We start from the raw sequence: 72,089 nt of genomic DNA, 5'->3' as shown, positions 1-72,089 counted from the left end.
GCAAAGAACTGACTCATTTGAAAAGACTCTGATGCTGGGAAAGATTGAAGGCAGGAGAAGAAGGGAATAAGGATGAGAGGATTGGATGGCATCACTGACTTGATGGACATGAGTTTGAGCAAGCTCTGGGAGTTGATAATGGACAAGGAAGCCTGGCGTACTGCGGTCCATGTGGTCCCAAAGAGTCAGGCATGACTGACCAACTGAACTGAACTGAAACTGCACATAAAGTCAGATGAATTTTGACATATGTATACACTTGAGAAAATATCACCTCAATCAAGATAATGAACCTATCACCATCCCCAAATGTTTCCTCATGGCCCATGTTAATCCCTCCCTCCCTCCACTTCCTCTTCCCTTGGCAAACACTGATCAACTCCATCACTTAAGTTAGTGTCCACTTTTTATATTTCTGTATGAATGGAATCTTATGGAATACACTTCTTTTTTCTTTTTGGTTCTGGCTTCTTTCACTTGCCATAATTATTTTGAGGTTCAGCCATGCTTTTGCAGGTATCAATAGTTCACTGGGTCAGGCAGATCCCCTGGAGAAAGGAATGGCAACCCACTCCAGCATTCTTGCCTAGAGAATTCCATGAACAAAGGAGCCTGGTGGGCTTCAGTCCCTGGGGTCACAAAGTGTCAGACATGACTGTGTGACTAACACAGCACCGTAACAGAGCAGTTCACTATTTTTATTGCTAAGTATATTCCATTATATGTATATACCACAATTTGTTCATATACTTAAATGATTATGGGTATTTGGGTTATTTCCACTCAGGAGCTATTAAAAACAAAGCAGCTACAAACAGTTGTGTACAAGTTTTTTTTTTTTATGGGCATGTGATTGTCTACAAACATATGGTCTTTGGGATAGCTACCTGGAGTGAAATTCTGGGCAATATGGCTAAGCGTCTGTTTACTTTTTAAGAGATTTCTAACCTGCTTTCAAGGTAGCTGCACTGTTTAACATTTCCACCAGCAAAGTATTTAATATGCGAGGTCTAGTTCCTCCACATTCTTACCAGCATTTTCATAATCAATGTCTTTCATTTTAGCCATTCTCTTGACTTTTTAGTACAATTGGTAGTTTCAATTTTCATTTCTTAATAATTGATAATATTGAACATTTTTAAATGTTCTTACTTATCAGCTATATGTCTTCTTTGGTGAAATGTAACTAAATTGTTTTCCCACTTTTTATTTTTTGTTATTTGTTATTATTATTATGTTTTAATAGTTCTTTATATACTGTGGGTACAAGTCCTTCATCAAAAATATCATTTGCAAATGTCTCTTCTCAGTCTGTATTTTTTTTCAATCTCTTGATGTATCTTTTAAAAAGCATAAGTTTTTAATCAAAATGTTAATCAAAATCAAAGCAATTAGCCTCCAACTAATAAAAATAAATGAAAAAAAAATCAAAGCCAGTTGTTTTTCTGGAAATTGATAAGCTGATTCTAATATTCTTAAGAGAATGCAATAGTTTAGGTAGAACAAAAGCAGTATTAAAAGAGTGACAAATTTGTAGGACTATTACCTAGTTTCAATGTTTGTTTTCAAGCCACTGTATTCAAGAAAGTGTCCATTTGCCACAGTAGAAATACAGATTAATGAAATGGAATAGAGTGTCCACAAATGTTATGGAAAAATTCAAATGAACTTTTTGGCCAACCCAATAGTTTGATGTCAGTTCAGTTCAGTCACTCAGTCGTGTCCAACTCTTTGCGACCCCATGAATCGCAGCACACCAGGCCTCCCTGTCCATCACAAACTCCTGGAGTTTACTCAAACTCATGCCCATCAAGTCGGTGATGCCATCCAGCCATCTCAACCTCTGTCGTCCCCTTCTCCTCCTGCCCCCAATCTCTCCCAGCATCAGGGTCTTTTCCAATGAGTCAACTCTTCGCATGAGGTGGCCAAAGTATTGGAATTTCAGCTTCAGCATCAGTCCTTCCAATGAACACCCAGGACTGATCTCCTTCAGGATGGACTGGTTGGATCTCCTTGCAGTCCAAGGGACTCTCAAGAGTCTTCTCCAACACCACAGTTCAAAAGCATCAATTTTTCGGCGCTCAGCTTTCTTCACAGTCCAACTCTCACATCCATACATGACCACTGGAAAAACCATAGCCTTGACCAAACGGACCTTTGGCAAAGTAATGTCTCTGCTTTTTAAAATGCTATCTAGGTTGGTCATAACCTTCCTTCCAAGGAGTAAGCGTCTTTTAATTTCATGGCTGTAGTCACCATCTGCAGTGATTTTGGAGGCCAAAAAAAATAAAGTCTGACAGTTTCCACTGTTTCCCTATCTATTTCCCATGAGGTGATAGGACCAGATGCCGTGATCTTAGTTTTCTGAATGTTGAGCTTTAAGCCAACTTTTTCACTCTCCTCTTTCATTTATAGTTTGATGTAGTCCTGTTTATTTTTGCTTTCCTTTTTTGTGCTTTTGAGGCCATATCGAAAAATGCAAGTGAGAGCATGATAGTCACTCAGTGCGAGCCCCTGGACTATAGGCTGCCAGGCTCTTCTGTCCATGAAATTCTCCAGGCAAGAATCTGGGGATGGGTTGCCATTTCCTCCTCCAGAGAGTCTTCCTGACTCAGAGATCAAACACAGGTCTCCTGCTGCAGGCAGAAAAAAATTTTGCTTGCTAGGCTTCAGCATTATGCAAACCAAGAACTTCCAGCTGTTCAAGCTGGATTTAGAAAAGGAAGAGGAACCAGAGGTCAAATTGCCAACATTTGCTGGATTATAGAGAAAGCAAGGGAATTCCAGAAAAAACATCTACCTCTGTTTCATCGACTATGCTTAAGTCTAAAGCCTTTGACCGGGTGGATCATAACAAACTATGGAAAGCTCTTAAAGACATGGGAATACCAGACCATCTTACCTTCCTCCTGAGAAACCTGTATGCAGGTCAAGAAGCAACAATTAGAACCCTGTATGGAACAACTGATTGGTTCAAGATTGAGAATGGAGTACAACAGGGCTGTCTTCTGTCACACTTTCTTTTACCGATACACTGAGCACATCATGAGAAATGCTGGGCTGGATGAGTTATAAGCTGGAATCAAGACAGGTGGGAGAAACATCAACAACCTCAGCTATGTGGATGATACCACTCTAGTGGCAGAAAGCTAAGAGGCCTTAAAGAGTCTCTTGATGAAGGCAAAGGAGGAGAGTGAAAGTTAGCTTAAAACCAAATGTTAAAAAAAACTAAGATCATGGCATCTGACCCCATTACTTTATGGCAAATAGAAGGGGAAAATGTGGAAGTAGTGACAGATTTCCTCTTCTTGAGCTCTAAAATCACTGAGGATGGTGACTGCAGTCATGAAATCAGAAGACTTTTGCTTCTTGGCAGGAAAGCTATGACAAACCTAGACATGTGTTGACAGGCAGAGACATTCCTTTGCAACAAAGATCCGTATAGTCAAGGCTATGGTCTTCCCAGTGGTCATGTACAGTTGTGAGAGCTGGACTGTAAAGAAGGCAGAGTGCCAAAGAGTTGATGTCTTCTAACTGTGGTACTGGGGAAGACTCCTGAGAGTCCCTTTGACAGCAAGGAGATCAAACCAGTCAATCTTAAGGGAAATCAACTCTGAATATTCACTGGAAGGACTGATGCTAAAGCTGAAGCTCCAGTATTTTTGTCATCTGATGCAAACAACTCACTCATTGGAAAAGTCCCTGATGCTGGGAAAGACTGAGGGCAGATGGAGAAGACGGTGTCATAGGATGAGATGGTTGGATGGTATCCCCAAGGCAAAGAACATGAACTTGGGCACACTTTGAGAGTTGGTGAGGGACAGAGAGATTTGGTATGCTGCAGTCCACGGGGTTGCAAAGAGTCAGACATGACTGGGCAACTAAAATACAACAAGTCCTTGTTAGCCATTCTTTCAATTTAATGTTTGAATAAAAAAAGTGGCTAGTTCAGCTCCAAACTCAAACAGGTGCATATGTGTTTGATGGTTTCCTGAAAATAACCATCATACTGTGGTGTGCAAAAGAATAGTTTTACATGGGCTTCCCATTTCATCAATCATGGTATTACAATGTCATCTCAAGGGCATTCTCAGACAAAAATGTTTTCTGTTTATTTTCCTTTGAGTGTATGAAGGGAATACAATGATTCCTGATATCATTAGATGCCACTGACAAGATCCAGACCAAAATATCAGCATTACTTTTGCACAGAGTGAATGTCAATACAATGAAAAGGTTAAAGAAGGTCTTAAAATTAGAAAAATAGCTTTGATTTTTTTGGACCCCTCAGAAACCTCTAAACTCCATTTACCCCTCTAATACCTTTTATGTTATTATTGTCATGTATCTAAATGTATATATTTCTTTGCAAAACCTATAGAAGGCTATTGGTGCTTTTTACTAAAATATTTATGGGGATTTATCCACATATTTTATATTTAGTTCTTTATTTTGCACAACGCATGTGTACTTCTACTCAGAATCTTGGATGTTTTTTCTTTTGGGGGGTCTTAAAAACTCCCTTAGAAGTTCTATCTGAGTAAGCACCAAAGAATGAATTCTCTATTTTCACTTGTTTGGATACATCTTTATTTTGCCTTCATTTTTATAGAGTATTTTCATTGGAGGTAATATTTTAGGCTGTCATTATTATTAATTTTATTATTATTTTCATACTTTAAAAATATTATTCCATTTTCTTCTGGTTTCTACTGTTTCTCAGTCCCACCTGTATATTGGCCCCTACTGTCCAATTACTTCGGATAACTGCTTTGTCTGTTTGATTATTCTGCATCTTTTTCTGTTTTTTGCTTGTTTGTTTTGTTTTTTGGTTTTTCTTGCAGGTTTTTTTATTTTCTCCCTCAGACAAGCTACTCCATCATAAATGGAAACATAATTCCTCTCTAGTTCATTATTATTAAAAAAAATTAATAATGATAATGGGAGAAATGTTATTTCTATTTGCTTTTAATTATTTTAAGTATTCAGGTTCCTCAATGTCTGACCTGGATTACTAAAAGATTTGAAGGGAAAATGAGCTACATTTAATCTGTTCACACATTCCATCCTGTGCTTCTAAAGAAGAAAGCCAAAATTTGTCTTTCTGTCAGACTTTGAAATGAATCATTTTGATAAACCCTCTTTGTCATGAATATGTAAGCCAAGTACCTTACTCAGATTGTATTGGCAGCAGGCCCAAATACTTGCTCAGTAAGAAAAATGTCAATTCTTCATAAGAGGTTGATAACTATTTTCATTATAGTGTGAAAGGTTATATCAGTTGAATAATGTAAAATGGACATCTCAGCAGAGTGATAATTGATATATTAAGAAGGAATCTTGAGCTTCGTGTAGTGGAAACCTGAGGAAGGAGACAGAAGGAAGTGAAGGAATGAATGTAGATGAGCCCAAGGAGGAAAGAGATTGGTGAGACAGGAAGAAGGAGAAATAGCCATCAAGGACCTCCCAATGTACAGGGAAATATCAATGAGCTACAGTCAGTCAAAGTCTGCTAGACAATTTTCAATACTCTGATTATTTGTTTGAATTCCGTAATGATTTTTTTTTTGAGGAACTGGAGTATTGATCTTCCAAAGTATCATTCAATGCAAATGTTTCAAGTGACACAGAGGAGCAGAGATGAGGCCACAGGATGTGCAGTTTATAGACAGAGATGAAAAGAAACATCAGGATATATCTGTATTCCCTAGAGTTTTTAGGAATTACTTCAGGAAGTTATTGGACTCACTGTTCTATTTCAAGAGGGGACTTGAATTATTGTACTTCTGATACAAAAGAAAAGACAACCTTAAAAGGATAGGAAATGTGAAAGCACTCAAGTTCCAATGTCTATAAAATAGGACCAAATTAGAGAATTACATAGAAAAAGATTTATAGGAGGACATTTTATACTTAAAGAAATTATTCTAAAAATCTGTTTGTAAAGACTACTGAAGAATTCAGTAATATACTGAACAGTGAATTTGCATAAATTAAACAGGATATTCATTTTTTCTATTTTTGATATCACCACCAATAACAGAAAAACAAAGGATCTTTAATGACATGCTATGCGTTTGAGTAAAGTAGCTCATATCAATAACCAGTTCCAGCCTTTAACCCAAAAAGCTGCCTAGAATGAAGAGGCCTCTGGTTACAACTTCTAATATATAAGTTAAGTAGATTTTTAGTTATGCTTTTTTTTCCGTGGAACCACAAAATGGCAAATCTCTAAAATTTGAAAACTTCAAAGCATCGTTGGAAATTGATTTATACTGAAAAACTCTATATACTATTAGAAGGTAAGATTTCTTCTCATTCATTCGTTTCTCCTAAAAATGTCTGCAAATGTTAAAGGAATTTTTGCAGTTTAGAGATTCAGAGGGAAGCAAAATAATAATAGCATTTTTTTCATTTGCTCAAAATCCTCTACCACTTTTACAATACTATATGCATATTATTCTAGACTACTAAGGGAAACATTTAAAATAAAGCTGCCAACCAAGTAGCAGTCTCAATCCTAAGTATACCATTTTGTAATGATTTTTGCCTATATTTTTTCATAAATGAACTAAAAACCAATTTATTGCTCTGTGTAAAAATATCATTATTATATTCACTTACTTAAATGCTTCTAATTTTAAAATAGAGAATACTACCTTTCTATCACTCTCAATATTTATGTGTCAGATATAAATTAATCTAAATTTACATTTTATATACCTATATTCCATATTAATGCAAATAGATGTAGATATAATAAATACATAAAGCTTATATAGGTAACATTTCTGTAGTTTTATTTTTAGTTCATAGCACACATTCCGTTCAACACACTTATTAATCAATGATTAGAAATATGTTACTATGTTGAAGCAGCCATGGCCTTTGTTCCATGTCACTTGTGTTGACTTAGGCTGACACATAGCTACAAAGCATGACGGATCAAAGTAATTAAAGTTCCAATCATTTACCTTTCTATGTTCAGTTTCAACTCTGTTAGCCTTCACTCTGAGTTCCTAGTATTTTAATATTGCCAGATATTTGTATGCATGTATACACACACATTGTGACTATACATAATACAGAAGTGTCATTAAGTTTTGCTGTATTTGAAGAATGTTTAAGCATTTTCATTTTAAAGTTTGTTAATGTATTATTAAATTCCTTCATCATTATATTTTTTAAAGAAAACTTGACTTTCAATAAATTTACATTTCACCCAAATTTGAGACTGTCTTTGCCTTGTATATAAGATGAGAATCAACAGTAAATAGATGTTATGTCCATACACAAAATTAAAGATGCTGGAGAAAGTCTACATGACCCACTTATCAGTCCTTCTGCCTTAAACCAAATAAATATGAGTTCCTCAAAGAAAGTTGGTTACATAAACAACTTCTTACAGATTTCTCAGATGAAGATGTAGTTTATAATTTATGTCTCTAAGAGTCAGCTTTTCTAATTTGATAAGGTAAATATAAAATAACTGTTTAGATTAAAAATTGAGTTTCCAACAGAAGTTCAGTCTCATCATAAGATGTCCAGTTTTTTATATTAGCCAGCTTGATAGACTAGGCAATCTTTCACTTTACTATATAGTAGTTTCTATTTGGATAATAGCACCCATGACTTTAGCCAGGTTTACATTAATGGTACAATCAACACCACATTAACACTTTCTTTGGAAGTCTGTTCAATGACATCAATTAATGATCTCTATCCCCACCTCTTGATTTTACCCCTTGGCTATATCTTGTTCTAACATTTTTACTTGACCATATTAAAACATGGTAATAAAACTTTTAAAATAGTTGTACTTTTTTAGTTAGATGTCAATTGGCAAAGATCCATTTTTTTTTCTTTTAATCATTTTATCACTTTTTGATTGTTTAGTGGCAACTTAATGGAAATAAAGTGTATTCCTAAAATATCTGTTAAAAATAATTTAAGCAATTTTTCAGTAGGTGTTGAAAAGTAGTCTACCTAATTATATAACTACTATTTGGAAAGAATAGTAGATTATTGGATTCGATTACTATGTTTACAAAGTGTATCAGTTAAAGAATTATATCTTTAACAGATTTACAGTAATAATAATGCAGCCATTGTTAGGATTTGATTAGTGTCATCCTTAATTGCTTTTGGTTGGTTGATGGCTTTAGGATAATATATTTGTTCCAAGTTTCCTACATGAAACATTTCTTTGATCCTTAAAGTTATCCTGTTAGGATCTCCTGGCCACTGGCATTCAGTTACTAAAAGCAGCATGTTCATTTAGCTGTGGATGCTGTGGCACTTTAAAGAGGCATTCTGCCAATTCCCTGTCTCATGTGATAACAAGGCAAAATTCTTTTCGTACAGGTGCTTTGCTTTTATAAAGTCATCAAAACATTATCAAATGTGTTATTTTTCTTGCAGTATTACACAAAATTCACTACAAATTCCCTGGCTTTTTAGTTAGATTGACCTTTCTGGCATGTGTAAGTCAGCTATAAAACTGTATTTGCCAGAGTTTTCATAAATTGAGTGTAAAAAGAAAAAGGGGTGATTGATAAATGCTATAATGTGTGTGTATCTGTCTGTCTACACATGTATATTATCTATCTCACTCTGCAAAATGTGAATATAAAAACAAAATTAAAACTATCATCTGCTCTCACCATTATTCAGAAAATTAAGGACATTTTAACAAAAAAATGTGGAATAGATTTTATTTCAGAAAAAATGAAAGACTTTCTGAAATATTGACAATTGCAAACTTCCTCAACAATATATTTTAGAGTTTCTGTGTTTTAAAATAAAATGTCCAATGATTCAGTATTAGTCTGGGTATAAATTTGACAGTATATGAATGTATATTTGCTAAGATATCACATGAAAGTCTTAGTTTTTATAGATATATCTTTTACCATTTTATATTAAATGTGGTCATGATTAAAAAAGAAAAATGTAGTGACATTTAAATATTTGTAAAATGTGAAAATATTGTAAATAAGCACTGTATTAAATAGCAAAGTGATAATGATTTCAGTTTGAACATCTAGAAAAAATTCCTTTGCAATTTTACTAGTGAATATAGTAAAATAAGTTGTCTTTATCACCTAAAGAGTTCCATTCTTATTTATACATTTCTGTTAGGAATAGTTGTTGGATTTTACCAAATGTCAGTTATACATATATATGTATATGTACATATATTCAAATGTTTTATGATTTAATCAACTCTCAATCTATTAATAAACCTTCTTATATCAAATCATCTTTGTATCCCTAAACTTGAATTGAATATAGTGAAATATTTTTCTAACATGGGACTCAATTTTTACTATTTAAGTTTTAAGCATTTAATATGGGTTAATCGATAACTGTGCTGTGCTTAGCCGCTCAGTCGTGTCCAACTCTTTGCGATCCCATGGACTGTAGCCCGCCAGGCTCCTGTGCCCATGGGGATTCTCCAGGCAAGAATACTGGAGTGAGTTGCCATGCTCTTCTCCAGGGGATCTTCCCAACTCAGGGATCGAACTCAGGTCTCCCACATTGCAGGTGGATTCTTTACCGTCTGAGCCACCAGGGAAGCAAATCTATAATTACCACTTGGATTTTTTTCTCATATTTAAGGATTAAGATTGTACTCATTTCATACAATCCATTGGAGAAGTCCCCCATTTTTTTTATTTACTCGTAAAGATGAAAACAAACTCTAATTTCTCTTTTTCAATTATTTCGATTTTAATCCCTGTTAAACAGAGAATAAAAAAAGATAATTGTGTGGTAATATAAAGTAAAGTTAAATCTGACAATGATGAAAAATTCAGGGCAACTTAATAAATTAAAACTTTCCCTTGTTGCACTTATAACAACAACTAATATTCAGTATAGATAACTTTTATGATTGCTTTGATGCTTTTGAACTGTGGTGTTGGAGAAGACTCTTGAGAGTCCCTTGGACTGCAAGGAAATCCAACCAGTCCTTCCTAAAGGAGATCAGTCCTGAATGTTCATTGGAAGGATTGGTGTTGAAGCTGCAGCTCCAATATTTTGGCCACCTGATGCGAAGAGCTGACTCTTTTGAAAAGCCCCTGATGCTGGGAAAGATTGAAGCCAGGAGGAGAAGGGAACGACAGAGGATGAGATGGTTGGATGGCATCACCAACTCAATGGACATGGGTTTGAGTAAACTCAGGGAGTTGGTGATGGACAGGGAGGTCTGGCATGCGGCAGTCCATGGGGTCGCAAAGAGTCGGACACGATTGAGCAACTGAACTGAACTGAACTGATGATTGCTTTATAGTGTTGGTTTCTGTGAAATAACTAGCAACACCAATACGTCACATGAGAAACTGACCAGAAATGGTCCTAGATGACTTTCTTATTGGCACTCACTATATCCTCGGTGTATGCCAATTCTTCCAAATATCCCAGAATATTTATTAGAAGCAAAATGACATTTATTTTCAATTTTGTAGAGGCATTTACGTGTCTCATCTTAAAAATTTTAAATCCTAAATAGACTTAATACTCATTATCTCTTCTAATTGCACCAGTATATTATATTTGCTTTAATATGATTCAGGGGGCTAAACCTGCTCAAACTTAAGGCAGTAGTTCTTAACCATTTTTAAAATCACAAACATCACTGAGTATCTCATTCAAGTTCTTGACCTTTCAAAAAGAAAGGCAAATACAAACTTACAATTATACACTACATGTCAAATTTTTATCAAAGAAGCATTAACTATTAATACTTAAATAGCATTCATATATTTTAGTTTTCTGTAAGGTTAAATGAGAGGAGAAATTAAAATTTCATCCCAAATAAACTTATGTCATAGATAATTAATAATGTAGCTTTTATATCAAGTATATGAAAAATTTTGTCAAAGAAAGTGGCATATTTCCACAATTAACACCTTCCTGAACTAGAAGTATAACAGAAATTATCTTGGAATTGTAAAGATGAAAATAACTATTTCTTTTCCTAATGTGATTTTATGCTCCACCCAATTTCCAAAGGATGCATGCATTTATATATGAATGTATTCATGAATGTATGCATGTATTTATCATACTCCATCAACTCTAACAACTAATTTGAAGTCACATGGCTATGTGAAACAGTGTCATCTATATTCAGTTTGGCCTTTTATTTAGCCTAGGAAAATGTCAAGGTCTCCAAATTTGATCAATTTTACCTCAAACAATTTCTAAATATAGAAATGACAGTGTTTGTTATGTATATAATTTATGTCCATATTTTCCATATAATAACAATCATGTCCCGCTTTTAAATGCAGTTACACTATGCTTTTTAAAGTTCTGGAAAATAAGGCATTTATATTTTTGTTTTCTGCATAATGAGAAATAGATTCCCACTAAACTATCACCTCACACGTCTCTTATACCCATAATTAGGTGTGCACACACAGAGTTTCTATAAATTCTGACTTTTTTATGATACTTTCTGTTGATCATTTTTGCTAGGTACATGTTGATGAAGATGTGGAATTCTGCAGAGTATTCTAAAGTTTAGAGAAGGTAAGATTTTAGATCCCTAAAACTGAAGGGTTCAGAAAAATATGCATATACTTGTCAAGTCTACAGATTTAGGACTTCACTGCTCATCAAACCATGGGGTTGGGAAACGGGGGGCTTGAAACAATCTTATTTTTAGATGCAGGAATTCCGTGGCCTGGCATGGACATTTGTGGTTTCTGTGTTACCTCCTGGTATCTCTTATAGTATAAACCTTTTACACATGTAGAATTTCAGTAAGTAATGCCACTTAAATCATAGGTTTAATGTAGAAATGAAAAACAACAAAAGGTAGTCATCAAGTAGTATCTAGAGATGTCAATTTTTTTCAAGATGTTTATCAAAATCATTTGTACATTTAAACACTGGTTATTCTATGATTAACTGGCATATAAAGTCAACTTTTCATTATATTTCAATACATTGGCAAAGCATTTAAATTAATCCATATCATTTGTTTAATTTTTTTCTCTTTTTTAAAATTGAGGGTAAATTCTATCAAAACCTATATAGTATTTCAGACATACAATATTAAAATTCAGCATCTGTGGGGAATCTGTGATTCCCCACAAAGGTCTAGTTTTCCTGTATCACCATGCAACTGACCCATTAATCCATCAGTTTCTTATAGTTTTATGTTTCTTTTCTCTGTTTATTTTTAGGAAACAAGATCTTTTGATGTACATAAAAAATTGCTTCTTTAATATGATGGACATTTGACTAAGTGCAGACTGCTTTATCTGTGTTATAATGGTGCCCAAATTATTGCATGCTTCAAAAAAAAGACCACATTTTGGAAAATGTCCCTATGTAAATTAACCTGTGAAAATATAACATCTTTCTGTGTATGTACAAATAACATATTAATTGCCATATTTTTTTCTAATTTCATGTAGAGAAAATTCAATATTATCCTTAAATACAACATATATTTAAAACAGATTCCAATATGTTATGTACTTTTATATACTTCTAACATATGTCATTCAATATTCACAAAGTGAAAAAAGAATCTTTCTTAAACTAATTTTCCATCTCAAGGATGTCAAAATCATAAAAGGAATAACGTTAACAAAATGATACTTAACATGACTGAAGACAAAGGTGCAGGTAGCACTGGGAACCATCTGTAACTTGCAGTGGATGGCTATAGAGCCTCCCACACACAAACACACAGATGATCCTTCTCTCTATGGTTAACAGAAAACACCTATTTGGTTTCTTGAAATGATGCCAAGTATGTATTAGAGCAGGTAGCATCAGGTTAAACTGTGTAACCAAAAACAAGCACTAATTGCATTTAGACTATACACATTTTTTAAACAACCTTGATATTTCATGTCAAAATAAATTTTAAATGTTATTTTTTAAACATTAAATTTACAAACATTTTGAACATCTTTAGAAGGAAAGCATACTGATAAGAGACTACACTGAAATATTCAGAAAGTTTCCACCAGTGATTACAACTTTCTTTAAGTGGTTTCTCCAGCTTTTATATTGTCACTCACTATACTTTTTCTTTGCTTTTAACAACTTAGTCTCAAACTTTTGGAGGATCATATTAGAATAAACTTTATGCTTATATATTGTTTCCCAACTTTTCTCCATTTACTTAGGCATTCAATACAAGAAGATAAATTTGGAAATCTATGGCAGTACTTCTTCAAGTATAATGACTATAAGTGGTATCGTGTAACTCATAAATAATTACTCTCAAGGAATACCATACAATTTTAAATGTTGCAAATAAAATTAATGAATAGCAAAATTTTATCAGACTGCCAAAATGTGTTGGCACAAACTCACTTTTTAAAGAATATTCATTTACAAGACTATACCAATTTAACAAATAAAATAGACTCTGATTGTTTCATGTAAAGATTCAAGAGTTTTCTTAGTAACTTTTCAGAGATCTGTATGAGTTTCTGTCTGTGGTTGCATCAGAATAATAAGTTTAGAATATGTGTAATTCTCTTTCTTTTTATTTCAGTAAACATTCAACTGTGCTATTGTGTTCAACTATTATCTTCTTGAAGATCCATAAAAATTATATCAATAGTTATTATATACTTTATCATGTATTGCATTTTTATTTTGGTGTATTTCAATATCTTAGAAACTCAGAAATTTTTCAGAAATATTCTGATATATCTTGATATATATTTATGCTTAAATATATCTTCAATCAATGATTTTTATAATATTATTTTTATAATTTTCCAGATATAATTTTCAATCATTTTTATAATTTATTAATTAATTTATAATACTTTTATAATTTTTATAATTTCCAGATATATTTCTTAAACAAAGAAATTATCTTTCACAGTCTTCCATATGTTTAGAGGCACTTCTGAAATTAGAGCATGATCAACTGCACTGACTTCTCCCCAGTGGAATAACTATAACTTATGGAAGCTATATAAAAATACATAAAAGCATCCGAGTCTCCAGACATCATCCTAACGTCACCCAGGAGATGGAGAAATATTTATTCAAGATAACATTCTAAATATCTATAAGAATGAAAATCTGTGGGATTTAGGCCACCAATCCTCTTTCTCCTTTTCTTTCCTCTTATTTTTTCCTATTCAGTGTGATGAAAATTCTACTCTTGTTGGATGAAGCCAAGAAGTAAAGTGCTCCCTCACTTTCCAGTCCCAGTCTAGGGCTATGGTATCTCCCTGGGAGGGGTAGGCTGTGAGTATTTCTCATCCCTCAATCCCGTTCCATGTTGCAGAAATCCTGTTTTAATGCAAGCAGTTGAGAGGTCTGGAGTTCCCTCTTTCCACCCAACTTCCTCTTGTATGGTGCGAATCTACCCTAGTGCTAAAAGGTAAAATCTCCAATTACCTTTATCCTAACTGACATTCCAGTTACATTTATCCTATTCTGCCACTTCAGAAGAGGAAGCTAAGATGACCACAGGCTAGTGCCTCTGCTCCATGACTGGACTGTAGTTTAGGGGAGTTACTCTGAGAAAACTGAGCAAACTTTTAGTAAGTTTAAATAAGAAAAAAGAGAGAAGACTAAGTTACTAAAATCAGGAATCTAAGAAGAGACATTACTACCAATGTTACAGAAAACAAGTGTTTGAAGAGTACTATACACAGTGGAGTCTCTATGAATTTCTTTACTTGTTATTCATTATTATCTAAGAGGAGGCCCAATTTGGTCATTGTTTTCAGTGGTTTCATTGCTTCATAGCAGCACTGAGTGCCCACTATGGTCCTGGTGATGTAAACAATTCTCAGTACTTAATACTATGCATAAATATTTTAGGTCTTTCTTTAGTGATATCATAGTATTGTATTCATGTACTAAGGCTGCCATAACAAATCACCACAAACTTGGTGGTTTAAAATGTATTCTCACATAGTTTTGGAAACCAGATCAAGGTATTGGCAAGGCCATGATCTCTTTGAAGCTAGTAGAGAATTTGCCTACTCCCAGCTTCTAGTGGCCACTAGCAATCCATTGCTTGTGACAGCATAACTCCAATCTCTGCCTTCATTTTCAATGGCCTTCTATCCTGCTTTCCATGTCCTCTCCTCTTCTTTTAAAGACACCAGTCATTGGATTTAGGACTCATGCTAAATCCAGAATCATTTCATCCCTAGGCCCTAAACTGTCTACAACTGTGATGACTCTATGTTTACTTTCTGAAATTACTGGTGAATAGATATTTGGGGGGAAATTATTGAATATACTTCATGCATGAAAATTAAAGTAGTGGAAATTACAAAAGTCAGAAATGCTGGCTTGAATCTTTTCTGATTAACTGGCTGTGAGATTTTGGGCAAAATACTGTGAACCCCAGGATTCTTATTGGAGGTTAAAACAATGATAATGGTTTCTGTCTTATAAAGTAATATGGGGATTAGAAATTATGCATATAAAGTGCCTACATACCCTGACTTGGAAACAGTGAATATTTGATAAGTGGAAATTAAAAAAAAAAAAAAAAAGAAAGAAAGAAACTTGTCCAAAGTAAAATTTGAATAATAAGAGGTAGATCAAGGCTTTAAATTCAAGTGTCTCTGACTTTAGAAACACTTTTCCACAGACTTTATTCTCCTGATACATGTGGAACTGCATTAAAATATTAAATCTACTAGGAGAATGTTCAGATAAGATCCTTTTAGGTAAAGTATGTTTATATGTTTATATTAATATTAGTTATGGTTTGTGGTTATTCCAATTAAGATAAGTTGCTAATGGCCTCTCAACTTTTGCATAAACAGGGCAAAGAGCCTATCAGATGTAATCCTACTGGAGGGTTTCCAGAACCACAAACCATGAATGATTCCAAGGAATCTCCTATAAGGAAAGTATACAGTAAAGTGGTGACTAAAAATAATAATCAAAGTGAAAACAGTTTCTAAAAATGAGAGTTTGTATTATGCTCTAATATCTTAAGTTAGGAAGTTTTAAAAATGTCCTTCCAGTTACAACTAAGGCACTTATTAGTTATTCCTTAGTAGTATTTGAGAACTGAATTCAACTACCAATTGTTTTGGGACATTTATAGTGATTTTACTGACATACTTCTAACTATGTATAGTTCATAATTTTGTTAATCAAACCACTTTACAATTTCTTTTGCTTAATAATTATTACTTCATATTCTCATTTAAAAATACGATATTTTGAATTTTGTAAATATTCAGTAAAAACAGATTTTATCCAATAATGTGGCTTTTCACATATTAAACTATTTCATGGCTGTTAAAAGGAACTAAATCAACATATGTCAACAAGGATATGATTAAAAAATTTAAGTAACATAAATTGCAAAAGGAATTACATATATTTCATGAAAAAATGGCAATATTACCTGTTTCTAGTGTTTATAAAACTTGGGTATTAAAAATATGAAACATGAATGAAATTAGGCCTTTCGATACCATAGCAATAATGATCTCTGATGAAGTCGGGTGGATAAAGGACCAAAGGTGTACAGAACTTCAGCTGTTAACATTTTATTTCACAGAGAGAAAGTGAGAGAGTGAAACAAAATGAGAGATCTGAAATAAACATAGCAAAATATTAACTTCTTTCTGCTGTAGTGTTTTCTGTATATTTTATACACATGATCATTTTAAAAGTGTAACACTGATTTAGCCATCAAACTGAGGCTAATCTGCTGTTGGATTTCCTGTCTATTGAAAACACAACAAGCAAAAAATAAACAAAATGTGGAATAGTACCAACTCAACCAAAAATCTGATAATCTGATAATCAACACAGCAGAGTTCTCCTGCGAGAACTCCAAAATTACAACTCATTGCTGAACAATTGTCAACAGGAGAATGTTGGATCCCACCAAAAAAAGACCCCACAACCAAGGGTAAAGGGGAAGCCCCAGCAAGATGGTAGGAAGGGTGAAATCGACTTTAGAATCAAACCCCGTACTCGCCAGAGACACTCAGAGGGCTCAACTAAAACCTTGTGTGCACCAGGAGACCCCACAGAGACTGAGCCAGACTTGACTTTGAGTGTTTGAGTGTCTCCTGAGGAGGCATGGGTCAGCAGTGGCCTGCTGCAGGGTCAGAAGCTCTGGATACAGCAGACCTGGATATGGCACGAGCTCTCTTGAAGGAGGTTGCCATTAACCCGCCGAAGAGCCGCCAGAACTTACACAACACTGGGGAAACAGATTCTTGGAGGGCACAAAAAAAAACCTGTGCATACCAGGATGCAGAAGAAAGGAGCAGTGACCCCACAGGAGACTAATCCAGATTTGCCTGGAGTGTCCAGGAGTCTCTAGTGGAGGCGGGGGTGGGAAGTGGCTTGCTTCAGAGTCGGGGGCACTGAATGCACAGTGTGTGCATGGGATCTTTTGAAGGAGGTCCATAATCTTCATTACCTCCACCATAGTTTGGCCTCAGGTCAAACAACAGGGAGGGAACACAGCCCCATTCATCAACAAAAAATTGGTTGAAAGATTTACCATCACTTTATGGCAAAAAAAATGGGGAAACAATGGAAACAGTGACAGACTTTATTTTGGGGGGCTCCAATATCACTGAAGATGGTGAGTGCAGCCCTGAAATTAAAAGACACTTGCTCCTTGGAAGAAAAGCTATCATCATCCTGGTTCAGTTCAGTACAGTTCAGTCATGTCCAACTCTTTGCGACACCAGGGAAGCAGCACAAGGAGGCCAGGCCTCCCTGTCTATCACCAACTCCCAGAGTTTACCCAAATTCATGTCCATTCAGTCGGTGATGCAATCCAAACATCTCATCCTCCATCGCCCACTTCTTCTCCCACCTTCAATCTTTCCCCAGCATCAGGGTCTTTTCAAATGAGTCAGCTCTTTGCATCAGGGGGCTAAAGTACTGGAGTTTCAGCCTCAATATCAGTCTTTCCAACAAACACTCAGGACTGATATCCTTTAGGATAGACTGGTTGGACCTCCTTGCAGTCCAAGGAACTGTCCAGAGTCTTTTCTAACACCACAGTTCAAAAACATCAATTATGGATAAAACTGGAGCCCATTATACAGAGTGAAGTAAGCCAGAAAGATAAACACCAATACAGTATACTAACGCATACATACAGAATTTAGAAAATGGTAACGATAACCCTATATGCAAGACAGAAAAAGAGACACAGATGTATAGAACAGACTTTTGGACTCTATGGGAGAAGGTGAGGGTGGGATGATCTGAGAGAACAGCATTAAAACATTGTGAAACAGATCGCCAGTCCAGGTTGGATGCAAGAGACAAGTGCTCTGGGCTGGTGCACTGGGATGATCCAGAGGGATGGGATGGGGAGGGAGGTGGGAGGGGGATTCAGGATAGGGAACACATGTAAATCCATGGCTGATTATGTCAATGTATGGCAAAAACCGCTACAATATTGTAAAGTAATTAGCCTCCAACTAATAAAAATAAATGGAAAAAAAGTCAATTCTTCAATGCTCAGCTTTCTTTATAGTTCAACACTCACATCCATTCATGATTACTGGAAAAACCATAGCCTTAACTAGATGGACCATTGTTGGTAAAGTAATGTCTCTGCTTTTTAATATGCTTTCTAGGTTGGTCATAACTTTCCTTCCAAGGAGTAAATGTCTTTTAATTTCATGGCTGCAAGTCACCATCTGCAGTGATTTCAGAGCCCCCCCAAAAATAAAGTCTGCCACTATTTCCACTGGTTTCCCATCTATTTGCCATGAAGTGATGGGGCCAGATGCCATGAACTTAGGTTTCTGAATGTTGAGTTTTAAGCCAAATTTTTCACTCTCATCAAGAGGCTCTTTAGTTTTTCTTCAGTTTTTGCCATAAGTGTGGTTTCATCTGCATATCTGAGGTTATCGATATTTCTCCCAGCAATCTTGATTCCAGCTTGTGCTTCATCCAGCCCAGCGTATCTCATGATGTACTCTGCATACTGTCTCTTGGTATCTCTAATTTTCTAGAAGAGATCTCTAGTCTTTCCCATTCTACTGTTTTCCTCTATTTCTTTGCATTGATCACTGAGGAAAGCTTTCTTATCTCTCCTTGCTATTCTTTGGAACTCTACATTCGAATGGGTATATCTTTCCTTTTCTCCTTTGCTTTTTGCTTCTCTTCTTTTCATAGTTATTTGTAAGGCCTCCTCAGACAGCCATTTTGCTTTTCTGCATTTCTTTTTCTTGGGGATGGTCTTCATCGCTCTCTCCTGAACAATATCATGAACCTCTGTCCATAGTTCATCAGGCACTCTGTCTATCGGATCTAGTCCCTTCAATCTATTTCTCACTTCCACTGTATAGTCATAAGGGATTTGATTTAAGTCATACCTGAATGGTCTAGTGGTTTTCCCAACTTTCTTCAATTTAAGTCTGAATTTGGCAATAAGGGGTTCATGATTTGAGCCACAGTCAGCTCCCGGTCTTGTTTTTGCTGACTGTATGGAGCTTCTCCGTCTTTGGCTGCAAAGAATAAAATCAATCTGATTCTGGTATTGACCATCTGGTGATGTCCATGTGTAGAATCTTCTCTTATATTGTTGGAAGAGAGTGTTTGCTATGACCAGTGTGTTCTCTTGGCAAAAACTCTATTAGCTTTCACCCTGCTTCATTCTGTCGCTAAGGGAAACTTTGACGGTTACTCCAGGTGTTTCTTGACTTCCTACTTTTACATTCCAGTCCCCTATAATTAAAAGGACATCTTTTTGGGGTGTTAGTTCTAAAAGGTCTTGTAGGTTTTCATAGAACTGCTCAGCTTCTTCAATGCTACTGGTCGGAGCATAGACTTGGATTACCATGATATTGAATGGTTTGCCTTGGAAATAAACAGAGATCATTCTGTCGTCTTTGAGATTGCATCCAGTATTGCACTTCAGACTCTTTTGTTGACTATGATGGCTACTCCATTTCTTTTAAGGGATTCCTGCCCACAGTAGTAGATATAATGGTCATCTGAGTTAAATTCACCCATTCCAGTCCATCTTAGTTCGTTGATTCCTAGGATGTCGACGTTCACTCTTGCCATCTCCTGTTTGACCACTTCCAATTTTCCTTGATTCATGTACATAACATTCCAGGTTCCTATACAATATTGCTCTTTACATAATCAGGCCTTGCTTCTATCAACAGTCCCATGCACAACTGGGTATTGTTTTTCCTTTGGCTCCATCCTTTCATTCTTTCTGGAGTTATTTCTCCAGTGATCACCAGTAGCATATTGGGCATCTACCAACCTAGGGAGTTCATCTTTCGATGTCCTCTCTTTTTGCCTTCTCATGGGGTTCTCAAGGCAAGAATACTGAAATGGTTTGCCATTCCCTTCCCAGTGGACCACATTCTGTCAGAGATCTCCACCATGGCCTGTCTGTCTTGGGTGGCCAAACATGGCATGGCTTAGTTTCATTGAGTTAGACAAGGTTGTGATTCATGTGATCAGATTGGCTAGATTTCTGTGATACAGAATACACAGAAGAACTGTACAAAGAAGATCTTCACTACCAAGATAATCACGATGGTGTGATCAATCACCTAGAGCCAGATATCCTGGAATGTGAAGTCAAGTGGGCCTTATGAAGCATCACAACAAACAAAGTTAGTGGAAGTGATGGAATTTGAGTTGAGCTATTTCTAATCCTAAAAGATGATGCTGTGAAAGGGCTGCACTCAATATGTCAGCATATTTGGAAAACTCAGCAGTGGCCACAGGACTGGAAAGATCAGTTTTCATTCCAGTTCCAAAGAAAGGCAATGCCAAAGAATGCTCGAACTACTGCACAATTGCACTCATCTCACAAGCTAGTAAAGTAATGCTCAACATTCTCCATTCCAGGCTTCAGTAATATGTGAACCGTGAACTTCTAGATGTTCAAACTGGTTTCAGAAAAAGCAGAAGAAACAGAGATCAAATTGCCAACATCCGCTGGATCATTAAAAAAGCAAGAGAGTTCCAGAGAAACAACTATTTCTGCTTTATTGACTATGCCAAAGGCTTTGACTGTGTGGATCACAATAAACTGGAAAATTCTGAAAGAGATGGGAATACCAGACCACCTGACCTGCCTTTTGAGAAACCTATATGCAGGTCAGGAAGCAACAGTTAGAACTGGACCTGGAAAAACAGACTGGTTCCAAATAGGAAAAGGAGTATGTCAAGGCTGTACAGTGTCACCTTGCTTATTTAACTTATATGCAGAGTACCTCTTGAGACACACTGGGCTGGAGAAAGCACAAGCTGGAATCAAGATTAACGGGAAAAATATCAATACCCTCAGATACTCAGGTGACACCACCCTATGTCAGAAGGTGAAGAAGAACTAAAGAGGCTCTTGATGAAAGTGAAAGAGAAGAGTGAAAAAGCTGGCTTAAAGCTTAACTTTCAGAAAACTAAGATTATGGTATCTGATCCCATCAGTTCAGTTCAGTTGCTCAGTTGTGTCCAACTCTTTGTGAACTGCAGCACACCAGGTCGCCCTGTCCATCACTAACTCCCAGAGTTTACCCAAACTCATGTCCACTGTGTCGGTGATGCCATCCAGCCATCTCATTCTCTGTCATCCCCTCTCCTCTTGCCTTCAATCTTTCCTAACATTGGGACCTTTTCAAATGAGACAACTCTTCACATCAGGTGGCCAAAATATTGGCATTTCAGCTTCAGCATCAGTCCTTCCAATGAACACCCAGGACTGATCTGTTTTAGGATGGACTGGTTGGATCTCCTTGCAGTCTAAGGGACTCTCAAGAGTCCACAACACAGTTCAAAGCATCAATTCCTCTGTGCTCAGCTTTCTTTATAGTCCAGCTCTCATATCCATACATGACTACTGGGAAAACCATAGCCTTGACTAGACAGACCTTTGTGCACAAAGTAATGTCTCTGCTTTTTAATATGCTATCTAGGTTGGTCATAACTTTCCTTCCAAGGAGTTAGCGTCTTTTAATTTCATGGCTGCAATCACCATCTGCAGTGACTTTGGAGCCCAGAAAAATAAAGTCAGCCACTGTTTCCCCATCTATTTACTATGAAGTGATGGGACCGGATGCCATGATCTGACATCTATTCCAATCCAATCCCCAAGTAAGGCAATGCCAAAGAATGTTCAAACTATTGCACAATTGCACTCATCTGACACGCTAGTAAAGTAATGCTGATAATTCTCCAAGCCAGGCTTCAGCAATATGTGAACCGTGAACTTCCAGATGTTCAAGCTGGTTTTAGGAAAGGCAGAGGAACCAGAGGTCAAATTTTCAACATCTGTTGGATCATCAGAAAAGCAAGAGAGTTCCAGTAAAACATCTATTTCTGCCCTATTGACTATGCCAAAGCCTTTGACTGTGTGGATCACAATAAACTGTGGAAAATTCTTCAAGAGATGTGAATATCAGCCCACCTGACCTGCCTCTTGAGAAATTTGTATGCAGACCAACAAAGACAGCATATTAAAAAGCAGAGACATTACTTTAACAACAAAGATCTGTCTAGTCAAACTATGGTTTTTTCAGTATTCGTGTGTGGATGTGACAGTTGGACAATAAAGAAAGCTAAGCACCGAAGAATTGATGCTTTTCTCCAACTCTGATGCTGGAGAAGACACTTGAGAGTCCCTTGGTCTGCAAGGAGATCCAACCAGTCCATCCAAAATCAGTCCTGAATATTCACTGGAAAGACTGATGCTGAAGCTAAAATCCAATACTTTGGCCACCTGATGTGAAGAACTGACTCTTTGGAAAAGACCCTGATGCTGTAAAAGATTGAAGGCTGGGAAAGATGGTGACAACAGAGGATGAGATGTTTGAATGGCAACACCGAGTCGATGAATATGAGTTTTAACAAGCTCTGAGAGTTGGTGATGGACATGGAAGCTTAGTGTGCTGCAGTCCATGGAGGCACAAAGATTTGGACATGACTGATCAACTGAACTGCACTCAGCACAGACCTACCTATCAGAACAGGACCCAGTTTCCCCCAAAGTAAATCTCCCCCATCAGGAAGCTTCCATAAGCCTCTTATCCTTTTCCATCAGATGGCAGACAGCATGAAAACCACAATCACATAAAACTAACCAATCTAATCACATGGACCATAGCCTTGTCTTACTCAATGAAACTATGAACCATGCCGAATAAGGCCACCCAAGACGGATGGGTCATGGTGGAGAGTTTTGACAAAACATGGTCCAATGGACAAGGGAATGGCAAACCACTTCAGTATTTTTCCATTGAGAACCCCATGAACACTATGAAAAGGCAAAAAGATAGGACACTGAAAGGTTAATTCCCCAGGTCTGTAGATGCACAATACTCTACTGGAGAAGAGGAGAGAAATAACTCCAGAAAGAATGAAGAGATGGAGACAAAGCAAAAACAACACCCAGTTATGGATATGACTGGTGATGGAAGTAAAGCCTGATGCTCTAAAGAGCAATATTGCATAGGATCCTGGAATGTTAGGTCCATGAATCAGGGTACACTGGAAGTGGTCAAACAGGAGACAAGAGTGAACATTGACATTTTAGGGATCAGTGAACTAAAATGCACTGGAAAGGGTGAATTTAACTCAGATGACCATTATATCCATTACTGAGGGCAAGAATCCCTTAGAAAAAATGGTGTAGCCTTCATAGTCAATAAAACAGTGTGAAATGTAGCACTTGGATGAAATCTCAAAAACGACAAAAACAAACAAACAAACAAAGGGACAGAATGCTCTCTGTTCATTTACAAGGCAAACCATCCAATATCACAGTAATCCAAGTCTATGCCCCAACCAGTAATGTTGAAGAAGCTGAAGTTGAATGGTTCTATGAACACTTACAAGATCTTCTAGAAGTAAAACTCAAAAAAAAAATGTCCTTTTCATGATAGGGGACTGGAATACAAAGGTAGGAAATCAAGAGATATCTGGAGTAACAGTCAAATTTGGCCTTGGAGTACAAAATGTTGTAAGACAAAGGCTAACTGAGTTTTGCCATGAGAATTCACTGGACATTGCCAGCACCCTCTTCCAACAGCAAAAGTGAAGACTCGACATATAGACATCACCAGACTGTCAATACCAAAATAAGATTGATTATATTCTTTGTAGCCAAAGATGGAGAAACTATCAGTTTAGTTGCTCAGTCATGTCCAACTCTTGGCAACCTCATGGACTGCAGCATGCCAGGCTTCCTTGTCCATCACCAACTCCCAGAGCCTACACAAGCTCATATCCATTGCTTCGGTGATGTCATCCAACCATCTCATCCTCTATCGTCCCCTTCTCCTCCCACCTTCAAACTTTGCTACCTTCAGGATTTTTTCCAATGAGTAGGTTCTCAGGGCATCAGCTGTCATGGCATCAGGTCTCCTGCCTCACCCAGGAAAGTGAGCTTCCAGGACCTGGGAGGTGATTAAGATGCACTGCCCACCTGGGACAGTGCACTCATCGAGAACCTGGTCGCCTGAGGTTCTCAGACCTGGGAAGGGCACAAGACGCATGCCCAACCCACTGAGACTGGGCCAGAACTATCTCTGAGTGTCTCCTGTGGAGGTACAGGTCAGCATGGCCTGCTGCAGGGGCAGGGGAATGAGTGCCTGCATGGACCTTTTGAAGCAGGTCTTATTTTTCCCTGGTGGCTCAGAGGGTAAAGTGTCTACCTATAGTGCAGGAGACCCGGGTTCGATCCCTGGGTCAGGAAGATCCTCTGGAGAAGGAAATGGCAACCCACTCCAGTACTCTTGCCTGGAAAATCCCTTGGACGGAGGAGAATGGTAGGCTACAGCCCATGGGGTCCCAAAGAGTTGGACCTGACTGAGTGACTTCACTTTTATCTTCATTACCTTTATTAACTGCACCATAGTTTGACCTCAGGCCAAGCAACAGGGAGGGAACACAGCCCCGCCCATCAACAGAAAATTGGATTAAAGATTTACTGAGCAAGGCCCCGCCCATCAGAACAAGACTCAGTTTTCCCCTCAATCAGTCTCACCCATCAGGAAGCTTCCATAAGCCTCTTATCCTTATCCATCAGTACGTGAGGTCACTTAGTTATGTCCAACTCTTTGCGACCCCATGGACTGTATAGCCCACCAGGCTCCTTGGTCCATGGGATTTTTTAGGCATGAATACTGGAGTGGGTTGCCATTTCCTTCTCCAGGGGATCTTCCCAACCCAGGGATCGAAGCCCGGTCTCCTGCATTGTAGGCAGACGCTTTACCGTCTGAGCTACTAGAGAAGCCCCCATTCATCCTTTTTGCCTTTTCATACTGTTCACGGAGTTCTCAAGGCAAGAATTCTGAAGTGGTTTGCCATTCCCTTCTCCAGAGGGCCACATTTTGTCAGAATTCTCTGCCATGACCTGTCTGTCTTGGGTGGCCCTACAGGGGCATGATTTTCAGTTGGAAATCCACAATCAGAAAACTAACCAAACTGATCCCATGGACCACAGCTGAGGCTAGTTCAATGAAACTGTGAGCCATGCCCTGGCTCACCTAGAGCCAGACATTCTGGAATGTGAAGTCAAGTGGCCTTAGGAAGCATCACTATGAACAAAGCTAGTGGAGATGGAATTCCAATTGAGCTATTTCAAAGCCTAAAAGATGATGATGTGAAAGTGCTGCACTCAATATGCCAGCAAATTTGGAAATATCAGCAGTGGCCATAGGATTGGAAAAGCTCAGTTTTCATTCCAATTCAAAAGAAAGGGAATGCCAAACAATGCTCAAACTACTGCATAATTGTACTCATCTCACACACTAGAAAAGTAATGCTCAAAATTCTCCAAGCCAGGCTTCAACAGTACATGAAGTGAGAACTGCCAGATGTTCAAGCTGGATTTAGAAAAAGCAGAGGGCCTCTTGAGAAATCTGTATGCAGGTGAAGAAGCAACAGTTAGAATTGGACATTAAACTACAGACTGGTTGCAAATTGGGAAAGGAGTATGTCAAGACTGTATATTGTCACCCTGCTTATTTAACTTATATGCAGAGAACATCATGCAAAATCCTGGCATGGATGAAACACAAGCTGGAATCAAGATTACAAGGAGGAATATCAACTACCTCAGATATGCAGATGATGAACGCTTATGGCAGAAAGCAAAGAACAGCTAAAGAGCCTCTCGATGAAAGTGAAAGAGGAGAGTGAAAAATTTGGCTTAAAACTCAACATTCAAAAAACTAAGATTATGGTGGCTGGTCCCATCACTTCATGACAAATAGATGGGGAAACCATGTAAACAGTGAGAGACTTTATATTTTTTGTGTGTGTGTGCTCCAAAATCACTGGAGATGGTGACTGGGGCCATGAAATTAAGACACTTGCTCCTTGGAAGGAAAGTTATGACCAACCTAGACTGCATATTAAAAAGGAGAGACATTACTTTGCCAACAAACGTCCATCTAGTCAAAGCTAAGGTTTTTCCAGTAGTCATGAATGGATGTGAGAATCGTACTATGTAGAAAGCTGAGCACCAAAGAATTGGTGCTTTTGAACTGTGGTGTTGAAGACTCTTGAGAGTCCTTTGGTCTGCAACAAGGTCCAACCAGTAAATCACAAAGATCAGTCCTAAATGTTCATCGGAAGGACTAATGCTAAAGCTGAAACTGCAATATTTGGCCACCTGATACGAAGAAGTGACTCATTTGAAAAAGCGCTGATGCTGGGAAAGATTGAAGGCAGAAGAAGGGGACGATAGAGGATGAGACTGTTGGATGGCATCAGCGACTCAATGGACGTTTGAGTAAGCTCCGGCAGTTGATGACAGACCGGGATGACTGCCGTGCTGCAGTCCCCGGAGTCACAAAGTGTCAGATATGACTGAAGGACGGAACTGAACTGAATCAAAAAGCTATTCTTGTGATCAAAATCCTTCTGTGCATTTTTAAAAGAGAGAGAAAGATGCCACAATGTTCACAAACCTATTGCTTGGTTTTTCTCCTCTTTCCAGTCTATGCAGTCTTACTCTTACACTGAGCAGAAACTAACTTAGAACAAGTCAAGTCACCAACACTGATATCAGGCAAGGCCCTGACTCAGGCTACAGGGACCTCAGCTTTCAGAACTGAGCAGGGTTAGAAGGCTGACCTTCTTCATCTATCGCTTCTGGAACATGTGTGGGTATTCCCACAAACTGTTCTGCAGTTCTTCATGTGAATGTAATGAGACTATAGAATGAAAGATTTGATATTCTTTAAATTTTTTTTTTTTTTTTTAAAGTGGAGGAGGGCTGAGCTGAGCTTGAAGAGAAAGTGAAAAGGTTTTGCCCATTTGGGACATTGGAAATAGTTGGCTCAGTGTCTTTGTCTCCCCTCCCACCAACTGATATGTTGAAACCCTACTACCAGTTCAGTTCAGTTCAGTCGCTCAGTCGTGTCCGACTCTTTGTGACCCCATGAATTGCAGCATGCCAGGCCTCCCTGTCCATAACTAACTCCAGGAGTTTACTCAAATTCGTGTTCGTCGAGTCGGTGATGCCATACAGCCATCTCATCCTCTGTCGTCCCCTTCTCCTCCTGCCTTCAATCTTTCTTAATATTGGGGTCTTTTCCAATAAGTCAACTCTTCACATGAGGTGGCCAAAGTATTGGAGTTTCAACTTCGGCATCAGTCCTTCCAATGAACACCCAGGACTGATCTCCTTTATGATGGACTGGTTGGACCTTCTTGCAGTCTAAGGGACTCTCAAGAATCTTCTCCAACACCACAGTTCAAAAGTATCAATTCTTCTGTGCTCAGCTTTCTTTAGAGTCCAATTCACATCCATACTTGATCACTGGAAAAACCATACCTTTGATTAAATGGACCTTTGTTGGCAAAGTAATGTGTCTCTGTTTTTTAATACACTATCTAGGTTGGTCATAACTTTCCTTCCAAGGAATAAGCATCTTTTAATTTCATGGTTGCAATCACCATCTGCAATGATTTTGGAGCAAAAAAAAAAAAAAAAAAAGTCTGTCACTGTTCCCACTGTTTCCCCATCTATTTTCCATGAAGTGATGGGATCAGATGCCATGCTCTTTGTTTTCTGAATGTTGAGCTTTAGGCCAACTTTTTCACTCTCCTCTTTCACTTTCAACAAGAAGCTCTTTAGTTCCTGTTCACTTTGTGCCATAAGGGTGGTATCACCTGCATATCTGAGGTTATTGATATTTCTACCAGAAATCTTGATTCCAGCTTGTGCTTCTTCCAGCCCAGCGTTTCTCATGATGTACTCGGCATATAAGTTAAATAAGCAGGGTGACAATATACAGCGTTGACATACTCCTTTTCCTATTTGGAACCAGTCTGTTGTTCCAGGTCCAGTTCTAACTGCTGCTTCCTGACCTGCATACAGGTGTCTCAAGAGACAGGTCAGGTGGTCTGGTATTCCCATCTCTTTCAGAACTTTCCACAGTTTATTGTGACCCACACAGTCAAAGGCTTTGGCACAGTCAATAAAGCAGAAATCAATGTTTTACTGGAAGTCTCTTGTTTTTTTGATGATCCAGCAGATGTTGGCAATTTGATCTCTGGTTCCTCTGCCTTTTCTAAAACCATCTTGAACATCTGGAAGTTCACAGTTCACGTACTGCTGAAGCCTGGCTTGGAGAATTTTGAGCATTACTTTACTTTACTAGCATATGAGATGAGTGTAATTGTGCGGTACTTTTGAGCATTCTTTGGCATTGCCTTTCTTTGGGATTGGAATGAAAACTGACCTTTTCCAGTCCTGTGACCACTGCTGAGTTTCCAAATTTGCTGGCATATTGACTGCAGCACCTTCACAGCATCATGTTTCAGGATTTGAAATAGCTCAACTGGAATTCCATCACCTCCATTAGCTTTGTTCCTAGTGATGCTTTCTAAGGCCCACTTGAATTCACATTCCAGGATGTCTGGCTCTAGGTGAGTGATCACCCATCATGATTATCTGGGTCATGAAGATCTTTTTTGTACAGTTCTTCTGTGTATTTTTTCCCACCTCTTCTTAATATCTTCTACTTTTCTTAGGTCCATACTATTTCTGTCCTTTATTGAACCCATCTTTGCATGGAATGTTCCCTTGGTATGTCTAATTTTCTAGAAGAGATCTCTAGTCTTTTCCATTCTGATGTTTTCCACTACTTCTTTGCATCGATCGCTGAGGAAGGCTTTCTTATCTCTCCTCACTATTCTTTGGAACTCTGCATTCAAATGGGAATATCTTTCATTTTCTTCTTTGCTTTTCACTTCTCTTCTTTTCACAGCTATTTATAAGGCTTCCTCTGGCAGCCATTTTGTCTTTTTGCATTTCTTTTCCATGGGAATGGTCTTGATCCCTGTCTCCTGTAAATGTCACGAACCTCCGTCCATAGTTCATCAGGCACTCTGTCTATCAGATCTAGTCCCTTAAATCTATTTCTCACTTCCACTGTATAGTCATAAGGGATTTGATTTAGTTCATATCTGAATGGTCTAGTGGTTTTCCCAACTTTCTTCAATTTAAGTATGAATTTGGCATTAAGGAGTTCATGAGCTGAGCCACATCAGCTCCTGGTCTTACTTTTGTTGACTGTATGGAGCTTCTCCATTTTGGCTGCAAAGAATATAATCAGTCTGATTTCGGTGTTGACCATCTGGTGATGTCCATGTGTAGAGTCTTCTCTTGTGTTGTTGGAAGAGGGTGTTTGCTATCACCAGTGCGTTCTCTTGGCAAAACTCGATTAGCCTTTGCCCTGCTTCATTCCATACTCCAAGGCCAAATTTTCCTGTTACTCCAGGTGTTTCTTGACTTCCTACTTTTGCATTCCAGTCCCCTATAATGCAAAGGACATCTCTTTTGGGTGTTAGTTCTAGAAGATCTTGTAGGTCTTCATAGAACCATTCAACTTCAGCTTCTTCAGCATTACTGGTCAGGGCATAGGCTTGGATTGCCATGATATTGAATAGTTTGCCTTGGAAACAAACAGAGATCATTCTGTCGTTTTTGAGGTTGCATCCAAGTACTGCATTTCGGACTCTGTTGACCATGATACCTGCTCCATTTATTCTAAGGGATTCCTGCCCACAGTAGTAGATATAATGGTCATCTGAGTTAAATTCACCCATTCCAGGCCATTTTAGTTCTCTGATTCCTAGAAAGTCGACTTTCACTCTTGCCTTCTCCTGTTTGACAACTTCCATTTTGCCTTGATTCATGGACCTAACATTCCAGATTCCTATGCAATACTGCTCTTTACAGCATTGGACCTTGCTTCTATCAACAGTCCCATCCACAACTGGGTGTTGCTTTTGCTTTGGCTCCATCCCTTCAGTCTTTCTGGAGTTATTTCTCCACTGTCTCCAGTAGCATATTGGGCACCTACTGATCTGGGGAGTTCATCTTTCAGTATCTTATCATTTTGTCTTCTCATACTGTCCATGGGGTTCTCAAGTCAGGAATACTGAAATGGTTTGCCATTCCCTTCTCCAGTAGACCACATTCTGTCAGGCCTCTCCACCATGACCCGTCCGTCTTGGGCGGCCCCACACAGCCTGGCTTAGTTTCATTGAGTTAGACAAGGCTGTGGTCCTGTGATCAATTTGGCTAGTTTTCTGTGATTATGGTTTTAGTGTGTCTGCCCTCTGATGCCTTCTCGCAACACCTACTGTCTTACTTGGGTTTCTCTTACCTTGGACATGGGTTATCTCTTTACAGCTGCTCCAGCAAAGCGCAGCCGCTGCTCCTTACCTTGATGAGGGGTATCTCTTCACGGCCACCCGTCCTGAACTTGAAAGTAGAGTAGCTCCTTTTGGCCCTCCTGCGCCCACACAGCCACCAGTCCTTGGACGTGGGGTCAGTGTGATGGTATTACAAACTGGTTTTTCTGGAGGTAATTAGGATTATACGAGGTCATGAGGTGGAGCCCTCATGAGGGGGATTAGTGTCTGTACAGGGTTCAGAGGGAGTGTTAGCTTTCTCTCTTTGCTCTCTGCCATGTGAGGACAAGCAATACAACCTGGCAGAGAGCTGTCACCAAAACCCAACCATGATGCCACCCTGATCTTGGACTTCCACCTTCCAGACTGTGAGAAATAAATTTCTGTTGTTTATAAGCCACTTCATCTATGGTATGTTTGTTTGAGCAGTCCAAGCTAAAACAGGAAGTATAGGAAATATAATCCTAACTGTTAATAGTAATCTCAAATAATTTCAACCAAATGTCTTTTCTGCATTTGTTGTTTAGTCATTTAATCATGTCTTCTTTGTGACCCGTGGACTGCAGCATGCCAGGCTTCCCTGTCCTTCATTATCTTCTGGAGTTTGCTCAAATTCATATCCATTGTGTCCATGATGCTATCCAACAATCTCTGTTGACCCCTTCTCCTCCACCAAATTAAAGAATGATGTTTATATTGTTCTAAATCTATTTAAATTGACTTGAAGAATCATGCTCAGAACAAAAACTATTAAAGAAAGGTAAATTATAGAATTTTTACTTATTTAAAAATAGAAATAATACAAAATAATTGTAAAATTATTTTATAATTGGGAAAATAATTCTAACTGATGAGAATGTATGTCTGAATTATGACTTAATGGATGATATAGCTAAGACCATTTTTCAACTTCTGAATTTCCACATTTAGTAATGTGTGTCAACAAAGAAGCATTTGTTAAATTAAGAATATCTCATGTATTTTATACCACTTATTTAAAAATATTTGACTGCATCTTTTTTGGTGTATTGATGCTACACAGAAACAGGTGAGGTGCCCAACCTGTTATATTTTAGTGTTATATTATTATAATATAGCATTATATTGTAATATATAACCTTAGTTTATTTAGTATAGTTTTTGGATGACTAATTTGCATTTGTAAGTTGCTATATGTTTCAGTAAGAAAACAGTATTGATTTTTTAAAAATTTTGGTTTAATTAGTATTTGCCTTAAAGTTCTATTCTCATTTTATATACTGTAAAAGATAGTAATATTTAATAACTAAAATAAACCTAACAACATTTAGTGATCTGTCACAATACCTGATTTAGAATGACTGGATTAATTCATTTGCACATTTTCTATCTGCTAAAAGTTAACCTCATCTTAAGCAAGTGGGAAGAAAAGTGGGGAAAGCATTGAGGTATATGTTGGCCACTTGGGTCCTTAGGGAAACATGCTGAGCTAATGAAAATGTTTAAAAGCCAACTCTAATTTCCTTTAGAATTGCTTTTAAAGATGCTTTTTTGAACTACTGCCTGTCAAACTCAACACTTTGGAAGACCATTTCAAGGTTATTTTCTGAACATTTTAACCTCCTCCTCCAACCATCCCTTCCTTTTAATCTAGTACATATCATAGCTTTCATATTACAAAATATACCTAATAAGCCTATGAGTTCTAGATCAGTTACTCCAGTAATATTTTTCTTTGCACTTATTTCTGTGAAAGATTAAGAGCACACACACATATAATTTGATAATTATTCCAATGGATTTTTAACTTTTTATATCATAGTCTAAGACAGGTTTTTTGATAATATGAATTTAAATTTTATAATTTGTATCACCTTACATTTAGAATGAATAAATATTAGAGATATAATTCAGAGAAGGCAATGGCAACTCACTCCAGTACTCTTACCTGGAAAATCCCATGGACAGAGGAGCCTGGTAGGCTGCAGTCCATGGGGTTGCTAAGAGTCAGACACGACAGAGCGACTTTACTTTCACTTTTCACTTTCATGCATTGGAGAAGGAAATGGTAACCTACTCCAGTGTTCTTGCCTGGAGAATCCCAGGGACAGAGGAGCCTGGTGGTCTGCCATCTATGGGGTCTCACAGAGTCAGACATGACTAAACTGACTTAGCAGCAGCAGCAGCAGAGACATAATTGTATAACCAAGGGACATTGAGACAAATAAACATGGCAGAAAGGAACTCAATCCACATCGGCACATTGACTGACCAACTCGGATGTGACTCCACCAATTAGTTCTCTCAGTTTCTCAAATGTACCAATTCTTCCCACTGTCAGGCCTTTTGCATTTTCTTTTCCCTCCACCTGGAATGTTCTTCACAAGGTTTTATATCCATATTACTCCATCACTACACATAGCAGCCTCCAACAACACTTACATCTCACTCAACATTCCACTTCTTTGGAAAAGACATCTTCAGTCACCTGTCACATAACTTTCTGAATTTTTTTTTATTTCTTCGTCTGTTTATTTATTGTATGCCTTTCCTCTCCTTCAAAGTCCCCTTTTCCATCCAACTAGAAAAAACTTAAAGAAAGCAAGGATCTTGACCTTCTAGTAACTAAACAGTATTTGCCACATACCAAGAGCACAAAAAATATTGTTGATTCATGAAATAATATTTAAAAGGGAATAAATTATAATATTAATGTACTTAAATAGGCTGCAACAGCACAGGAGTGGAGCTATGACAGTGCAGGAGCAGTGGCCAAGAGGAGCTACCCCACGTTCAAGGTAAGGAGCAGCAGCTGCGCTTTGCTAGAGCAGCCATAAAGAGATACCCCACATCCAAGGTAAGAGAAACCCAAGTTAGATGGTAGGCACTGAGAGAGGGCATCAGAGGGCAGACAGACTGAAACCACAATCACAGACAACTAGCCAATCTGATCACATGGACCACAGCCTTGTTGAACTCCATGAAACTAAGCCATGTCTTGTGGGGCCACAAAAGACGGTTAGGTCATGGTGGAGAGGGCTGACAGAATGTAGTTCACTGGAGAATGGCAAACCACTTCAGTTTTCTTGCTGTGAGAACCCCGTGAGCAGTATGAAAAGGCAAAAAGAGAGGACACTGAAAGATGAACTCCCCAGGTTGGTAGCTTCCCAATATGCTACTGGAGATCAATGAAGAAATAACTCTAGAAAAAATGAAGGGATGGAGCCAAAGCAAAAGCAACACCCAGTTGTGGATGGGACTGTTGATAGAAGCAAGGTCCAATGCTGTAAAGAGCAATGTTGCATAGGAATCTGGAATGTTAGGTCCATGAATCAAGGCAAATTGAAAGTGGTCAAATAGGAGACGGCAAGAGTGAGCATCGATATTCTAAAAATCAGTGAACTAAAATGGACTGGAATGGGTGAATTTAACTCAGATGACCATTATATTTACTACTGTGGGCAGGAATCCCTTAGAAGAAATGGAGTAGCCATCATGGTCAACAAAAGAGTCCGAAATGCAGTACTTGAATGCAACCTCAAAAACGACAGAATGATTTCTGTTTGTTTCTAAGGCAAACCATTCAATACCATGGTAATTCAAGTCTATGCCCCGACCAGTAGCATTGAAGAAGCTGAAGTTGAATGGTTCTATGATGAACTATAAGACCTTCTAGAACTAACATCCCAAAAAGATGTCCTTTGCATTATAGGGGATTGGAATGCAAAAGTAGGAAGTCAAGAAACACCTGGAGTAACAGGCAAATTTGGCCTTGGAGTACAGAAAGAAGCAGGACAAAGGCTAATTGAGTTCTGCCAAGAGATCGCACTGGTCATAGCAAACACCTTCTTCCAACAACACTAGATAAGTCTCTACACATGGACATCACCAGATGGTCAGCGCTGAAGTCAGATTGATTATATTCTTTGCAGCCAAAGATGGAGAAGCTCTATACAGTCAGCAAAAACAAGACCAGAAGCTGACTGTGGCTCAGATCATGAACTCCTTATTGCCAAATTCAGACTTAAACTGAAGAAAGTTGGGAAAGCCAGTAGACCATTCAGGTATGAACTAAATCAAATCCCTTATGATTATACAGTGGAAGTGAGGAATAGATTTAAGGGAGTAGTTTTGATAGACAGGGTACCTGGTGAACTATGGATGGAGGTTTGTGACATTGTACAGGAGACAGGAATCAAGACCATCCCCAAGAAAAAGAAATGCAAGAAAGCAAAATGGCTGTCTGAGGAGGCCTTGCAAATAGCTGTGAAAAGAAGAGAAGCAAAAAGCATAGAAGAAAAGGAAAGATATATCCATTTGAATGCAGAGTTCCAAAGAATAGCAAGGAGAGATAAGAAAGCCTCCCTCACTGGTCAATGCAAAGAAATAGAGGAAAACAGTAGAATGGGAAAGACTAGAGATCTCTTCAAGAAAATTAGACATACCAAGGGAACATTTCAGGCAAAAATGGGCTCAATAAAGGACAGAAATGTGATGGGCCTAAGAAAAGCAGAAGATATTAAGAAGCGGTGGAAAAAATACACATAAACACTATACAAAACAGACCTTCATGACCCAGATAATCCTGAGTGTGTGATCACTCAAACTCACCTAGAGCCAGACATCCTGGAATGTGAAGTCAAGTGGGCCTTAGGAAGCATCACTATGAACAAAGCTAGTGGAGGTGATGGAATTCCAGTTGAGCTATTTCAAATCCTAAAAGATGATGCTGTGAAAGTGCTACATTCAATATGCCAGCAAATTTGGAAAACTAAGCAGTGGACACAGGACTCAAAAGGTCCGTTTTCATTCCAATCCCTAAGAAAGGCAATGCCAAAGAATGCTCAAACTACCACACAATTGCACTCAGCTCACACGCTAGCAACGTAATGCTCAAAATTCTCCAAGCTAGGCTTCAGCAATATGTGAACTGTGAACTTCCACATGTTCAATCTGGTTTTAGAAAGGCAGAGGAACCAGAGATCAAATTGCCAACATCCGCTGGATCATCAAAAAAGCAAGAGAGTTTCAGAAAAGCATCAATTTCTGCTTTATTGACTATGCCAAAGCCTTTAACTCTGTGGATCACAATATCTGTGGAAAATTCTGAAGGAGATGGGAATACCAGACCCCCTGACCTGCCTCTTGAGGAACTTATATGCAGGTCAGGAAGCAACAGTTAGAACTGGACATGCAACAACAGACTGGTTCCAAATAGGAAAAGATATATGTCAAGGCTGTATATTGTCACCCTGCTTTTTAACTCTTATGCAGAGTACACCATGAGAAATGCTGGGCTGGAAGAAGCACAAGTTGGAATCAAGATTGCCGGGAGAAATATCAATAACCTCAGATATGCAGATGACACCAGCCTTATGGCAGTAAGTGAAGAAGAATTAAAGATCCTCTTGAGGAAAGTGAAAGAGGAGAGTGAAAACGTTGGCTTAAAACTCAACATTCAGAAAACTGAGATTATGGCATCTGGTCCCATCACTTCATGGCAAATAGATGGGGAAACAGTGGAAATAGTGGCAGACTTTATTTTTATGGTTTCGAAAATCAATGCTGATGGTGATTGCAGCCATGAAATTAAAAGAAAGTTACCCCTTGGAAGAAAAGTTATGACCAACCTAGACAGCGTATTAAAAAGCAGAGACATTTCTTTGTGCACAAAGGTCTGTCTAGTCAAGGCTATGGTTTTTCCAGTAGTCATGTATGGTTGTGAGAGTTGAACTATAAAGAAAGCTGAGCACAGAAGAATTGATGCTTTTGAACTGTGGTGTTGGAGAAGACTCTTGAGAGTCCCTTGGACTGCAAGGAGATCCAACCAGTCCATCATAAAGGAGATCAGTCCTGGGTGTTCATTGGAAGGACTGATGTTGAAGCTGAAACTCCAATCTTTGACCACCTCATGTGAATAGTTGACTCATTGGAAAAGACCCTGATGCTGGGAAAGATTGAGGGCAGGAGAAGGGGACGACAGAGGATGAGATGATTGGATGGCATCACCAAGTCGGTGGATATGGGTTTGGGTAGACTCCAGCAGTTGGTGTTGGACAGGGAGGACTGGTCGCTTGGTTCATGGGGTCACAAAGAGTCAGACATGACTGAGTGACTGAACTGAACTGAAATATTATTTCTTCTGCTTTATTAATCATATATTTCTTCCCAGCTTGCACCTGTATTTCTCTTACATAAATGTAAATTTAAGCAGGTATTTAGAGTCAACAAATGATGTTATTGAGATTCTACTCTATCTACATTTTAATCATGGAAACAAAAGACCAGATAGTATATTTTCCTTAAAGTTACACCAGCTACAATCCAGCGTGAGACTAGAACTTTGCTATCAGTCTTTTGTTGTTTTCATAAAACATGCTGAAATCTAGTTAAGATGCTAAATAATCCTTCAAACTGTTTTGAAAAAACAACAAATAGTAAAAATAATTGGCATTGGATTCCAAAGAGCTGACTTTCATCCTCTGCCGCATCTCCTGTTAGATGTGTAATCCCGACCTATTTAACTGGGATTCAAGTGATGTAAATTGAAATCAAAGCATTGCTTTGAGGCTTAAGTAAGAACACATATTCAAAAGCCTAGTAGAGTCCCTGATAATTAATAATCTCCAATGTATGATATTTTGCTTTCATCATGTTAAGTAGTGAAATAATCAGTATGGTTCTCATGATTCTAGCTGATTGGCATCAAGAATTGCAACATTCTCCCTCCAAATCTCTCCTCTATTACAAAACTGAGAACATTCCCCATCACTGCCTCCGGTTATGTCATTTACACACTCACAGTTACCACCGTTGCTTCATTATAGCACCATGAAGTCCTTAAGTTAAGTAGAAGTAGAAGGTATAAAGATTATTGCTTATTAATTACTTCAATTCTTGTTTATTAGCACTTTGTTCTTGCCTCATTAAATTTCAATCAAAACTACAACTGAAGAGAAGAAAAGGTAGTGAGTGGCTCCCATTCTAGGGAAACTGAAGGAGGCTACCTGAGGAAAGACTGCCTCATTGCCTGAGAAAAGTTTCCCTGAGTCAGGAGGAACAATCCTCCTCCTTCATCTGAGGGAACTTGGCAGTACTTAGGCTGTCAGCTCTTCTTCAATCTTCTCGACCTTTAAACCTCCATTAAATGCTGTTAACTATCGAGTAAAGCCTAAATCTTTTACAGAGAGAGTTATGAGAACATCATCACTTGATAAATTACTTCCTAATTATGCAATTCCACTATTGTCTCTTGTTGAACCAGGAAAATATATGGCTGAAATAGAGATGAATTAAAGTGCTGAAGGAGTGACTCTAAAAGGTATGATATTTTAAATGCGTCAGAATTTATACATGAGGTAAGAATTTTTAAACTGTATATGAATACTTAGGAGGTTTTTATTTTTTCCTGCTCAAGTCCCATATACTCATAACCTTCTTCCTTTTAAATTCCCATATCACATTTTCTTATGAGATGCTATATGATGTTCACAAGTGGCAAGAAAGTGGTGGGGAGACTGCCATTAGCAGTGCAGTTTCTCTGAAATCAAGTCTCATGAAGTAAGAATGGTTTTAGTAGGGAAAGAAAATGATCAGCCAAGCATTGTAGGTTATGATTTAGTGCAATTTACTTGGGGCGTATTTAATAAATAATGCTGGTGGTATAGTTTCACTTTCTGTTATTTAATATGTGGACTTTGAAGTCCTTCAGCTGCACTCCCAAGTCCAGCATCCATCTGCTGGGCTTCAGTCAGGCAGCATTCAAAGACCACTGCTTCAATTAGCTTCCCCCTACTTTGAACAGGTACTTATTGCCAGTAGTGATAAGCTAGTCAACTAATGAGTCAATTAAAGAAGTAATTAAAGTGTAAAACAGCAGGAAGGGGACTTGCTTCTAAAAGATATTGTAATTCTTAAGTTTAAGTCAAGTCAGCTTACTCACAATGCATCAGGTCTGCCTAAAAGAAAATCTTCATGTGTTTCTTCTAGCTGGTGAAGTGAAAGCTGTGTGCGACTCTTTGTGACCCCATGGACTACACAAGGGTCTCCAGGCCAGAATTCTGGAGTGGGTAGCCTTTCCCTTCTTCAGGGTATCTTCCCAACCCAGGGATTGAACCCAGGTCTCCTTGCATTGCAGGCAGATTCTTTACCTGCTGAGCCACAAGGGGAGCCCAAGGACACTGGAGTGGGTGGCTTATCCCTTCTCCAGGGGATCTTCCTGACCCAGGAATCAAACTGGGTCTCTTGCATTGCAGGCGATTCTTGACTGGCTGAGCTACCAGGGAATCCCTCTAGCTGGCTAATTCTGCTTAATTATTTGACATTATCAGTATGGTTGTTTATTATTGCCATAGAATCAGTGGAAAACATAATCATTTGTTTTGTTTTGTTTTAATTCACTATAAGGGTCATTATACGTTAGGAACTAGAGGGGATGCAAGGAAAAAAAAAACAGATTTAGTGTTCATCATTTTAATAATTGTGCCAACATTATGTGGATCAGTTGTGCATTTAACCAGCTTTCCTTGCAGCACTGTATAGAAGAATAAATGCACATAATCTGTATTCTGACAATATCTGCATGCTTTTTGAGTGGTTAAGTTTAATATTTATAACATCTCTGAGGAATTTTTTAATTTGAGCAAAATTTTGAAATTATAATGGAGATCAATGGAACTTTATTATTAAAGGCACAAGTGCTCCATCAGATGCACATTTTTCTAAAATGTATGTTTGTGATCACATTTCTTAACACAGTATACAGCAACTTAGAGACTGGAGATGTTCTTATGCTAGTTTCAAAGATAATTTAGATCAAGTGAAATGAGTCCACATATTAGGAAAATTACTTTTATTTTATGTCTTCACTAATTCATATTAAAAGAATGGTTATATATTGTTATCCCATTTTATGGATTGAGAAATCTGGGTATAGGGCAATCATGAACCTTACTCAAGTTCACAGAATTTTTAACTGGTGTAGCAAGAGTTCATACCCTGATCTCAAACTATGACTGTTAATCACTGGATTCTGGTGATAGCTAAACCCCGAAACTCTTATTGAAAAAAAAAAAATAATAACTTTTAAAAATATTGTTAATATCTTTAGTGAAGGGTAATTTTAATGAGGCAGATAATTTACTCACTTCTTTCTGTCTAAGTAGAATAAAGAAACAGATGCTGTAAAAATTCCTTTACCATCTGATGTTATTTAGTAGACCTGGTGGAATATGTCAAGATTTCAGTTTCTTTTCTGGAGGTCAATATTGAATCTATATTACATTCGGCTACCACAATGACCTTCCTCTCAGCATTGTCTCTCCCCTTAACTCTGATAGTTATTTCTTTCTGTAAATCATTCTAATACTCAAGTGGTATTTTAGACATAATCACAAGGCATGTGGGAGTAACTAGACAAGTCCCAGGATAGTCCAGAGCAGTGATTCTCAAGTTTAGTGTGTCTCGGGATCATATGAAGTGCTGGTTAAAACAAATTGCTCAGCTCGCCTCCAGGGTTTCTGAGCTAGTAGGTCTGGAATGGGGTTTAAATTTTTGCCTTTTTAACAAGTTCTTAGGGGATGCTGATGTTGCTGATCTGGATACCACACTTTGAGAAACACTGGTGTTGAAAGAAGAGCAAATTCTTTGGGAATTGAATGTCTCAGGGGTGAGTTGCATATTTGCTACTTCAATATATGCTACTTTGGGGCAAGATACTTTAGTTCTATAAGTCCTTGTTAACTTATTGTGAAAATCTAAACCTCAAAATCATCTCAGGAAACTGAAATCTGTCGACACATGGTGTTTCATAGGTATTCATGTATTTTCTTTGAAGTTCTTTCTTCAGTGATTTATTAAAAGATTTTATTAAATATTTTATTAAGTATATTCATTCATTGTCCATTAAGGTGCATTTTCCTTTTTGAAGTTTGTCATGGTTATTTTTGTTTTATTTTATTAAACTTTTATAATTGATGATCAAAATTAATGTATTCACTTGCGTTTTCTTCTTTTTATGGGTTCACTAAAGGTCTTTGCCTTAATATCAGATGTGTGCATACTCACATTGTCTTCTAGTTAATTTCTGTTTTGATATTTAATCAATCTGATGGTGTATAGGTAACATGGTTTGAGTGTGTGTGTGTGTGTGTGTGTGTGTGTGTGTGAGTGCATGGGGAGAAAGAGAGAGAAAGATAATTTAACCTAAATAAATGCTTAACTTGACTGATTTAATGTCCCATATTAAAGCTGTGACAGAAAAAGCTATATGCCTATTTCTGGGAAAAAATAGTGCTTATTGCAATCCTTATCATTTTTCTGCAAATGACATTCAGCATTCAATCAAATGTAAGGCACACCTTTGAAAGAAGGAAGGGAAGGAGGGAAAAAAGAAAATATAATTCACCATCAAGATATAAAGCATAACTTAGGTCAAACTGAACATGGAAAAACAGACTGGTTCCAAATTGGGAAAGGAGTATGTCAAGGCTGTATTTTTCACCCTGCTTATTTAACTTACATGCAGAGCATATCATGAGAAATGCTGGGCTGGATGAAGCACAACCTGTGCTTTCAAGATTGTTGGGAGAAATATCAATAAATTCAGATATGCAAATGACACCACCCTTATGGCAGAAAGTGAAGAAGAACTAAAGAGCCTCTTGATGAAAGTGAAAGAGGAGAGTGAAAAAGTTGGCTTAAAACTCAACATTCAAAAAACTAAGATCATGGTATCCAGCCCCAACACTTCATGGCAAATAGTTGGCAAAGCAATGGAAACAGGGACATACTTCATTTCCTTGGGTTCCAAAATCACTGCAGTTGGTGACTGCAGCCATGAAATTAAAAGATGCTTGCTCCTTGGGAGAGAAGCTATGACCAACCTAGACAGCATATTAAAAAGCAGAGACATTACTTTGCTAACAAAGATCTGTCTGGTCTAAGCTATGATTTTTCCAGTAGTCCTATATGGATATAAGAGTTGGACTATAAAGAAATCTGAGTGCCAAAGAACTGATACTTTTGAACTGTGGTGTTGGAGAAGACTCTTGAGAGTCCCTTGGACTGCAAGAAGATCCAACCAGTCAATCCTACAAGAGATCAGTCCTGAATATTCATCAGATTGATGCTGAAGCTGAAACTCCAGTACTTTGACCACCTGATATGAAGAACTAACACATTGAAAAAGCCCCTGATGCTAGGAAAGATTGAAGGCAGGAGTAGAAGGGGGCGACAGAGGATGAGATGGTTGGATGGCATCATTGACTTGATGAACATGAATTTGAGCGAGCTCCAGGAGTTGGTGATAGACAGGAAGCCTGGCATGCTGCAGCCCATGCGGTTGCAAGTCGGAGACGACTGAGTGACTGAACTGAGGTCAAAGAGTTATCTAAAGTAAAACATGAAGATCACCAACCGTATAAAAAAATCAAAACAAAACTTGCATCCAAGACCTGTGAGGCACTATAAAACAGCCTAAAATGCATGTAATTGGAGTTAAAGAAGAGAGAGGGGAAAAATGGAAGAAATACTTGAAAAAGCCATAGATGACAATTTTCCAAAGTTAATGAAAGAAAACAAACTATGTTTCCATGAATCTGAGACAACTTCATCAAAATGAAACAAACATACAAAAAATAGTAACATCAAAGTCAAACTGCTGAAAAGCTGCCAGAGAAGGTTAAGGGAATAAGAACATTATATACAGAGAAGCAAAGATAAAAATAAGAGAAAAATTCTTATCAAAATGATACAAGCCAGGAAACAATGGAATGAGATCTTTAAAGTACTGAAAGGAGGAAAACTATCAATTTAGGATTCTATATCCAGCAAAAATTATCATTTTAAAATGAAACCAAATGAAAGATTTTTTTTTAAATAAACAAAAGCTGTGCAAAAAATATTTCCAGCAAAATGCACTACAAGTTTGCTAAGAAATGTTTTAGGGCAAAAGCAGTATGATTTTGGATTAAAATCTTGATCTGCACTAAGAAATTAAGAAAATGCATGTAAATAGAAAAAACATTATTTTCTTAGTTTTAAATGCTTCAGGAGATAATTTACTAATGCAAAAAGAGTTATAATGTGCTATAGAATTTATACAATGTTTACAATTAAATACATGATAACAGTAGCATAAATATAGGAGAACAAAAACAGATACATTTTTAAATTTACCATATGTGAAGAGGTATAACAGATTAATATGTATGGCTCTATTTGTTGAGCATATATATATAAATATATATGGGGGCTTCCCTCATAGCTCAGTTGGTAAAGAATTTGCCTGCAGTACAGGAGACCCCAGTTTGATTCCTTGGTCGGGAAGATCTGCTGGAGAAGGGATGGGCTACCCACTCCAGTATCCTTGGGCATCCCTTGTGCTCAGCTGGTAAAGAATCTGCCTAAATGTGGGAGACCTGGGTTCAGTCCCTGGGTTAGGAAGATACCCTGGAGAAGGGAAAGGCACCCACTCTGGTATTCTGGCCTGGAGAATTCCATGGACTGTATAATCCATGGGGTCTCAAAGAGCAGGACATGACTGAGTGACTTTCCCTTCACTTCATGTCTGTATATATATATATGTCATGTATAACATTGTCTATCTACCAATGATATTAAAATCTACTAGAATTATTAAAATCTACTAAAATTATTTCAGTATCTCAATAAAACTAGAAGAAAAAATAAAATCTACTGGATATTTACTTCCTTATTTTCCGTTGAGACATTAATTTTCTGGAAAGTGAATGTTAAATTCTTGTATATGATACCTAATTGCTTTTATTCAATTTTTAATTTAAATTTTATTTCAAATTTTATTCAGTTTGCTTTCTTTGTTGTTATTGAATAGATGAATATTTAAACTTTATATGTGCTATATTTTATTCTTTAGCTGATTATATCCCACTTTAAACATTCAAGCTCATTTTTCATAATATTTTCTTAAGCATGTTAACATTTATGTCTTTTCTCAAATAAGTGAGAACTGTGACTCATAATGACCTCTTTTATTCTCCTTTTTGCTACTCTGCCCTCCAAGTTCCTTCTAAAGTATAAATTCTGAACTATGCTGATTGTATTCTTTTTATATGTTTAAAATTAATACTTATTTTGACCATAAGAAACTTTGAAATTTATAATCCACCATTGATTATTTTTACAATTCCTCTTAGAAGTACATTTTTAAAAATTTTACCATTGGAGCATAATTGCTTTACAACGTCGTGTTAGTTCTGCTGTACCACAAAGTGAACCAGCTATGTGTATGTGTGCGTGTGCTCCGTTGTGTCTGACTCTGTGACTCCATGGACTGTAGCCCCCCAGGCTCCTCTGTCCATGTAATTTTCCAGGCAAGAATCCTGAAATGGGTTGCATTTTCTCTTCCAGGGGATCTTCCCAGTCCAGGGATCAATCCCGCATCTCCTGCATTGGCAGGTGGATTCTTTACCACTGCGCCACCTGGGAATACATACATCACCTCCCCCTTGAGCTTCCCGCTCACCTCCCCCATCTCACCTCTCTAGATCATCACAGAGCACATTCTTTGTCTTATGCAGCAGCTACACTAACAAAATAGGAGTATATTTCAAAAAATGCTTTCAAGGACATTTGTGCAGTAACATTTATGTATATATGTCCCTCAGAATGTATGTAACACTTGCCTTTTAATGGCAATTTTTCTGGCTATATAATTCTAAGTTCCAAGTTATTTTGTTTTGTTATTTTAAAAATATTCCAATACCTTGGCTTTTATCACTTTTTCTCAGGAATCTGACTTCTTTCTAGGAAATTCCTTCTTTGGAAATAATTTTCAAATTTAGCCATAAGGGCCTGATTGTGTTTTCTTTCTTTCCTTTTTAAGATATCCTTTATAGCTAGTACCTTAACCTTTTTTTCATTTTTATCACATTTTATTATGATTTCTTCTATTATTTCCTATTCTACCTTTTACTATTTTTTTGTTTCATTCAGCATTTCCAATTATAGTTTTTCTTTTAACTCTTTTGTTTTCTGATGCATTTTTAGGAAATTCTTTGAGTTTATTTTTCATCTCATACATTTTGCCATTTGACTATTCAAACTATCCATTGAGTTCATTATTTCAACAATTGTTTTAATTTTAGTACCCAGATCTCTGCTTGTGTCATCTGTAATGTTACCTAATGCTGTTTTAAGTTTTTCTTCAAGGATATTGTCTATTTTATGTTTTTTTTCTGACCCATTAACTCTGCTTTGTCTGTGGTATACTGTTTAGTGTGCCTGCCTACTTTTATAATCTTTTCAATCTTGAGATGTTTTATTAATGCACTTTATGATTTCATTCCACCCTGGAAGTATTAAGGTAAATATATGCTGTATCATACCATATGTTTGAATATGGGTAAGAACTCAAGCTTTGGACTTGTTCTTACTATGATAATTAAGGAAATAAATGGGTATGGAGAACTTCAAGGCAAAGACCATTGTTATAATGTGTATTTTACCTCTTCTTTCTTACACCCCACCAGTTGGCTGGGTTTCATGGGGAACTCCCCAGTGCTTCTTCCGCAGCTGCAGATATTTTCTGGGTCTTTTCTGTGCATTGTAATTATCTAGCAAATGGTACAGAATGAGCATTTGGAGGAGGAAATACTCAGAGGGTGGCCTCTGTATGTGCTCCTAATAACTTTTCCCCTAGCTGGGTTTCAGGAGTGGCCTGATGCACTTTTAGCAGCAATTCTGGGCTAGCATGACTGCTCTATAGCAGAATGGAACTAGCAGCATCCTCTGGAGAAGGAAATGGCGATCCACTCCAGTATTCTTGCCTGGAAAATCCCATAAACAGAGGAGTCTGGTGGGCTATAACCCATGGGGTTGCAGTGTTGGACAGATTTAACGACTGGGCATGCAAACACACAGTAGCATCCAGACACTTAACGGTTGGAGCCAAGGTCATGACTAGGAAACTTTCCCCCATTTATCTTCTTTAGACACTTGTGCTCAGTCGTTCAGTTGTGTCCAACTCTTTGGGACCCAATGAACTGTAGCCTGCCAGGCTCTACTGTCTATGGGATTTTTCAGGCAAGAATACTGGACTGGGTTTCTATTTCCTTCTCCAGGAGATCTTCCCAAACCAGGGATCGAACCCAAGTCTCCTGCATCTCCTGCCTTGCGGGCAGATTCTTTATCAACTGAGCCATTGGGGAAGCTTTAGATAAGTAAGTAAGTGTTAGTGGCTCAGCTGTGTCTGACTCTTTGCGACCCCATGCACTGTAGCCTGCCAGGCTCCTCTGTCCATGGAATTCTCCAGGCAAGAATACTCAGGAGTGGGTTGCCATTCCCTTCTCCAGAGGAATCTTCTTGACTCAGGGATCAAACCAGGGTCACCTGCATTGCAGGCACTTTCTGTACCTACTGAGACATGAGGGAAGTTCCTTACTTGTACTCTATGTGATGCCATCATTGCCACTAGGACAGAGGAAACGTCCTTATTTCTCTTTCTTGAGGAGTTTCACACTTAACATATGATTTAAATTTTAAGGACTGCTTCATGTAAATGTTTTTGAAAAGTCTGTTTTTGAGAGTTTAATATGATTGTGCACTCCTTTAGTTTCATAATCTACAAGGAAACTTTCTTAATTTTCTAGAGAAAGATAAGAGAAGAAAGATGACATCAGTGTAGCATTTTTCCCCAAACAAGTACATATGTGCACACATAATTCTATTTTCCTCACTGTTGCAGTGGGCAATTGTACCATTAAGCTTAAATTGTGTCTTCCCACGTGACAGTACTGGTAAAGAACCCACCTGCCAGTGCAGGAGACATAAGAGATATGGGTTTGAACCATGGGGTGGGAAGATCCCCTGAAGAAGTAAATGGCAACCCACTCCAGTATTCTTGTCTGGAAAATCCCATGGACAGAGGAGCCTGGCAGGTTACAGTCCATGGGGTTGCAAAAGAGTCAGACATGACTGAAGTGACTTAGCAAGCTTAAATTGTCAATCTCAACAATTTTGTAAAGAAAATCATTAATAATTTCTATTGACACATGGAATCCCTAGACTATTTGCTTTTAAAAATTACAAATAATATTTTTCAGTTTAAATCGTGGACTACATGTTTAATATCTTTAATCACTTTTTGAAGTACCTAACTTCAATTATTAATTTAACCCTCAATGGGAATTTTAGATTTTTAATCAAGATTTCCATAATTTTTAACATACAATATAGCCTTTATCCTGAAATTATCTTTGAATAACCAAAAGAGTTTTGTTATCAAGTCAAAATATATCAGGTTTAATATAAAAACCATATTTAATTGGGGAATGAGACACCTAAGAGTGCCCTTAGCTTGACTGGGATACCATTGATGTTTTGAACCCAAGCTAGCTGAGGCTTTGAATTTATTCAACTTTCAAAAAACTTTATATGTATCTTGAATTTATATATAAATAGTATAAATACCTATATTATATGCTTGCATGTGTTTAAAGGGTGCTCCATACAAAATATATTTTTTACTGGCTTATGAAAATACTTTTATGTTCACATGTTTATATTTGCACACTTTTTTTTTTTTTTTTTACAAAAGATCCCCTGAATCCTTCTCTTTGGTTTATAAAGAAACATTGTTTGTGATTTTCCCAATTAGTTTAAATAGTAATAAGCAGGTAGAGTTGAAAAGAGAGTTGAGCTCCCCGATACTGATGATTAGTTTTATTACATCTTGTGGATGTAGCCTAACTGTGACTGTTCTTTCAATGGGAGGGAAAATTAAAAAAAAAAAAAAAAAAAAATTATCTTCTCTCACAGAGATGTGCTAAGCAAAAGGTGCTAAGAGATGTGGTAAAGAACATGAAAGATGAAAAATAATGCTGGGATGTTAGTGTTTTCTTCCTATTTTGTTTACTTTACTTGAATTATGGTTGATATTATTTGGATATCAAGTTTTCTCACGGTGTGCACTGAAATCAAAACGCATTTTACACAAATAAAAGACATTATGAGGGAAAAAAGCCAGTGAAAACAGGGTTTGGGGATAATATCCTAGGCTTGTTTGTGAGATTTGGGGGCTTTGTCATTTAGAAATCTCCTTGTGATGTATTAATTAACTGAAATCAGGAACTTATTGTGTTCAAACAGTGCATACATTGCAAGGGTGCAATATGCTGGGAGCACCTAAGTAAGCAAGTGTGTTGTGAAACCACAATGAAAAGACTCAGGCAGAAAACAGCTTTCTGAAAATTGCACCTTTTGATGTGTTGGTGACATGAAATTGATGGAGTTAGGTGGAATAATGACTTTAAACATGAATCCTCCTCTCTTCAGACAGGCAGTATCTTGAGGTACTCATTAGGTCTCACAGGGAAAGAGGATTTAGCAAATTCCTTTTTTTTTTTTTTTAACCTTTCACAAAACTGCTAAGTATTTTTGATATATATGATTACTTTGCTTGGAAGGTATCCAGAGCAGGTAAATCTGGGAATAAGCTGGTCAAAGTCACACTGCTTGTACCCCAGGAGAATCTATGCTGTGAGGTGCTGCATGGTGCCTGGTACACACTAGTTCAGTTCTGCCTGAACCTACTGCATGAATTTAATTTCAAAAGCGAAGCTTTGAGATTTGATCCACCAGCCTGCTCTTGACTACCTTGCAGCCAAAAGCTTGCATTTGTAACGGCTGTGATTCTAGGCTCCTGGGGGTGCTTCTGATGTCATGGCTTTTAGAGGAACACCACCATAAATGTTGTAACTCAGAGAAGTACAAAGACAATGCTTTCAACATTTGTGTGTGTATTAGTAGTCACCAAGAGTTTCCAGATCAGCCTTAAGGAAAATCGGTATTTGTTTATTTTTAACATTTTTCCAGGGAATTAGATTTTATTTTCCACGTGCAGCATTTATGAGAAAGGTATATATGTGCCCATGACCTTTCCTAATATAATAAGGATTGCATAGCCAACATACCATTAAATAAATCAACATACCATCAAACCCTAAAAAATGAATGATTCAATGGTTGATTCTCATGGCTTTCCTTATGCTTTAGTTTTAACTAACATTGCAATAGATGTTTGAAGAAGAAAACCACTTGTGTGTGTGTGTGTGCGCGTGCGCACATGCGTGCATCTGCTTCAGTATGTGTCTATTTGTATGCACCCACACACCACTCTTCACTCATGCACAATTCTCTATTATAAGGGGTCATAATGCTGTGCCATCTAGTAGCTTACAATGAAAAATACCTATCCAAAAATACAGGACTTGATTTAGTGTTAAAAGTTATGAAACTAGGTGAAAGGAAAAGCTTCAGAAAGCTAGCTATCAAAATTTTAAAATAACAAAGTTTCTCTTATGGGCTAGTTTTCATATTGTTTTCTGTGCTTCCAAACCAGTAGTAGAATTTTCCTTGTTTCAGACCTTTATAATGATCCTCCTCAGATAGAGCTTGGAAATGGAAGTTTCAGAAATAATCTTTTGGCAAAGAAATGGCCTATCTGACCTAATTGCAAGGTCTTTCTCTCTCTCTGTCTTCTATCATTTGGAGAAAAGCTGTGTGGGATGAAAACATTTCTCTTCTCACTATGTTTTGCACATTGTCAGAATTTATTAACACAGTATTTTTAGAAGAATGACAGGGTTATTAGACATTTCATGGCAGAAACTCAAAAACAATTCTGCATCCTGTTTGGTCAAAACTTGTAAAATTTTCAAGAACCACAGAAGCAAAAGTGATCTTCCAGGGTATGTATTAAATGCAGACTTGCCAAGATGATAGGACGTGAAATCAGGGGAGAAAAACAGAGTCAAGGATATAAAGTCACATTATGCATTAGCATGTGTGGGATAGATGCTACTATAATTTATGATAAACAAAGGCTCACAAAAATATATGAATACTTTCATTTAAATGACCTAATCTATGGACACCCCATATAGAACATAATATGTGTCTATACCATGGCAGAAAAATCAGATAAATACTAAATTAAAAAAATAAATTTTGAAAATGCCGCCAGTAAACTGATAGACTTTCTCCTTTGATATTCAAAACACTGATCGCTATTTTTTTCTAATTTTGACTAGTAAATTCACTGAATTGATCTTATATATATTGTTCAGCAACAAGAATACAAAATATAATCAAATATTGGCCCACTGGTAATATAAGTTAAAAAGTTTTGTTCATCTAAAGAAAAGCTATTTGTGTTTCTTTAACTGAAAGAATATAGCTTAAGTTTTACCGTTTGGTGTTTGATTTATTTTTGTTTTGTTTTTTTTTTTTTCACTAGGTTACTATGTGCTCCTGGTGAAACTTCTTTTATCTTCCAGTCTCTGGTTTCAAATATGTTGTTTTAAATTATGAAATTTATGTGAAACTATGAAATTAATGTGAAGGATAATAAAACAATTTTAAAGTATTAATAGCGAAAACACAGATGACTATCTAGCTTGATTGAGAGAGGATGAAATAGTTGTTATATAGAAATATACTTACATTTATATTCACATGTTTTCTCAGGTCTTAATTCATTAAATATTTACTAAGTACCTAATTGTCTTGACCACAAGATCTAGACTTTGTGAGAAATGGCAGGAATGCAAAGGTAAATATGACTTTGCATTCCAGTATAACATAGATAGAAGGAAGAAGATATTAAAAAATTATGAAAAGGAGTCATGACTGTATAACATAAGCTTGCGGACATGAAACTGAGTTACAAGAAGAGGAGTGGCCAAATATACCCAGTCTGGAAAGTGGTGGAAATGGTCTGAGAAGCCTCAATGTTGGGGAATTTTATTGATTTGTTTGTTTTTGAGTTGAAATCTACTAAAATATGTGACAGGCCAAGAGAAGAGCACACCAGAGAAGTAAGGTTAGTTTTACCATCATAGTCCATAAAGTAAAAGCAAATACTATCATCTATAAAATGAGAGAATAAGGGTAATGAAAGAGGTAAAATACCAATTAACATAGAATGACTGTTAGCTTATGTCTTTAGCCAAAATCAATCATATGGCAAAATTATGAAATAATTGATTTTCTCCTGGTATATCTACAGCTCTAGCAGTTATACTCACCATTTATACCAGGTATCCAGAATTTCATGCCACCAAGTTAGTTACACTCTGTCAGTTGCCTTCAGGATCGTTTCTGTTCCGGTTTCCACCCCATCCCATCTCTTTGTGCTCCATCGCTTCTCCCTTAGTGGTTGATGGAAAGCAATCTGATAAGCTAATTCTTACTAAGGTTTAATTACTTAACAGCATGATTATTAAATCTCTAAGGGTATTTGGATTTTGAATAGAGGGCTCTTCAATGTTAAAAGTCTTAATTCAACAGAATTAATTAGTGGATTTTTCAGTCAGGGAGGACATTTTGTTAGGGTACAAAAGGCAACAGAGAAGACGATTACAGAAATACTTCCTGCTTTTTTTTAAAAAACAGCACGCTCAAGTGAAAACAATATTATATTTAAAGTTAAAATCCCATGTGTATTACCATCTAAATTGTTACTTTGGGCAAGTCAGTTGGTCTTTGAGTCTCAGTTTTCTCATCTTCATGATAGAAATATTAATAGTTATGCTACCAAGAGTTGCTAGGATTAAGTGGGAAGTAGGTTGAAGTTCTTTATAAAGTATAAAAGCACTTTATTATTATCTCATTCAGAAAAATTTAGGTTTATCTGCATTTAGATCAGTTAATATTCCTAAGTTTTTCTTAATTCAATTAAGTAGCTCTAAGGACAGCCAATAGAGGGAAGACTGACTTGTAATTAATGAAGTTTATCTTGTGGAGATATATATATATATATACACACACATATATATATATATATATAATATTGCTTGCATCTTAAAGTTTTTAAAATAAATATCTACAAAGAAGATGGAAAGAGGAACCTGTCCAAAAGAACAAATGAAGAAATGAAAATTGCAGGGCTTTCCTGGTGGCTCAGAGCTTAAAGCGTCTGCCTGCAATGCGGGAGACCTGGGTTCAATCCCTGGGCTGGGAAGATCCCCTGGAGAAGCAAATGGCAACCCACTCCAGTATTCTTGCCTGGAGAATCCCATGGACGGAAGAGCCTGGTGGGCTACAGTCCATGGGGTCACAAAGAGTCGGACACGACTGAGCGACTTCACTCGCTCATTCAAGAGGGGTTCTAGGAAAATAAAGATGCAAGTTAATTATAATTTAAAAAGACTCAAAGGAAACTAAGTGGGGATTTAAATTGCTTACAGAATCAAAAGATACAGGTAGAAGTATATGCAATACTTAACATATACGGTTCAGTTCAGTTCAGTCACTCAGTCGTGCCTGACTCTTTGCAACCCCATGGACTGCAGCACCCAGGCTTCCTTGTCCATCACCAACTCCCAGAGCTTACTCAAACTCACGTCCATCAAGTCAGTGATGCCATTCAACCATCTCATCTTCTCTTGTCCCCTTCTCCTCCCGCCTTTGATCTTTCCCAGCATCAGAGTCTTTGCCAAAGAGTCAGTTCTTTGCAACAGGTGGCCAGATTATTGGGGTTTCATCTTTAGCATCAGTCTTTCCAATGAATATTCAAGACTGATTTCCTTTAGGATGAACTGGTTGGATCTCCTTGCAGTCCAAGGGACTCTCAAGAATCTTCTCCAACACCACAGTTCAAAAGCATCAATTCTTCAGGGCTCAGCTTTCTTTATAGTCCAACTCTCACATCCATACATGACTACTGGGAAAACCATAGCTTTGACTAGATGGACCTTTTTTGGCAAAGTAATGTCTCTGCTCTTTAATATGCTGTCTAGGTTGGTCATAGACAACATAGACTTTTCTTCCAAGAAGCAAGTGTCTTTTAATTTCATGGCTGCGGTCAACATCTGCAGTGATTTTGGAGGCCCTCCTCAAAAAAAAAAATATGGTACAATTAATATATAACAATAAGAAAAACAATTAATTAAATCCTGTGTTCAAGAGTGGGGCAAAAGTATACAGCATCAGTGCATCATTATAAGTAGAATAGAATAACACATTTTATTGGATGATTTGGGAGTAACTATCAACATTTAAATGTACGTATGACACAATTCTTTTTTTTGTTTAATTTTTCCTAGAAACATGAACATACAAGAACAGCTTTATTTTTAATAGTGATTGTTTAGAGACAAATGAATAGCTATCTGCAGAGAAATGTTTCAAGCAATTTTGCAACGGAAAAGAAGAGAAAGTGTGAAGTCCAAAAAGGAGAATAATGATAAAAGAGTGGTTACTTCACAAAAAGAGCTCCTGGTTTCCAGCAGAGCACTGCTGATGAGAACATTAAAAGTGTATGCAGTTGGACACTCTCCATAAATAACACTTAAGAAAACATGGAAAATGGAAGATAAAACAAGTGAAAATTAGGTAAATGTTTTCATTTACATAAAAGGAGATTTGTGAATTTGAAGTTTAATAAACAGAAGATCTATGCAACAAAATTACATTATGGATTTGCAAGTGTATATGTTGTTAACATTTCACTATGTTACCAAGACATTTTTGTTCAAGATAATGTGATTTATTTTTGATAGATCTATTAGACTAGTGAATCAAAGAAATGCCACACATACCTTATATTTTCATACAAGCAAGTCATGTGGCAAAATCTCAAGTTCTTCAGGATCTCCAGAGGAAGACGGACTTAACCATCACTTAGTAAGCTTTGGAATGTGAACTTGGGACACAGAAAAACCATTGCTGCCTAGTAGAATGGGCAGAACTTAAGAAACAGAGAGCAGACAGGCATAGATATAGCACCTAGACTTTGGAGTCATACCTGAGTATTCAAACCTGAGTATGAATCCATGTTCAGAAATGTCCTATTTAATTTGTCTATTTGTGTTTATTTCTCCAAGCATCAAGTGTTTTTTTTAATGTCATTTGCGAATTAAAATATTGCGTATACCAAATGTTGTATGAATGTATCTTGATTCAATTATGTTAAGTTACCAAAATCAGAGGAAGGTTCCAAGCTCGTTAAGAAGAATTAATCATCACTTATTTATTGTTATATTAAATTAATGACAATGGGTTTCCCTGATAGTTCAGTTAGTAAAGAATCAGCTTGCAATGCAGGAGACCCTGGTTCGATTCCTGGGTCAGGAAGATCCACTGGAGAAGGGATAGGCTACACACTCCCGCATTCTTGGGCTTCTCTTGTGGCTCAGCAGGTAAAGAATCCACCTGCAATGAGGGAGACTTGGGTTTCAATCGCTGGGCTAGGAGGATCCCCTGGAGAAGGGAAGGGCTACCCACTCCAGTATTCTGGCCTGAAAAATTCCATGGACTGTATAGCCCATGGAGTCACAAAGAGTCAGACACGACTGAGCAACTTTCACTGACAATAGCTAAATAAATATTCCATATCTAAAAAATAAAGTTGCCAATCTTAAGATTGTTGGGAGAACCAAAGAAAAAATAAATGAAAGGTGTTTGGTAAGATGACTAGCATCAAGTATTGTGATTAAAACAAATATGCAGAGGATGTAATTAATTAGAAGGATCTAAGCAGACAGTAGTCTTTTTTTCTCACTATAGGCAGTAGCAGAAAAGACAGAAAGCATTTGAATAACCATGATATCACTTCCTACTGTAAAGAGGAAAGAAAAGTTCTTCTCAAGAAAGATGCTAAGCACAAAGCATTCTGTTGGGTAAAGAATATTGCAGTTGAGACACTAAAGCTATTAAATATCTGCAGAAATTTTCCTTTTATTTGAGCCTTGCTGTGTAACTCAGTTTTCCATTAACGTTTTCTAGAAATCCACTTAAAACAAATCTTTAACATCTAAGATGAACTCAGAATGTGTTCTTTGTCTCCTAAGAGAGCCTAACATCAATATTAAATAAAAACTCAAAAGGATGTATTGTTCTAAACTAACATAATAAACGTAAAGGGGTTAAATGTAATGCTGCCACATTTTTAGGCAGAGCATTCAACTTCTTCTGGTACTTTTTTTTTTTTAATCTATTCTGTAGATACAACTAAGGCTGTGATGATTTTAGGTAATATAATCAAGATAAAATGCTTAGTGTGACAGTTGATAATGAGCAATCATAAAAGAATGCTTATCATTATTATAAGATAAGTGATTTACTAAACACCTAGTATTTGGAACAAATGAGAATGTTTCATTTTCTAAAAATCTAAATACTGTACTCAATGGTAAGTGCAGTATGATCCAAGAGGATGAAAACACCATGAAATAGATAATGGGATTTTATGTTGCATTACACAGGAGTACTGTGTGTTCATGAAGAGAAATCATTGTTTTACTTTACAGAGTTAAGAGATCATCTAAAGGACTTAGTTCTGGGAGTAATATTTTAAGAAGAACTAGAGCAAATGTGTGTGGATCACAAAAAACTGGAAAATTCTTCAAGTGATGGGAATACCAGACCACCTTACCTGCCTCCAGAGAAATTTGTATGCAGGTCAAGAAGCAACAGTTAAAACTGGACATGGAACAACAGATTGTTCCAAATCAGGAAAGGAGTACATTAAGGCTGTATGTTGTCACTCTGCCTATTTAACTTATATGCAGAGTATATCATAAGAAATGCTGGGCTGGAAGAAGCACAAGCTGGAATCAAGAGTACTGGTAGAAATATCAATAACCTCAGATGTGCAGATGACACCACCCTTATGGCAGAAAGTGAAGAGGAACTAAAGAGCCTCTTGATGAAAGTGAAAGAGGAGAGTGAAAAAGTTGGCTTAAAGCTCAACATTCAGAAAACTAAAACTAAGTGCTTGGGGCTGGTGCACTGGGAAGACCCAGAGGGATCAGGTGGAGAGGGAGATCAGGATGGGGGATCAGGGGATCAGGATGGGGAATACATGTAAATCCATGGCTGATTCATGTCAATGTATGGCAAAAACCACTACAATATTGTAAAGTAATTAGCCTCCAACTAATAAAAATAAATGGAAAAAAAATAATAAATTGAAAAAAAAGAAAACTAAGATCATGGCATCCAGTCCCATCACTTCATGGGAAATAGATGGCGAAACAGTGGAAACAGTGGCTGACTTTATTTTTTTGGTCTCCAAAATCTCTGCAAATATGACTGCAGCCATGAAATTAAAAGACACTTGCTCCTTGGGAGAAAACCTATGACCAACCTAGAAAGCATATTAAAGAGCAGAGACATTACTTTGCCAACAAAGGTCCATCTAGTCAAAGCTATGATTTTTCCAGTAGTCATGTATGGATGTGAGAGTTGGACTACAAAGAAAGCTGAGCACCAAAGAATTGATGCTTTTGAACTGTGGTGTTGGAGAAGACTCTTGAGAGTCCCTTGGATTGCAAAGAGATCCAACCAGTTCATCCTAAAGGAAACCAGTCTTGAACATTCATTGGAATGACTGATGCTGAAGTTGAAACTGCAATACTTTGGCCACCTGATGTGAAGAACTGATTCACTGGAAAAGACCCTGATGCTGCGAAAGATTGAGGGCAGGAGGAGAAGGGGACGAGAGAGGATGATATGGTTGGATGGCATCACCGACTTGATGGATGTGAGTTTGAGTACGCTCTGGGAGTTGGTGATGGACAGGGATGCCTGGCATGCTGCATTCCATTGGGTTGCAAAGAGTCAGGCACGACTGAGAGACTGAATTGAACTGAACTGAGCAAATGTAGACATGGTTAAAAATTTGGAGCAATTAATGACTTTTGATTTGGAAAAGAAAAATATCCAAGGGTGGAAAAGATGATCTAAAATGTTTGCAGACTTGAAAGGAGAAATAAATTAGGCCTAAGTGGAGAGAGTTACAAGAATCAGATTTTGAGCAAATATATGGACACAAATTCAGAAATAGATCTGTCTGATAATTCAATGATATGTTTTAGGAATTGGAATCTTCATTTTGACCAGCTTTTAGTGATCTTTGATATATGCTAGATAAGGGGACGGAGAAGGCAATGGCACCCCACTCCAGTACTCTTGCCTGGAAAGTCCCATGGACGGAGGAGCCTGGTAGGCTGCAGTCCATGGGGTCTCGAAGAGTCGGACATGGCTGAGTGACTTCACTTTCACTTTTCACTTTTATGCATTGGAGAAGGAAATGGCAACCCACTCCAGTGTTCTTGCCTGGAGAATCTCAGGGATGGGGTTACACAGAGTCGGACACGACTGAAGTGACTTAGCAGCAGCAGCAGCAGACAAGGGGAGGCAAGTCCACAGCCTGCTTGCCACCACGCTCCCCTCCAGGACTCAAGGCACATGTTATCAGTCAGCCAAGGGCTCTTACCCATTGGATTGATAAGTATCCTTCAATCTCTAATTATGATAGAATCCTTTAAATTGCATTTAGGCAGCCACTGCCAATCAATTAGTGTGCCATTTCTGCCTAGATGCTCTCTGAGGTTCTATAAATTCTAATATCTCATGATATTAATGTTCAAACTATATTTTATCACCAAGAATATAGGACATCATGACCTCCATTTACTTATATAAAAGTAAAGGGAGTAAAATTTTCAGCCAAAATTGTAATGTCTAACAATAAATAATGTTGAGATAATCTTCAAAACTTAACAGAATCACCAGATGATATGTTTTCTAGACAAGTCAAATTTACAACAATGTATTTTTACTTTTTGCAATGCAACATAAAGCCTAATAATAAGATCTGAATTCTGCAAATATAATACTAGACAAATCTGCAAGTATAACAGTCTTCTCTCCTACTGAACATCCTGTGAATTCATATTTACATATTACAAGTTATAATTATGTAGCACTGGGGAAAAGGGAAAATGTAACTGTATATTTATATCTGCAAGAATATAAAAGAACATTCATAAATTACAAATGTGCATTGTTCTAAGAAGGATACCTACTGAGCTTTTGTAGCTTTAGGCCAATATATAAGACAAGTTTCTCCATTTCCCCCATCAGTGGGCTAAAAAATTATAACTGTAAGTTTGAATGGCTGTTGATTGCTTATTATAGTTTCTATTATTAGTCATAAATGGTTATGTATGAGCACATCATTGTAGGTATTTGTTAATGTAGAAGGGGAAGTTTGTATTGCTATAGGGATAATCCTCCTTAAGAAACTGACAAGCATGATTATAAAGAATACTGCAAAGTACGTATTTGCTTAAAAAACAATTACCTAAAATAGTACAGTTAAATGCTATTTTGCTCTTGCTTTTCATATTAGTTGGCTTTCTACAGTAAATTCTACACCGTAGATTAATCTGAACACTAACCAAAAGGTCTGCTAAATAAAATAGGATTTAAGTTTAGAAATATGTTGTGTATGTTGGTTTTGAGTTACCCCAGAGCTTTAAAAAACATGAAAGCTGAGAAATGTTTTCTACACTTCTGCTTTGTTTTCCAAAGAAATCACCATCATTTACATTCATTTTTAATTTTCATACTCTCCTTTCCTTATTATTTTCACTACAAAATATTCCAACAGTTTAATTACTTCATACCCACATTTTTATGCCTATCTCTTCAGGTACATTTATATAGAGTAAATTCAGCTCTTAAATAGTCTAATCTATGAGGTCGACAGCCTTTATGTAGCAGTGACCTCCAGCCATCTGATCAAATTTTGGGTTACTTACTAGCTATAATCAAATATATTCTCATCTCTTATTTGAACAAATCATTCAGAAATTGAATACAATTTTTTATGAACACTAGCAATATGTTCACTTCTCTGATAATTTTGACATTAAAATTCCATCTTAATAATCCCATCCTTCAGGCTTTGCAGACTCTTAAGGTATTAAAGCAAAAATTATCCTAAGCAGTTAGATTATAATGTATTTAAAGATTAGACATTTCATGTTGAATATTAACTGCTCCACTTCTCAGGAAAAGAAAACTATGCTAATTTTTTCCTTCTATAATTTATACATTTCAAAGGCCAGTTATCCAAGTTTTAAACCATGCTACAGGAAAACATACTTTAAAATGAACTTGAATTCTACATGGAGTTTCAAAGGTACATGTAGTGACATATTTACATAAAGTAGAATCATGTACAACAATTAGTTTTATTTCACATAAAATACTATAGTGTTACTAAAACATTTACTATGGTAAATGCTTTACAGATAGTGAAATATCACTAAAGAAGTTAACTCATTTATTCAAAAAAGTGAATATGCACTCAACGGAGTTACTCATGCTCTACCTACTAGGTGAGATATTTGTTAAGTACATCCTTTATTATGTGGAATACAAGAAATTAAAGACAAATGTGAATTAGCAGATGAGAAAATTACCTACTGTATTGTTTTCCAGCTTAAAAAGACAATAAAACACCATGTATTTTTCTACTTCTGGAAAGTCTACATGTAAGCTATTCATAAGGATAAAAGCCTGTCCTATTTTAAATTTCTTCAAAGAATAAAATTTTCAGACCATTGACCATATTTCAGACCATATTTCAAAAGTAATCACTTAAAATAATCAAAATCTTCTTTTCTAAACCTTGTTTTATTTTTTGGCTATGATAAACCTTTATTCATATACAATTTTAAAATAGGAAGTTGTTATAGACTGAATGTTTGTGCCTCACCCTCAAAACTGGTATAGACCTAAACTCCAGTGTGACAGAGTTAGGAGTTGGGGCCTTTGAGAGATAATTTGGGTCATGAGGGTGCAGCACTTATGAATGGGATTAGTGCCTTTATGAAAGAGACTTCAGAGAGCTCCCTTACCCCTTCCCCCATGTGAGGACAAAGCTAGCACAGATATGTAAATTGGAAAGTGAGCCCTGAATCAGATTCAGGCACTGATTCAGCCCAGATTCAGGCACTGAATCTGGAGGACCTTTGATCTTAGAGAGCCTCCAGAATATAAGAAATATATTTGTTCATAAACAGTTTAAGGTATTTTGCTTTAGCAGCTCAAAGGAACTAAGCTAGCAGGCTAGCAAATTCGCAAGAAGAATGCTTCCAATAGTTCAATTTTTCCTCTGTCGTTGCTGATCAAAGGAGAAGAATAAGAATGGCATAAAAATGGACAGAAACATCTACAACACATTTCTTTTTGCACAGTATATGACAATGCCATTAGTTTATTTTGTAGTCATTAGCAAGTAAGTTCTACTCATTAAGCTCTATTTCCTATCTAAATAAAAAAAAAAAAAGATGAGTCCTCATTTTTTGTGTGAATGCTGTATGTGACAATTAGATAATGTGAGACTACTTTATTTTATATTGATTTGGCTTTAATTATTAGCTGTGTTGTCTTGGTTTGGGCTCCTCTAAAAGTAAATTCTAAGACTAGATTTAGATTGAAGTTTATCTACTTGGGAAGTAATAATAGGAAGCACTCACAAAAGAATGGGAAAGTGAAAGCACAGGAAGAAGAGCTCTAGTCTTCTGTTCCTGGGTAGCAAATCATTCTGTAATCAGTGACTTGCAAGGACAACCATTTATCATATTTTACAATTCTGTGTGTTGACTGAGATCAACTGTTTGGTTCTTCAGTAGGTCTCATTTGGGACTTCTTGTGTGTGTGCATGCTAAGCCTCTTCAGTCGTGTCTGACTCTTTGCGACCCTATGGACTGTAGCCCTCCAAGGCTCCTCTGCCCATGGAATTCTCCAGGCAAGAATACTGGAATGGATTGCTCTCCTCCAGGGGATCTTTCTGATCCAGGGATTGAACCCACCTCTCTAATGTCTCCTGTACTGGCAGGTGGATTCATCATCACCAGTGCTACCTGGGTTTCTCACAAGCCTGCAGTCAATAGTGACTGGAGTGGGATCACAGTGATACAGCTCATTGAGAGGAGTCTGGCTCTTTGTGTCTCTGTGTCATCCTAGGGTCCCTTATTTTTTTTATGTGATCCCCTATATAGTTTCTCAATGTGATGTTTCCAGTAGTAGTACAGTCAGACTTCTTATCTGGCATCTCTGAATTTCCAAAAGTGCTACAGAAAAAGCTGGCAAGTCATTGTAAGTTGTAGGCTTCCAACAGAACCATGTCACTTCCATTACTCAGCGTGAGAAGACATTCCTAGGAACTAAGTTCTTTGGGGGCTGTCTTTGAACTCAAGAAGAAAGTCAATACATTTTAGGTAAATGAAGAGGTTTACTGTGGGAAACATGCTGAATCCTGGTGCAATATGTATAGAAATGCCTTAGAATTCCTTCAATTTAGAGATGTGGAAGCTGTGATATCTACCAATTGCTATTTGGCATTGCTAAGGGGATGCTTTTGCAGGAAGAAACTTCCTGGCACCTCACATCTGTGAGGTGTGTAAGTGAAGCACAGAGCCCATCCTAAAGAAACTCCTCTCAAAAAGAGTTGCAGGAATCTTCAATTATAAATTGACAGAAGGCATGGGATTATAAAGTCCTTTGGGGATATGGGATAATTGAATAAAACATTTTTGTACAGCTTACAAATATAACAAAATGAGCACTCAGACCAAGAAATAAACATTATCAGTTTCTTAAGAGTCCTTTTGTCTCTTATCTTCAATAATATTTCCTCCCGACCTCCAACAGAATGGTCACTATGTTAAATTTTGTTTTAATCATTTTCTTGTTTTAAAAGATTTGTTTCTCCATTGAAATATGTATCTGTAAAAAGTACATTGCTTAATTTTATCTACTTTGGAAATGATTATAAATGGAAGGATATTGCATTATCTCTCTGCAACTTGCCCATTCATTGTACATCATTTTTTGCATTCACAAGTTTCTACTTGAAACTGAAGTTCATTTTGCCCCTCTCCCCTCTCCTCCCTTTTTTTCTAGTCTCTTTTGAATACATTTTTTTTTTCCTTCAACTTTTCCTTTAGTTAGATAGGCTATCTTTTAATTACTAGTTATTTGACAAGCATACTTAACAGAGTTTAAAATTAATCATTTTCTGTGCATGTATAAGTCAAGATTCTCCAGAGAAATAGAACCAATAGGAAATATATACATATATGTGTATATATATGACATTTGTATGTATGTAAAGATTTATTATAAGCCATTGGCTCATATGATTACTGAGCCTGACAAGTCCCAAGATCTGTAGTTAACAAGCTGGAGAAGCAGGAGAGATGATGGTGTTAGTTTTTGTTTGCGTCTAAAAATCAAAAGAACTAGGAGAACCTATACTGTAAATGCCAGTCTGAGTCTCTGAAGACTCTGAAGACCTGAGAATCAAGGGAACTGGTGGTGTAGTTCCAGACTGAGTCTAAACACAGGAGAAGACTGCTGTCCCATATCAAAGACAGGAAGGTAGGAAGAGCGAATTCAACCTTTTATTCTATTCAGGCCTTTAAAGACTGGAGGTGGTCCACCCATACCAATAATAGCCATCAGCTTTACTGAGTCTATCAATTCATATGTTTATATCCTTCAGAAACACCCTCACAGACACAACCAGAACAAGGTTTAACCTAATATTTGCCTCTCTGTTGTCCAGCTAAGTTGACAGATAAACTAATTATCATAATTGTTTTGCTTTTGTTTAGTTGCCAACTCCAGTCTGACTCCTGCACTATAGTCCACCAGGCTCCTCTGTCCATGGGATTTCCCAAGCAAGAATACTGGGCCGGGTTACCATTTCCTCCTCCAGGGGATCTTCCTGACCCAGGGATCGAACCTGCATCTCCTGCTTAGCAGGCATATTCTTTACCACTGAGCCACCAGGGAAGCCCTTATGGTATACCTACTATTATGTTCCATGTTTCATGTTAAGGAAACCGTGCTTAAAGAATTAAATTATTTCTTCAGTGTCATGCAAGGATGAAATCAGAGCTGACCCATCACCTAGTCACCTGCAAGCGTAAACCGTTTAAGGTCAGGCTCACTGTTTCTTCTGTGGATTTTTTGTTTGTTTGTTTGTTTTTAAACCCATTATATTCATAAGGGCTTTCCTGGCGACTCAGCAGTAAAGAATTCTCCTGCAACAAGAGATGTGGGAGACAGAAGATATACATATTAGAAACAAATGCTGTGTTTAGTACAGTTTATGCACAGCTCTTTAAAAGTGATTTTTGTTGCCATTGTTAAATAAATACTGTATTTAAAATTCACCATACAGAAGACAAACAATCAATACAGATTCTAAAAACGGGTGGCATAAATGTGCAAATCAAGGAATGCTGGCAAAACTGTGGAAGACTATTTTTCTTATTTAGAGTTTAAAGTTTTCTAATATGATATATTGTGGCATGTGATTAAGATTCACGCAGCAGGTTTTAAAGCTCAAGTTTTTACCGGCCTATGGGATTGCAGGGCTTCCCTGGTGGCTCAGAGGTTAAAGCGTCTGCCTGCAATGAGGGAGACCTGGGTTCCATCCCTGGGTTGGGAAGATCCCCTGGAGAAGGAAATGGCTACCCACTCCAGTATTCTTGCCTGGAGAATCTCAGGGAGGGCGGAGCCTGGTGGGCTGCCGTCTATGGGGTCGCACAGAGTCGGGACACGACTGAAGTGACTTAGCAGCAGCAGCAGACTTGTGTTTGCCCCTCAAACCAAACCTCCAGGACCAGCCAAGGGGACCAGCAAACCTCCAGGCCCTGGCAGAGAGCCTGAGGGCACCTCAGACCACTGTCTGTGCCTTGCCCCAGGTGGGAACCTGTCCAGGACCATCTCACAGATTGCCGCATGCCTGTGCGATCCAGGAACACAAGCCCTGCTGTCCACGGAGGGGGTGGATCCAGTCGCAGCCGCAAAAGCCAGAGAATATAAAGGCGCCAAACATCCCCACCCCTTGAAGGCCGTGGAGGGAGAAGTTAAATGGAGGCCACCAGGCTCCAGGAGAACGCGCCCGCAGGCCCCCAAGTGTCCGGCAGGTCAGACACCTGTCACTGCCAACACTTCAGACGAGCAAATGGGCCTCTCCCACACAAGTCTGGGGCCCCCTGGATCAGGCCTAACCCCGGGCCTTGGAGCTGGTGAGTCCGCACGAGCTCTTTAGGAGCTCCCTAAACCTCCTGCGGCTTGTGGACAGAGCCCTGCTGGTTTTCAAAGCTAGTTGTTTTGGCAGTTCATCTCTCCCAGGTGAAGGTCTTCAAAATTGCGGGGGGAAGGGGTTGCCCAGTGGGCGGTTCAAACTTCAGTCCTCAGTGGACCTCCGCTGTGGTGTGGGGAAGATGGGCATGGTCGGGCTTATGTTCCTGCTGGGTCCCAGTCTCTCACCTGCTTGCTGCATGCAAAAGAGGAGTGCCTCAACCAGTTTTTTCAGAGGAAAAATCACAATACTATCATAATATCTTTACCTAAATAGTATAAGGCTCTAAGAATATTTTAACTGGGATTAAAAACAAACAAAAACCTTTTTTTTTTTTTTCCTCCTGGTTGCTCAGTCTTATCCAACTCTTTGTGACCCTGTGGACTGTAGCCCATTAGGCCCCTCTGTCCATGGAATATTCCAGGCCAGAATACTGGAGTGGGTTGCCATTTTCTACTTTGGGGATCTTCCTGTCCCAGGAATGGACCCTGCAATTCTTCTGTCATTAGCATTGGCAAGCAGCACTTGTGTAGTAAATTTTATACTATTTTGTGAGGTATTTGTCACCTAAGTTTCCTCACGCAGTATCATTATAGTATTTTCACACCTTTCCCTGGGGGCACTACTGCCTCAAGCCCATTTTGAATTAAATTACTTGGTTTTTTCAAACTGTAAATCATGAATTCAGAAAACAAACTGCATAAGGGATAGTTTCAGATTGCAAATTCTAAGTAAGTCGTGTTTCACTTACAGCCTAGTGCCAAGTTTATAACAGGCAATTTTTCTTGCTGATCTTATATTCAAACCTGGTATATTCTCATATACCCTTCTTCAAAGGTGCGACACTTTGTGTCCCAGGATATTTGGGGGTATTCTATTTGATTCCCTTCCTCAGTTGGTCCCTAGATTTTATATCCCATTTTTATTCTCCAAACAAGAATCAAAATAGAAGCACAAGATGAGTAGGATTTGACAGAAGACCCAGGATGGACTCTAACTTCAGTACTTACATATTATCTAGGATCATTCTTTCACTTCATATTTTCACTTTGTAGGCTTCTTTTTTGTTAGCTTATAAACATATTTAAAAATAAAGTTTGTATTCACTATACCATTAAGGTTAAGTAAGAAAAATTAGAACATCATTTATTTTACTGGAAAGAATTTAACATAAGGAATTGACTAGATGGACTTTGGCATTCAAAAGAGGCAAAATAGGAACACTGAGGTAAAGTGGAGATGAAAACTACAGAAAAAGAACTGGGGAGCAAAGGGAAGAAGGCTGTTCTGTTCAGTTCAGTCGCTCAGTCATGTCCAACTCTTTGCGACCCCATGGAATGCAGCATGCCAGGCCTCCATGTCCATCACCAACTCCCAGAGTTTACTCAAACTCGTCCATTGAACCAGTGATGCCATCAAACCAGATCATCTTCTGTTGTCCTCTTCTCCTCCTGCCTTCAATCTTTCCTAGCATTAGGGTCTTTTCCAATGAGTCAGTTCTTCATATCATGTGGCCAAAGTATTGGACTTTCAGCTTCAGTATCAGTCCTTCCAATGAATATTCAGGACTGATTTCCTTTAGGATGGACTGGTTGGATCTCCCTGCTGTCCAAGGGACTCTCAAGATTCTTCTCCAAGATCACCATTCAAAACCATCAATTTTTTGGCGCTCAGTTTTCTTTATAGTCCAACTCTCACTTCCATACATGACTACTGGGGAAAAAAAATAGCTTTGACTAGATGGAACTTTGTTGGCAAAATAATGTCTTTGCTTTTTAATATGTTACCTAGGTTGGTCATAACTTTTCTTCCAAGGAGCAAGCGTCTTTTAATTTCATGGCTGCAGTCACTATTTGCAGTGATTTTGTAGCCCCAAAAATAAAGTTTCTCACTGTTTCCACTGTTTCCCCATTTATTTGCCATGCAGTGATGGAACCAGGTGCCATGATCTTAGTTTTCTGAATGTTGAGCTTTAAGCCAACTTTTTCACTGTCCTTTTTCATTTTCATCAAGAGACTCTTTAGTTTTTCTTCACTTTTTGCCATAAATGTGGTGTTATTTACATATCTGAGGTTATTGATATTTCTCCCGGCAATCATGATTCCAGGTTGTGCTTCATCCAGTCAAGCATTTCACATGATATACTCTGCATATAAGTTAATAAGCAGGGTGACAATATACAGCCATGACATACTCTTTTTCTGATTTGGAACCAGTCTGTTTTTTCATGTCCAGTTCTAAGTGTTGCTTCTTGACCTGCATGCAGATATCTCAGGAGGCAGGTCAGGTGGTCTGGTACTCCCATCTCTTTAAGAATTTTCCACAGTTTGTTGTGATTCACACTGTCAAAGGCTTTGGCATAGTCACTAAAGCATAAATAGATGTTTTTTTGTTTTTTTTTTAACTCTTGCTTTTTGGATGATCCAACGGATGTTGGCAATTTGATCTCTGGTTCCTCTGCCTTTTCTAAATCCAGTTTGAACATCTGGAAGTTCATGGTTCAGGTACTGTTGAAGTCTGGCTTGCAGAGTTTTGAGCATTACTTTGCTAGCGTGTGAGATGAGTGCAATTGTGCAATAGTTTGAGCATTCTTTGGCATTGCTTTTCTTTGGGATTGGATTGAAAACTGACCTTTTCCAGTTCTGTGGCCACTGCTGAGTTAGGACACTGTTAGATGAATCCCCCACATCAGTTGGTGCCCAATATGCTATTGGAGCTCAGTGGAGAAATATCTCCAGAAAGAATGAAGAGACAGAGCCAAAGTAAAAACAACCCCCAGCTGTGGATGTGACTGGTGATGGGAGCAAGGTCCAATGCTGTCAAGAGCATAGGAATCTGGAATGTTAGGTCTATGAAGCAAGGAAAATTGGAAGTGGTCAAACAGGAGATGGCAAGAGTGAACATCCACATCTTAGGAATCAGCAAACTAAAATGTACTGGAATGGGTGAATTTAACTCAGATGACCATTATATATACTACTGTGGGCAAGAATCCCTTAGAAGAAATGGAGTAGCCATCATAGTCAAGAAAAGAGTCTGAAATGCAATACTTGGGTGCCATCTCAAAAACAACAGAATGATATCTGTTCGTTTCCAAGGCAAATCATTCAATATCACAGCAATCCAAGTCTATTCCCTGACCAGTACTACTGAAGAAGCTGAAGTTGAATGGTTCTATGAAGACCTATAAAACCTTCTAGTACTAACACCCAAAAAAGATGTTCTTTTCATGATAGGGGACTGGAATGCAAAAGTAGGAAATCAAGAAATACATGGAGTAATGGGCAAATTTGGCCTTGGATTACAGAATGAAGCAGGGCAAAGGCTAACTGAGTTTTGCCAAGAGAATGCACTGGTCATAGCAAACACCTTCTTCCAACAACACAAGAGAAGACTCTACACATGGACATCACCAGAACTGCTAAGAGGACACCTGAAAGAGAGGGTGCTGTTTAAAGCTCATTCTGGAGCCCCAGGAATGCTCTTCAGAGCTGGGAATCAGATTTCAGAGTAGGAACTGCCCCTCAGTTGGTGCTGGTGTTTTTGGAGGAGAGCAGTAAGTTGCATCTAAGAATGTGGGGGGAATTCAGGACCCTAGAACTGTCATTGCCAATATAAAGAACAATGGCTGTCAAGGAACATAGAGGAAAGCATCTCTCTCCTTTACCCAGGCTCCCAGCCGCTCCTTAGCATCACTATTGAGGAAAATTAACAAGAGAGCCAGTTGGGTTTGCAGAAATGGGTTTGTAGTAGTTAGTCCTAGTTGTAGTATTAGGAGTGCAATTTGAAACTGAGAAATAATAACCTGATAAATGGCACAAAAATATTATTTCTGTTTTGTTGGAAAAGGGCATTTGTGGTTGAGTTTCCATGATCATTATTTTCCAAGTACATGGTGAAATAAACTTATTAGATGATTCTAATGGAGAAAAAGTTAAAATATTGTACATCAGTGAAATAATTTGGTTTAATAAACACATCATTAGCATACTTACCAAGAATTTCAGCTTGTAGTCCTTCATGCCAGCATTTTTCACTGCTACAATGTGACTTTCTAGCACCATCAACCAGGAGAGCAATGTTAAAAAAAAGTGGAGGCACTTACTTTGCAGCGCTGAGTTAGAAGTGTACATACTTACTCTTCAGCCCCAAGCTGTGATCCATAGAAAGCAACTTGCCTTAACAGATGAAAGTCTGGAGAACACCAAACAGTGATGTCTCAGTGACATCATGAGCTCTATTAGCTTCGTGTTTTTTTTTTTTTAAGTCCATAACAGATTGTTGTTGAGTCTGTTAGTCGTGTCCACCTCTTTGTGACCCCATGGACTGTAGCCTCCCAGGCTCCTCAGTCCATGTAATTTCCCAGGCAAGAATACTGGAGTGGGTTGCCATTTCCTATTCCAGGGGATCTTCCCAACTCAGGTATCAAACCATCTTCTCTTGTGTCTCCTGTATTGCCAGGCAGACTCTTCTGAGCCATTACATTAGCTTGGTTAGTGTTCTTTGTTTATGGTTCAGCCATACAAACTTTCTTGGAGATCTTGAATAATATCTAGCATGTTTACTTTTCTTCTATTCTCTGTAAACATGAGTGCCATACCACAAAAGAACTTTATTTATTTATTTATTTATTTTTATCACTGCAAGCCTTCTTTTCCTTGGTAAACAATAAGTCTCTGTTGATTATATGAAGAAAAAAAATATTTCTTTTTTTAAAATTTTTATTTTCAACTATGTCTTTACTATCAACAGAGATGATGTATTAGCACTTCCCTGAGATGGTATACTTATACCATTCTTTTGATTTCCAGTAAAGCTCAAAGCCAGTCTTTTTCTGCGGTGGCAGAATGTCACTTGATATTCATAAGAATCCCTCTCTTCCAGGTTAGAAACCATATTCTGTGTCATTCTGTGTGTTGATTATCATATGGACACTCTAAATCCAGGTGTAGTTTTATATACCTACCAGGAATAGCCATAACGATTTATGAACAAATTGAAATTTATGGAAACCAGTACATATTTTAGATGCTTACCAATTAAAAGAGTTTTATGGAATTGTAAATATACATACTTTTATGCTTTGAATGATTAGCACTCGTGTAAAATTTTGGAGTTTTACTTATTTCAAGTATAAAGTAATTTAAAACCTGTTTTTTTTTTAAATATAAATGTAAAATCAGTTCATTTGACATATATTCCCATTGCAATATATTTCAAACAGGTTTCCCTAAATAAGATGTGGCATAAATTTAAGTAAAAAAAAAAAATCAGCTTTACTGCATAATTAAACCTTCAGAAATTATGTGTCTTACTATACAGGCCTTTCTAATATCATACCATTTGTCAGGAAGTAAGCAATTACCCTTAAAATATTAGTATGATTTTTTTTTAATTTTAGTATTTCTATACACTGTCACCTAGGAAGAACTGTTGAAACCCTGGCATTGCATGTGAACTCTAACTGCCTAAAGTGATGATCACATTTTACTATAGGATCATTATTTAGATTTTTCCTAATAAATGTCAATATTTCTGATATTTCATTTATTAAATAAACTTAATCCAAGATGATTAAATGCATTGTTTTCATGTCTATTTCCTTTATATATAGTGTTCAGGGCCATTCTATAATACCTGTTTGATTTTAATCAATAAGTTTTCAACAGAATTTTAAGTTGACATCTACGAAAATGAAATTACTGTTGTATACAATTTACATTCTGTCCCTCTGAGCTGTGAGTTAATCTGAATCACATCAAGTCAAAAATTTGGGAAGTGACTTTCAAGTATAGTATTTTAACTCAGAGATTTTGAATTATGAATAAACCTACAACAAACAGCTTTGTAGCCAATTTTATCACTATTTTCTCTAATTTTCAAAAGTTAAAATTCCATTTTTAAGGCTAAGAACATGAGTTTTGTTATTTGTATTAATTTCTCTTTTGCCCTCATTAAAAACCAGTCATAATCATTCAACTCAGTTTATAATGAAACTTCATTTTCTCAAAGACTTTTCTTTATTTAGAGCCCATTTTAAAAATAGTTGCTTTATATATTATCTTAAATTCCTGAATACAAAGTAGCAATATGATCTACCAGGATTTCTTCATCCATTCAGTTTTATTCCTTCCTTCTGATGGATTTATTTTTCTACTGTAAGATTTTTTTTTTATTTCATTGTTTAAATTTTCCTTCTTTAGATAATTGTATGGAAACTAGTGGATCAGTTCAGAAGAGTCTGATATTGACCCATCACTTAGTACAGATAGCTCCATCATTTTGTTCTTTATCTTGGGAAAAGAAGTATTTTTTTTCCTAGCCTAGTGAAAGGCTTGGGCTGTGGGTCAGATGAATGATTACAGTACTGCTCAGTTATTCCTCTTACCAGAATGCTAAGTGCATTTTTGTACTGGACAGTGGTCTGTGATGATGAGGTGTATGATGCCTGTTTAACTAATAAAAATAAATGAAAAAAAAAAAAAGGAAAAACAAACAAAAAATATAAATGAAATAAGATAATGTAAAAAAAAAAAAGAGTTTGCAACAAAATAGACTATGTCTTTACTCTTGTTGAAGGAGTAGGCATTTTCTACTTGTCCTCTGCCTTCCTGTTGTTCAGATAATGCAGGGGCTATGCCTGCAGGCCTTGCAACTGAAACAGCAGAAATACTTTTCTCTAAAGATTTACTGGGTTACTTTCCTAGGGCAAAAGTTAGGCGCCCTTTAGCGTTATGACTTAGGCACACTAACTTTCCAAGAAGATGTCAGTGATGTGTAACACTCACCGTCCCTCTATGCTTGACAAATACATGCAGTCTAAAACAAAAGAGTTTTTTTACATTCTCTGTATCCCTAAAAATGTGTTCCTTGTTAAATAATGATCCTCTGTATATTATATAGATAAAAGAAAAAAAGGAAGATGACAGTGTTCCCAGGAACTCTGCTTTATGCTCTCATGTACCCTATTTCACTTAATTCAAACCTCATAACCATCTTGAATGAAATGATTTCCAAACCAATTGCCATAATTAGAATTTGTGATGTGTGTACAATTTTTATATTTTTATATTTACATGGTGTGGATAGGAACTGATATTTTAGGGTTGTCTGCTTTTCTAGCAGAAGAAACAACTATGGCCCCTTGGCCCATATAGCACATTCTTTCTTGGTTATAACTCACCATATACTCTCCATTTCTGCATTGTTAAAGTGTATCTGATTTTAAATACACACACACTAGTTTATTTGTGTTTGAATTTACCTTTCATCCCTCCCCACTATTTGCTCATGCAGTGACACTTTATAGAGATAAGAATAACTGCACATTTCAGTGTCAAGATATATGCCTTTTTTAAGATCCTTAATAGATTCTAACTGCCCAATAACACTGAAATAACTATGGTCATAACACATTTTTTCTCATGGATTGCAGACACATAGGGACATTCCTCATAAACTGGTAAAGCAGTTATTACTACCTTGTGTTACAATGGACCGTATATATACACACATTCTTTTGTGAATATATTCTGATTGCTTAGTGAGTGCTTAGTTAAAAAACAATTCTTTACCGGTTCACAAAGGAACTAAAGGGAGGATTTACATATCAGAAAATACATTTGATGGCTTAAAGATTTAAATATAAAACATGACACCATAAAACTCCTAGGAGAGAACATAGGCAAAACATTCCCTAACATAAATTCTACTGCTGTTTTCTTAGGTCATTCTATCTAAGGCAGTAGAAATAAAAGCAAAAATAAACAAATGGGACCTAATCAAACTTACAAGTTTTTGTACAACAAAGGAAACCACAGACACACACACACACACACACACACACACACACACACAAATGAAAAGACAACCTATGGAATGCGAGAAAATATTTGAAATGGTGTGACTGACAAGGGCAAAATTTCCAAAATATACAAACAGCTTATACAACTCAATAACCAAAAAACAAACAACCTAATCAAAAAATGGGTTGAAGACTTAGACATTTCCCCAAAGAAGACATTCTGCTGGCCAATAGGCACATGAAAAAATGCTCAACACTGCTAATTAATAGAGCAATGGAAATCAAAACTACATTGAGGTAGCATCTCACATCTCTGAGAATGGTCAGCAGTAAAGAAAATCTACAAATAACAAATGTTGGTCAGGGTGTGGTGTAAAGAGAACCCTCCTATAGCATTTAGAGAATGCAAATTGGTGCAGCCACTATGGACAACAGTATGGAGGTTCCTCAAAAAACTAGAAGTAGAGACGGCATATGATGCAGCAATCCCACTTCTGACCATATAGCTTGACAAAATTATAATTCAAAAAGATATATGCACCCCTGAGCTCATGGTACCATTATTTATAATAGCCAAGACATAGAGACAACTTAAATGTCCATTGATAAACACACACACACACACACACACAAACACACACACACACACACACACACACACTGGAATATTACTCCGCCTTGAAAAAGAATGAAATAATGCTATTTGCAGCAACATAGATGCAACAAGAAATTATC

Source organism: Dama dama, chromosome 33 (assembly GCF_033118175.1).
Source record: "Dama dama isolate Ldn47 chromosome 33, ASM3311817v1, whole genome shotgun sequence".
Lineage (NCBI taxonomy): Eukaryota > Metazoa > Chordata > Mammalia > Artiodactyla > Cervidae > Dama > Dama dama.
This window is presented reverse-complemented; position numbering follows the sequence as displayed.